General features: G+C 47.0%; 1 protein-coding gene across 1 annotated transcript; it reads right to left on the reverse strand.

Annotated features, from left to right (window-relative positions):
* Window positions 1-8,973: 8,973 nt before the first annotated feature.
* DUSP10 (dual specificity phosphatase 10) lies at window positions 8,974-47,164 on the reverse strand. The gene is made up of 4 exons (XM_047841449.1): window positions 46,874-47,164; window positions 43,825-44,663; window positions 13,124-13,495; window positions 8,974-9,552 (listed from the first exon to the last, which is right to left on the reverse strand). Exons 2-4 carry the CDS (start codon window positions 44,618-44,620, stop codon window positions 9,287-9,289), a joined length of 1,434 nt encoding a protein of 477 aa, XP_047697405.1. The 5' UTR covers window positions 44,621-44,663; window positions 46,874-47,164; the 3' UTR covers window positions 8,974-9,286.
* Between the last annotated feature and the right edge of the window lie 24,925 nt (window positions 47,165-72,089).

Here is a 72,089-nt window from a genome sequence, read left to right on the forward strand (position 1 = left end):
GTCAGAACCAGATGCACAAGCATCCACCAAATAGATCTCTGTCCTCCGGTGCCCTTTATCCCCATACCTCTGGGGTTTGGGTTTGGAGGATGGAAAAAGATAATCTTTGGGTCAAGAGTGGATTTCACATGTTAGCCTTGAACTCCAACACTATTTGAGGTACTTTAAGAAGGAAGTTAACAGCATTCCTCTCTTTACCGTCATTCCCACATTACTGCCTCCTGCAGACTACTTTTCCATATACTGGCTTTATTGTGCAAGGGACAGTGATGAATTACAGATGGCTACAAATTCTTTGCCATTCTTCTCATTGAGAGGTGGAGTATAATGCCTCTCTCCTTTAATCTGAACTCCTATTAGTGATTCACTGGATAAATGGAATATGATAGAAGTGATATGGGACTTCTGAGTCTAGGTGACTTAGATGTTTTGCAGGTTTCCTCCAGGCCTTTCGAAGAAGGGCTGCCATGTTTTGAGGAAGCCCAAGTATCCCCATGGAGAGGTCCATGTGAGGAGAAGCCAAGATATCCAGTGGACAACCACAGCTGAGGTCCAAGCTAGCTATAAGAAATACTGGAGCACTACATCTTGGGAGTAGATTCTCCAACCCCAGATGACATTTCTTATCCTGATGAGTTCATCAGAGATGAGTTGTTTCTGTCGAACCTAACCGAATTTCACATTAAGGAATAAAAAAATATATATATTTCCATTGTTTTAAGTCACTAAATTTTAGAGCACTTTGTCATACAGCCATCAGCTACATGCCAAAATAGTAAACAAAAAACAATATTAGACTCCCAAGGGGATTGTGGAGATTAGGGCCACCAACAAGGACTAAAAACAATGCAATGATGGTGATTCCTGCCGTGTCCCCATTTATTCGTCATACTTGCCGTTATGTAGAAAGCAGATGACTTTTGAAGAATGACAGTGGGTTTTAAGATCTCAGTCAGGTATTGGCTCCAATTAGAGCTGCCATTACCTGTGTGGTCTTTACTGATGGAAAAAACCAACACAGCTCCTGGCACCAGGCTAGGAATATTGATCTGACAGATGCGTATTACTCTCTCTACCCATGAGTGAAGACCCGGAGTTGGCAAATTACAGCCCGTGGGCAAAATCTGGACTATGGTGTTTTTTTTGTTTTTGTTTTATAAATAAAGTTTTGTTAGAACACAGCTATACTCATTCATATATATATTGTCTCTGGCTCCTTTTGTGCTATAGCAACAGAGTTGAATAGTTACGACAGAAATGATACGCCCTGCAAAGTCTAAAATGTTTATTTTACGTGGAAGAAAAATCGCTGCTAAGCCCTGGTAAAGACCATCAGAAGAAATTTGCTTTCAGCGGGCATAGTCCGTAATACACTCTCACTGTCCCACCTCAGAGCTAGTGTTATTCTATAGTAATCATAACTGTAATTTGTCATTATCTAGTCCACAGGAGCCATAAATGACTACCCATTCCACAAGGCATCATGCAGGTACATTATGTTAATGATATCACGCTGACTATACCTGGTAATGAGGATGAAATAACTATTCTAGATATGTTAAGATGCACACCTACCAGGGGATAAGAAATCAATCCCACAAAATGCAGAGGCATACAGCAAGTGAAATGTCTAGAGGTCTAGTGGTTTGGAGCATGCCAAGATATCACCTCATGGTGAAGGAGAAGTTGTGGCCCCTGACCCCTCCTATCACTAGGAAAAAGGCGCAATGTCTAATGGGCTTTGGGGGATCTTGGAGGAAACACTTACATCCTTGGGCATGCTAGCCCAATCCGTTTACAAGAACCCTGAAAGATCATTAATTTTGAGTGGGGTACAGAACAAGAAAAGTCTCTGCAATAGCTCAAGACTCTCATGCAAGCTGCTTTTCTATCTAGATCCAGTATATCCCACAGTGTCAGAAGTGTGTGTGTTAGACAGGGATCCTGTGTGGAGCCTTTCACCTGTTAGGTAAATCCTAGAGCATACCGTTAGGATCTTGGAGCTCAACTGTGATGCTTTCTTCAGAAAAACTATTCTCCTTTTGAATAGCTGTTTGAAACCGGAAGCTTGATCATGGATCATCAAGTTATAATGGACTCACCATGAAAAACTAAGTGTTGTCAACCCACCAAACCTCTAAGCTGGGCATGAACAACATGTCATTTTTAAGTAGACACGGAATCTATGAGATCAGGTAGAAGTAGGTTGAACGAGCCAGTGATCCGGATACCCATGGTCTCTATTGTTGGAACTCACTCGTGGCTTCATGAGATGTTCTCTGTGACCAGCAGACTCACAGAAAAAGATTTGACCTTGTTTATAGAAAGTTTTATGTGATATCCTAGTTTTCATCCAAAACAAATGGCTATATCACTTCAGCCACACTCTGGCATGGCCCAGAAGAATAGTAATGGAGAATTTCCCCAGTGGGCAGAATGTCCAGCAGTGTCCCTGGTCATTCGTTGTGTCTGGAAGGAGAGATAGCCAGAGGTATGAATCTATGTTGCCTCCTGGGCAGTGGCTAATGGTTTAGATGATGACCAGGAACTTCAACATGCCTGGAACACTGGTGATGAGAAAGTCTGGGGGAGAAGTAAGTGATGGAACTCTCTCGGTGAGCACAGAATGTCACATGCAAATACTCAGCAAAGCTCAAACTCAGCACAGAAGAATCTTGATAATGGTCGAGATGACACATTCTGTGGACCTGTCCAGTCCCTTTCTTTAGTCATTGTCTTTGACCAATGGGATCATGAACAAAGTAGCCATGGGGGCAGAGATGGAGAGTATGTTTGGGCTCAGCAACGTGAAATTCTACTCACCATGGCTGATCTGGCTCTAGCCACTGCTGAGTGTCCAACCCATCCAAAGCAGAGCCCCACACTGAGCCCCTAAAATAGCACCATTTCTAGGGAATCACAGGCCTCTGATGGTGAGTTAATTACATCACATCACTTCTATCATGGAAGGGGAAGTCTCCTGTTCACACGTTATGTGGATTTGCCTTTCCTGAAGGCAAATGCCTGAAATGCTTTTGCCAAAGTCAGTATCTGCAAACGTATAGAATTATTATGTCTTATTCACCATCATGGTATTTCATGATGCTTTGCTTCTGGCCAAGGAACTTATTTTACAGCAAATAAAGTGTGGCAACCAGCTCATGCGTGTGGAATTCACTAGTCTTACCATGTTATCTATCACTCTGAAGCAGTGGAACGGCCCTTTTGATAATTCAGTTACTGTGCTATGTGAATAAAAACACTCTTCAGGATAGGGGTAATGTTCTGTAAGATGCAGCAAATTCTCTAAATTGTCAACCAATAGATGTTGCTCCTTCTCCCTTATCCAGGATTATGCGTCCCCAAATCAAGGGACAGAAATGGGAAAAGCTCCTCTGGATGCTACACCTCATGATCCCTTTGTAAAATTCGTCCTACTTGTCCTGCAACTTTGGGCTCTGACGGTCTAGGAGGCTTAGTTCTGAAGGGGCAGATGCTTCTGCTGGGAGATCCAGCAATAGTTCCATTACACTGAAAGCTGACACTGCGTGCTGGCCACGCTGGGCTCCTCATACTAAAGAACCAGCCAACGAAGATGGGGTTCCCGAACTGGCTGGGATGATTTGGGCCACCAGAGGGAAATCGGATTACCACTAGACTATAGGAGTAGAAGTGTATCAGGATGAAAGGCAGCCTTTGTACTCTTACATCCTGCAACCAAAGTGGAAAACAACCCAATGCACACAGGACAGCCTGAAGCTCAGATCTTTCAAAGGTGAAGATGTCGTTCACCCCAAGAGGCAAAGAAGCATGACCAGGTGATATACTTGCTGAGAGCAAAGGGTACCTGGAATGGGTAGCGAAGGAAGGAGGCTAGAAACATCAGCCAAGACCACATGATCAGTGGTAGAAATTCGGGTGATAAGAGTTACAAATATTTCTTACTTTCCTATAAATATATTTGATTCTATGTTAACCAATTGTTGTTTTCGCCTCTAGCTCCCATCTAACACAGAACGTGGGGAAGGTAGTTATCCTTTGTTTTAGCTTTGTTGGGCTGCCATAACAATGTCCCACACACTGGGTGGATTGAAACAGCAGAAATATATTCTCTTAGAGTCTGGCTGCTAGGAGTCCAAAGTCAAGGTATCAACAGGGTTAGCCCCTTTTGGAAGCTCTGAGGGACAATCTGTCCCAAGCTTCTCTGGTGGAATCCAGAAACTTTTGATTATTTGGCTTGAGACATAGCTCTCCAATCGCTACCTCCCTCATCATGTGACATTTGTTCCTTTGTGTGTCCAAATTTCCCTCTTTGTATGAGGATGCCAGTAATTGGATTCGCCTAATCCAGTATGACCTCCTTAAAACCTGATTACATCTGCAATGACCCTATTTCCAAATAAGATCACATTTATGAGGTCTGGGATTTAAAACTTCATAAGCATATCTTTTTGGCAAATATAAATCCATCTATAACATCCTTACATCTCAGCATTTAAACTAGAGGATATCAGGGGAGCCTGGGTGGTTCAGTTGGTTAACATGACTTTGGCTCGGGTCATGATCTCAGGGTTCGTGAGTTTGAGCCCCGCGCTGGGCTCTGTGTTGACAGCTCAGAGCCTGCAGCCTGCTTTGGATTCTCTGTCTCCCTCTCTCTCTGCCCCTCCCTTGCTTGTGCTCTCTCTCTCTCTCAAAAATAAATAAACATTATAAGTGAATGAATGAATAAATGAATGAATGAATGAATGAATTCGAGAATAGCAAAGAGAGAGTGGATCTCAACCACAGGAGGAACGAACATCACCCAAAAATGGATACAGTAACAACGCAGGGGGCTACGTAGCCTCTTTTGGAGACAGGGTTAATGTGTTTTCAACTGTAGAAGTGTCAGTTGCATCTAATTAGACAGAAACATCATCTTCTAACGTCTTCGCTGGGAAGTTACGGAGGGTTAAAAGGAGTTGGCGAGGATGGACTGTGGCGGTTTCCTACAGTAGCAACTTAGCTGAATCAGAAACTGCATTCTCCCTTCCTGTTTCACACGGGGCTAGGGTTGCCCGGAAGAGAAATGTACATGAGACTTGCGAGGCAGAAGTGAAGCAGCCGCCCGCTCGCTCTGCGGAGGGCACTGTTCTCAGGGATCTGGTGGCGCACCCCGGCTTCGGGCAGCAGCTGTGATTGCTGCCGATCCCCCCCTTCGGTTCTGCAACTCCTGCACCAGTCCGTGGTCAGCTCCCTGGCAAAGGGCCCCAGATCCTTCTCCAAGATCACCCACATCATCAAGGTTGATAAAAGGCAAATGTGGGTTCCAGTTCTTCCTCCAGTTTCCACTTCTTTGTCCCTCTCGACTTCATGGCCGGCTTTTCTCCCGGGCTGTTGACTCCACTAACCCACAGGGACTTCAGCCCGTTATCAGACCTGGAGGCAACACACTCCCCTTGACTTCTTCACTAGACCCACGGCTGTCTAATTCCCCGGGACGAACCCCTCCTTTTCTCTCTCTCCGCACTTTGGCTTCTGATCGGACCTTGATACATGTGTCTTCCACTAAACATCGGCAAGGTTGTCACAGGAAAGGAAATCAGGAACCCTGGAAAACACCGGCATTCACAACCACCTCTGCACGGGCAGGCAGTCCTCTATGGACAGGTTTAACTTGGGACTTTTTATCTAAAGACCTTATTCTTGCCCATTCTTCTGGGGGTCGATGCTTAATACTCACTTTCTGCCCACATCCATACATAATGACTGTCTCCAGTTAGAGCTTGAAAGCACACATCAACCCCCATTTCCTGAGACCGGATGTTGTATGTTTGGGGGCTAAACCATAAATACAACGTGTTGTGGCTTATCTACAAAAGCCTGTTCACAAGCAAGGTGTTGGCCATATTGCTTATATCCATTCAGTTTGGCTTGCCACACGTTTTACCTTCCAGGAGACCTAGTTAGAGCAATTTATCAGTGCTCTGTCTCAGTCAACTTCTGAAGTGTGATTCAGGTCCTAGTTCTTTATTTTAATATAGCTTTTCATTTTTGTTTTACTGTAACCTCCAATTTTCTCTTTCCCGTGCTTTATTACCTTTCCAGAAGGTCGCCTTTGCTCATTTACTGTCAACATGTGATTGCTGGGTTGTGTATGTTTCTTCTTTTGTATTTCCTCCATCTGACAGCTTTCATGCCCCACCTCCCTCCTGCTTGTCCTGATCCCAAAGCAGTTAGCACAAGCTGTTCATTGCAATGTGAGCTCCAGGGGCGCCTGGGTGGCTCAGTCCATTAAGCATAAGACTTTGGCTCAGGTCATGATCTCACAGTTCGTGGGTTTGAGCCCCACATCGGGCTCTGTGCTGACAGCTCGGAGCCTGGAGCCTGCTTCAGATTCTGTGTCTCCCTCTCTCTCTGCCCCTCCCCCCCCCCCCCCGATGCTCTGTCTCTTAAGAATTAATAAACATTTACAAAATTAAAAAAAGAAATGCCACCTCCATCTCTTGGTTAATATGCATTGATTGGAAAAGTATTAACTGTTGTAACGAATGTACATCGAGGGGCTAGACCCGTTGGGCTGTTCAACTAAAGGTTAACGATGGCAGCTGTATCTGCTGAATCTGTACATAACAGACTTCTGCTATTAAATCATTACACCCATTCAGCACAAAGCAACCCTTGCTGGATGCTGAGAATGACGCATGCACTGGTCGGTCAGAAGCTCTGCTTTCTCAGGAAGACAACACTCAATTATTTCCCAGTCAGCTGAGGCACCTAGCAAGGCCCAGAAACCTGGGAAGTCTGGTTTTTAGAGCCATAGTTGGGTTAATCCACTTTATTTTCATGAAGTGGTTAACATTCCTCATGAAGAAATAGAGGCTAAGTGACTCAAAACAGATTAGCAAAAAAGTCCTGGGTCTCTCAGAATTCTTGGTATGTGGGTTGGCAGGATTCCTGTGGGCCCCAGGACAGTGTTTTTCTCAAAATCATCAAGTTCAAAGACCATCAATCATTTCCATGTAGCTAAAGAAGAGAAATTGTATTGATTCTTTTCCTTGTTTTGTTACCAAAAAAAGGGGGGGGGGGGGAGAAAAGATAAAGAAATAAAGGGAAAAAAGCCTTACACTCTATCAGAAATTTAACTTTTGGATTTAGAGTAAGCAAAAAGAAACGCCTAGGAAGTCACCATGTATTTTAAATCACTAATTATGTAACAACTTGACTCCTTAAATATGTTCTGACACCAAGAAGAGTACTAGTCTGAGGAAGAGAAAACACCAAAAGAGAAATTTACTTTTCACCTGATTAACACTTCGTAGTAAAAATAATTCAAACAGCTCTCAGCTAATTTCCATTAAATCCAGTCTTCACTTTCTTTTTCACTTCTAGTAGAAAAGCTATTTAAAAAAATAACTGGCAAAAATAGTTTGTTACAACAGTTCTAAGCAATGTTCACAAAAATACGTCAAGCGTAGTCATCTAGAACAGGACATGGCAGGATTCTTCAATTCGGCGACTCACGCCAGGCATGTTTCCAATTTGCTGTGACTCTTCCCTATGGCCAGCTCCCTCTAGACATGTATTTTAATAAAACGCAGAAAACCTTGAGAGCGTGTTCTTCCCCTCCCCCGACACCCTCTTTTCTGTGGCTTGGGAACCCCTGGGATACCAGCTATGGATTAACCAGGTGTGATGGGAAAGCCACTGTACCCATGGAGCTGAGTTCAGTTTGCTGTCAAAAGAGCAGGAAATTGCACTTTGCTGCTCTGTACTCTCTGTGGTTAATGTTACCAAAGATGCCAAGTGAGAAAGTGGCAATGGGGCAGGGGAGGGACCGTCAAGACCCCTAAATGGCAGATGCTCACACATATTTATCAGATAGCCACTGCAAAAGATCACAGAATTCTAACTAATCAATCTAGCAGTGACCTGATCATCAAAACTCAAAGGCTGGAGTGGAACCCCCCCCCCCCCAAACCTCAAAGGTGACTTCACCTGACATTTCCCCTAATTTGGAGAGAATTTCGTTGGTAGAAGAGGGGGTGACGACTGGGCACGCCGATGACCGGGGCTCTTTGGGTTCCTTGCTAATTCTCTCCGCTTCACCCTGAGAACACAGAATGTTTTCCCTTCCTCATCTTTCTTTCCCCATATAAAAACATGTGTTTCTTTCCAAATCACGTTACATACACAAGGTACCAGAGGTAAGAGATGCTTGAACCTGAGTTGAGGAAAAAAGACACACCCCCAAATGAGTTTCATTTATATAATGAAAATAAATTTTTACACAATCAACAGAAACACATCAAGTTTGTTTTGTTTTGTTTTTTGCGAAAAATATTTTTAAATAAATTTTTGTCTTTTTTTTTTTTTTTTTTTACATTCTGATATACATATGTAACAAGGTTTATGGCACTGTAACCAGAATCAAATCCAAAAAATTATGATAATAATAATAATAATAATAAAGGAAAAAAGGTGGGGAGGAAAGTAACTGATTTTTATTGAATTCCTTTCTATCTCCAAGCTGGCAAATTTACACTATTTGCCTATTATTTGGCTGTCAGCTCTCACTGGTTTGCACACTCAAAACCCCATATTATTGCACGAGAAGCCAGTAAAGGCTTATGGTAACATGGTCAGTCCCTTGCTATTTCAAAAAATCTCTTAAACCCAAGAGGGGGGGAAAAATAATCCAGAGTATGAAACACACAAAATCAACAGTATCTTTTGTCTCTTTAAAGAATGTGAAGGGTTCTTAGACCACTTAAGTTGCCCTGATTTTTCTCTTTGCACCAGTGAGCACGCCTGGGCTTGGTTTGATTGGGTGTTTGTTTTCTGCGTGGGTGACCCAGACAGATGTCGGGCCTTTGTGATTCGATGTCTTTTTCTGCCGCTTGCTTTTGGTTCTTTTTAATTTGTTGCAATTGTAGTAGTATCTTCGGTCTATGAACCTGCACAGACTATTTAATCATAAACTCTACAAATAGCTTAAAAGGAAAAGGGGGAAGAAACAGCTTTTATTATATTTTTATTGTTGGCTTAAAAAAATTACTCCTTTAGCCTCCCTGCTTCGTCAGTTCACGGGAAGTAAATCTCAATGGGCATCAAAAGTTAAATTCTTCTCACACTTGTTAAAAATAAAGAGTTTTTAAACAAGTTTTGTTTCCATTCACAAACGTTACCCCCATCTAAAAAAAAAAAAATGAGAAAGAAAGAAAGAAAAAGAGAAAAAGACAGAATCCAACCTCCTTTCTCTTCGTCTCCTAGTGGAGAACAGTAATCTTTTCCATCCAGGCCTCTGTCACACCACCGTTTCCACACCCATCAGCTTTGGCGTAAGGATCCGTGGTGTTACACCATTGTTCAGGTCTTCCTCAAACTCCAGTAACTGCCCCATGAAGTTAAGGTTTGGGGAAATAATTGGCCGTTTGCCTTTGACAAACTTATAAGCGTCAGTCATGGTCATCCGAGTGTGCTTCATCAAGTACGCGATGACGATGGTGGCAGACCGGGACACCCCCGCCTGGCAATGGATGAGAAGCCCCTTCCCACACTGGTGAGCTTCCTCTGGGAAAAGGGAGGGAGGCGACAGGTGCAGGAAAGAAGGGAGAGATGGGAAAAGAGAGATTAGCTTTTATCCAGACGTGACAAGGCTATATTTTGTCGAGAAAAGAATAAATTCCAGCGGTTTTAGAGCTCAGTTATAATTTGCTAGTTAACTGTGTGTGTTTATGGCACAACCTCCAGAACTGACTGACAGCAATATGAACGTGAATAAGATGCCACACGTCTACACTTAAAGAGAGAACGAGTGGCTCAGCGGGTTAAGGGTCCGACTCCGGCTCGGGTTATGACTTCACAGTTCGTGGGTTCCAGCCCCACGCTGGATTCTGCACTGACGGTATGAAGCCTGCTTGGGATTCTCTCTCTTGCTCTCCCTCTGCCCCTCCCTCACTTGTGCGTGCTCTCTCTCTCTCTCTCGGAATAAATACGTAAACTTAAAAAACAATAAATAAATAAAGAGAGGACGAGGTAAAAGAATCATTTAAAGGAACCGTCCACATCACAGGTAGTGACAACCTACTTACAGCCAGAGTCACAACACAGCTAACTTGCCCGTGAAGCAAGCCACTGATGAAGGAGACCCTTTGGATCAAGGATGCTAATTCCGATCTCAAGGTTGTGTCGCTTTTCGACACTAGTGTTGTTAACAATGGCCGTCCCAGCTGTGACAGAGAGGAAAAAAAAAAAAAAAAGCCCTGCATTTCTTTCTTTCTATTATAGGATTGATCTGTAGGAACTGGTGTTAAATCGGTGAGGGTTTCCATCCTGCTAAACTCCGAGGCCAAAGAAACAAAACGCAACGAGAAAGTTGCTAGGTGAGGCTTCTTACCAGAAAAGTCTATTGTTGCAAATGCAGCTAAAGAGTCGCAGTGCTCGGGCACAGGGGGCATCACCTACGTGTGACTGTCCAATCCCTCCCCGCATCCATGTATGCTGTTCCAACATGGCGATGGGGAGCAAGATGGAGGAATTCTAGTGATGGTCCAGGACCCAGAACGATTGAAAGAAGCAATACTTTGTAAGTTTTCAGGTATATTAGAAGCTCGGGAGAATAGCTTTGTGGGCACTGCCTACATGGATTCTTAATGACAATTCTAGACCAAAAGGCATCCCAAAGAAAGTTTCTCTGAAGGGATATCAATTAGATGAGGAGTAGGGGAGGGGTGCAAACAGGAGTGATCTAACTTATACCGCTTTTTTTTTAAAAAAAAAAGTTTATTTATTTATGCAAGTAATCTCTACACCTGACATAGGGCTCGAACTCATAACCCCTAGACCAAGAGTGGCATGGTCTTCTGATTGAGCCAGCCAAGGCTCCCCTAATTTAAACCACTTCTATGGGTTACCCTCCGGCGAAAAGAAACCTCACACAAAATTCCATCTTAAACATCTATGAATGAAGCTCACTTCTCCTAGATGACGGTATCTGAAGAAAGCAGCTCCCTTTTGTAGTTCCTGCTCCTCAGCACACGCTATTTATTCACCTCCACACCAAGACTGGGAAGCATGGTTGTAGGAAAATGAGATGCAAAGTGCTAGGTTTGACCACCGGTTTCACGGCACACTAGATGAACACCTTGTGTGAATCACCTAACTCCCGAGAGCCTCAATCCTCCTGTCTGCGTAATGGGAATAATACTAACTAACAAGGCTCAGGGAATCTGGGAATAATATCCCCCAATTCAGGAACAAATACATTGGCACCGTGAAACCCTAAACTCTGCTTAGTTTATATGAGACTCTCAGTGAATGTTATTATGTTTATAAAGCCTATTGTTTTCCCCAAAGCAAGACTATACAATTTCAGTTTATCTAATGATACAAGGACAAAAATGAAATTGTGTCTCTGCAGGCTGTGATGATGAGTTGTTCTTCAGGTTACATGCTAGTTGTTATTTGTTTTGTTTTCCTTCTAAAAAATCAGATAAGCCTGAATAACCTATAAGGAATGCAGGTGTTTGGATTGAAATCCTGTCGGAACAAGCATGCCTTATGCTACTCCTTAAATGGGAAACAATCTCTTAACTTCCCCCAACTGGAATTAAATCAGATAAAATTGCAGTCATAACACCATATATCAACCGGAAAGTTCCTCGTCAACTTGGTGACATACATTTCTTCCTCGGGTCTCAAGGTTTGACTCGAATATCATGAATAAAATATCTAAGACACCTTTGCATCCACAAGTGTTGCCGTTCGGGAACCAGTTGAGCAGTGGAAACACCGCCCCAGCATATTGTAGAAAGGCTCCTGCCTCAGAGTCAAGAGCCTTGCGTTCTGGTCCTTTCTTGGCCACTAAAATTCTTATAATCTTAGAGAAGTCACTTTACTTTTCTGAGTTCAGGGACCACTCAGAATTTCCTTGCAGACTGCATATTCCATGGTCCTGCATTGAAGGCACAATCGGCCAGGAAAACAGCTGGGTGATGTGGCCAGAACCGCCAAATCCACAGCAAACCTCTCAGACCCAAGCCTTTTCTTTCTGCAAAAGGATCGCCAAACATGAGTGCGTTCTTCCTGGGACAGAGGCCAGTAACAACCTGCTACAGTATTTAGGGAAAGAACTCGATCACCTTGTTGTGGTTAATGAAGGCTGGAGTCACTTGAAAAAAAATTGTTGGTTATGGGCTAGGTATTCCCCCAAATGATCATTAGAGCCTTAAAACAGTGCGAGGCTCTGGGAGCAGCAGAAGGTTCCGTTGGGATCAGGGTGAGGCTGGCGGTTACCTCCTTCTGGAGGCTAAAGTCTGCTGTGGTTAGAATTCCCCTCCTTGGGAACTGCTCAGGCTACACAACCTGATCTTTCCTACTTTAGCGGGTTTGGGGTAAGCTGTCTCACGAAACCTAGTACCATTTTGCTAACACGTTCATACGCTTCTGCTACCCCATGTCTACGAACTGAGACAAAGCAAGTCGAAGGGGAAAAAAACCAACTCATCCCTCCGCTCTCCTCCCTCTCCTCCGCACCGATGTGACACCTGAGGATGCTCGCTACAGCACCGCTTTCCTGAAGAACATTCTTCAGAAGCGGCCTTTCAGCAAATGCTACCCGTGCCTCAACCTCATGTAGAGAAGCTATACCAACTGCAAATTCATTTAACCTGGGGTGAGGGAGGTGGGGGCGAGTTTGGAGGCGGTGTCATTTTCCTCGCACTTCATTTCCCGCAAGGCGCCCACAGCCACGGTAGACCAGATGGCCATGGCAGCAGCTCTGTCCTCCTATGCCTCCCTCCCCGTTACTTCTTTTGAAATGACGTGCCGGAACCTACCGACGCGAAGCCCTACCGTCTTTTTCCTGGAGAACCACAAGGATGCGGCTTTCTGATTGACCAGATCCCGACCAAAGGGAATCACCGATTCGTTACAACCCATCCCAGGGGCTCCCATGCATTCCGTGGGCCATGACTTGGGAGAATCCTTTGGCTGGTCCAGGTGGGGGAGTCCGGGAAACACCTCTGAGCTGCCTTTTTTTTTTTTTTGCAGCCCAAGCATCAACCTTGGACTCGCTATCGAAGCGAAAGCTGGAGGGGGAAAGGAAGGCTGAAGGTGAGCCGCCCCCGCGGGAGATAGTTACCAATGAACTCGAAGGCCTCTTCGAAGTACTGCCGCAGGTTCTGCTTATTGCTGTCGGTGGCCGGCAGCCGCTTGTAGTTGAACAGGCCTTTCTCGTAGTGGTAGAGGGGCAGGTGAGTGGTGACGTTGATGACGTAGCCTATGTTCAGCCGCTGCATCGTGTCCAGGTCCTGAGCGTCCTGCTCGTTGCCGAGGAACAGGAAAGGCAGGATGGGCGTCAGCTCCGAGTTCTCGATGTCAGGGGTGGTGGGGAGAGACTGAGGTAGCACGCTGGACGCTGCAGACGCGCCGCCCCCCACCTCCCGGCACTCCTGGAGCTGGAGGGAGTTGTCACAGAGGTTTTCATGGTTCTGCTTAAAACTGCTAAGTCCACCTGGAGCAGACACACAGAAGGTGAGAGTGACCACTTCTAGAACTTCGGAGCCGGCGGAAAGACGGTGCCACCGTCCCCCCCACCCCGGGAAATAAACTATGCTTTGCTGCCTAGGCACCTCTTAGAAAATAAAATCGGACCCCAAGTGCCAGCCCAGGGGCATCCCCAGTGGCTCAGCCGGTTGGGTGTCAGACTCTTGATTTGGGCTTGGGTCACGATCTCACGGTTCGTGGGTTCAAGCCCCCCACTGGGCTCTGCACTGACAGTGGGGAGCCTGCTTGGGATTCTCTCTCTCCTCCCTCTCTCTGTCCCTTCCCCGCCCATGTTCTCTCCCTCTCTCTCTCAAAATAAATAAACTTGAGAGAGAGAGAGAGAGAGACAACAATGCGAGTCCTTTTGGAGATCCAGGACAAGCTTCAGATGATCCCACAGAAGGCAGTACTTTGGAAATGTGCTCTTTCTACAAACTGTGGCATGTTCCCCTGGAAAGAGTTCCGTGCAGCATCAGGCAATTTTATCAGCAGCAGATTTGATCTGCTTCAAAGAGCCATATGCTCAGTGGCCTACATAGAACCTTGTACTTCGAGAGCCAGGGAAAGCATGGCCGACCTCCCCGGGCACTGGAGGCACGTGCCTTGCACTCTTCCATAAGCTTACCTCACCCAGAATGAGAAGTTTGCTCCCAACGCGGCAAAGTGGCTATGAACAGGGACCTTGGAAGGCCCGGATTCCCTTGGCTATCGTCCCAGTAACACAACTTCTTGGCTCTGTGACTTAGGCAAGTTAATTTCTCTCTCTGTGCCTCGGTTCCCTATCTGCAAGCTGAGGGTAACGGCATCTACCCCTGAGCGTGACTGGGGATCTGGAATGAATGCACACGGGCAAAGTGTGCAAACATCCCCATCAACAACTGCAGCGTCACTTATGGGAATGTATCTTAAGAAAATCACCTAACCAAACATATCCAGCTAGATGTGGCAAGACGTTGACCACAGCATTATTGTTTTATAGGAAAGGCCAAGAACCAAAACAAACTACAAAAAAAAAAGGAAAAGTTAATATATTCATCCCAGGGAATGTGACGTAGCCATTGAAAGTTGTGAAAGGGATCTGAAAACAAAGAAAATGTTTCTGTTTAACGTTAAGCGAAACAGATCCAATCCAAAACATTCACCATACACGTGATAAAAAGCTAAAGGACCATGCAAAAAAGAATTTGAGTTAGGAAATTTATGGATCGCAGAGTAGCGTTTAAGTTTTTCCTGTAATATTTGTTAGATACATCGCACACATGGTTAAGCCCCAAGGATTGTTACGACAGTCGAATCACATGATATACGTGTAAGGGCTATGAAACCTGAGTTGATATGATTACCGCCGTGTGGGCTCCCATTCTAATCAAACAACCAGATACCCTGGCCTTCCTTTTAAAAGGAGGGGGAAGTTAGAGACCTCCTAGAAGCTGAAAGCCTCCGGAACATGACATTTATGCCTCCTGATACAGGCCTTACATCTGTCTTGATAGTTTCAGGAGATAAGGCAGGAAACACAAAGCGTGAACAGGATACCGTTGTGTTGAAATAAACACAGGAAGTCTATCTGTCCTCTAGTTTCTGAACCTAACATATGCCCTCCTCCATTTCAAGTCTCATCTTTGGCAACTAGGGCAGGGCTCTCCAGGCCACAACCTAGACAGTCTCAGGTTGTTCCTGCCCCAAACACACACAGCCAGGCGTGACAACAGGCCAAGTCATATTTTCATCAAGGCCCAGCGATGACGCAAAGATCATTCAAAGAGGGTAATATTATGGTCATTTCATTCATCTGTAAGTGTCAAAACCTATCTTTGCTTTTCAAAAAGAAAAACAGGAGCTCTATGTTCATTTTGGTGGATTTCTAGAATTAAACTCTGCCCTTACATATTATTGGCGTACTCTGCTACGAAATCATGATTAAAAAGTTTGGGCTCTAAGAGATTATTTGTCAACTAGACAGAGGAGATGGAAAGCCAGAAAGACTTCACTGGTGACAACTTAAAAAAAAAAAAAAAAAAAGCAAATTGAAATCACCCACTGTTACCATCACAAATGCCACGAAAGAGACTTTAAAGAGTTATTTTAAACTCCGCTTAGCTTTGCCTCCATAAAATCCAAGTAAATGATTTACACTGATTCTGTGATGGGAACCTAATTCACTTTGTTTTTCCCCTTGAGAAAAAGGCAGTCGTTACACTTTTTCATCTAAGATGAGAGGAAAGAGCCAAATAAACTCAAAAGAAGTCTCGAAGGGGTGGGGAGGGGACTTTTCTCTGTTCTTATTTAGGGTTCTCAAGCTGTAATTTGTCTTAAAAGCGGCTAGTTTAAAAAAAAAAAAAAACGCATGCCAAAAAAGAAAAAAAAAAAAAAACCCACACACAGAAAAAAAAAGCACCGTACAGCTTTTTAAAATTCTGTCTCTATACCTCCTTTCCCAATGACATCAGCTGGAGGCTCCCCACCTGCCCAGTTGCCATAGCAGTTACACAAAGACATACAATGACATCAGTTGGCATGATATCAGCTCTTTGAGTACAAACAATACAAGAAGAACTACTTTGTTTAAGGCCTTTGGTGCAACTGTGTTCTGGAGAGCCAATGATGTAATGCTAACAGGTGGCATGGGCCTTGCATTTGCCTAATGGGGGAAAAAAACCCATGGGGGAGGGGAGGAGGGAATGTGAGACAGACAGACACAGAAGGCTCCGACTCACAGGGGGTGCTCACGTGCAAAACTACGTGTGTGTTGCATGTTGCAGCCATGTGGGGACTCCGTTCATAGAATATTGGAAAACGACGAGGCTAGAAAAGGAAATCCCACGGGCTCAAATACATTAGTTGGACAAGGGAATTCTCATGGAGGGGCACGAAGAAATCGCCTCCTGTTCACTCGTCAGTCTGCTGAGCAGCTTCAGCATCAGTCCCCCTACGGGTCATGCACATCCGCAGTTACACAACTCTCCTGGGAGGGAGCTTCAGGCAAAATGAATGGGTCGAATCTCACCGTGGTGGTTCTTCAGACAGATGTCTGCGGGGAGGATGGTTTTTCTGCTCTTAGGGAATTGGAATTGGGAGCCGGGGAAGGAGGAGAGGGAAGACTAAGGCTGATATGGTTTTCTCTTCCAACCACCTTCCCCGGACGCTACGCTACCATGTATCACTAGAGGCTGAACTGCCTGATCACCTAGGGAGGAGCTTTGATTCCATCCTGTTGGTCCTTCACTACGTAAGAACATTACAGCAGGATAACTGACAAGCAAAGTAGAGACAAAGTGGCTGGTGGTTAAGAGCAGTTGGTAGAGGCAGACAGACCCAGGGTGTGATGTTGATTCTGCCCCATCAGAGCAGTGAGTCTTGATGCAAATCACTGCCCCTCATTAAGTTTCGGCTTACTGATCTGTAAAGTGAACGTAATGTCACCTGCCCGCAGGGCTGTGGTCTGAGCAGCCTCGGTAAGCATGTTGATATATAGCCAGGCATCTGATACGTAATGTCTTCTTACCCCACAATTATTACCCTCCTTGTCCTTATCTCCCTTTGATCATCTACACTGCACTTCGCGAGAACTCTAAGTGCCATGCGTGGTCGGTCCTCAGGCCGGCCGCCTTGGGTCTGAGCGCCAGCACCGCCAACACTAGCTTCCGGACCCCGAGCAAATTTCTTTCCCCCAGATAGACAACAGGGGCAATAAGAGTACCTCACACTACTGTTTTGAGGATTAAACTGCTTAGTAAAAATAAAGGGCTTGAAAACAACTATCCATGGTGAGCACTTTTCTACTTCTATTACTTTGGGAAACTACCATTTTAAAGGTCTTTAAAAAAAAATTTTTTTTTACATTTTTTAAAAGTTTATTCATTTTTGAGAGACAGAGCACTAGTGGGGGGTGGGGGAGCAGAGAGAGAGAGGGGACACTGAATCCGAAGCAGGCTCCAGGCTCTGAGGTGTCAGCACAGAGCCCGACGCGGGGCTCGAACCCACGAACTGCGAGATCATGACCTGAGCCGAGGTTGGACTCTTACCCGACCCAGGCACCCAGGTGCCACCTCCCCCAAATTTCTTAATATAAAGATCCTACTGGGATGAGCACTGGGTGTTATAGGTAGCCAATTTGACAATAAATTATAATAAATTAAAAAAAAAAAAAAGAAGACCCTAAACAACGATCAGGAAGCTAATATTGCAGAACGTTTCCTTTTAAATTTTTACTTCAAAAGAACCAGGGACAAACATATCTGAGCAGTTTTAACACTGAAATAATATACTTTTATCATAAGGAAAACAAATAGCTCCCTATCCTGCCTAAACAAATATATCTGATTTCATTTGTTGGCCCTAGCTTTCCCAATAACGACTGCATAGTTTTTGACTTCCTGTTTTGTTTTATTTTATTTTTTTCCAGAGGCGGATGGTGTTTTCAATAAAAGTGCTCTACACCCATCCCTGCCCCCACCCCCCACGCCTCCCCAGTCCCCACCGGGCTGAGCGATCTTGACCTTCTTACGCACACAATTGCTTGCAGTTACCGTGCAAATATTTTCCAGGCAGGAGCACCATTGCTGGGGGCAAACATTTCAAACCTTATCGGCAAAACTAGGTTCTCTGCCAAAATGAGCATGGTCAGCACTTTGATTCCGAATGGCAACAACCAAGCATACCCAACCCCTAGAGAAAAATATGTAGGAATACAGGTCGCCTTGGTTTCCCCCAACAGCAAGGCGACCGTCCCGCTGAAGCAACGGATCCCAGCGTGAATGGGGAACCTCCCGGCAGATTTGTTTCAGTTCCCGTTGCCGTGTTGACCATTGCCGTCCTAGAAACAGAGGAGCCTTCTGTAATGTGATTCAGAAGGAGGGCTCTGGGCGGCAAATTAAAGAACCACATCCAAATGCAGAATCTACAAGCAAGAGATTTCCGTATTCTGGGGACGGACAGCACTTTCGCGCACACGCTTTTTTTCGTTTCATGCTAGGCCGGAAAGTGAGCACTTTCCAGAAATTGAAGGAAAACCCTCACTGAAGGTCAGCAGATGGAATTAGCCCCCAAAGGACGGCGGAGGGGGATGAAAATGGAGCTCTTCTCGAAGAGTGACAGCATGCTGATCACTCCTTTTTGTTGTCTACTTTTCCTTACTGGGTGATGAGTCTTTTAAAGCAAACTGGTGCTCTGATGACCGTGGTTAAGAACACAGACTCTGGAGCCAGGCTGCTTGGGTTTAAACCTCTGGCTGCCATCACTAGCTAGCTATGTTACCTTGGGCAAGTTACGTAACGTCCCTGCCCCTCGGTGTCCACATCCACGTAGTTAGCTCTAGTATCTATCTCATAGGTCTCTTCATATGGATACGATGCTATATGAGTTAGATATTACGACAAATGAGAAAGATATCGGTGTACAATGGGCCCTAACGGATCCTATTTTGGGGGTCCTCCAAGGAAACTGCAGTATATCGAAGCAGACTCTCCAGATTCTATACACACAAGGATCCTTGTGGAAGAAACAAAGCTTGGAGAAACCAGAGTGGATGTCAGGCTTCTAGCACTGAAACTCTCATAGAGCGGGAGTCACAGTCAATTCATACTTTTCGAGGCACAGAATTACCCACCCTCACAGCGGAAATATTGGGGATGCCAGCTAGAACCACTGAGGTTACTGTCCCTGGCTTGTTTCACATGAAACAGTCTTCATAGTCCACAGACACAACTGAGGATTTCATAGTAGGAATGATTTCAAGTTCAATGCCAGGTGGTGTCACCTACGCTGTCATATGATCCTGTCCCCAGGCAACGTGGCGAGGCTCTCTTAGAGAGGATGAGTCAAGTGAGAGCACTGTGTCACTAGGTGGACGAGGACACAAAGGGATTAAGAAACACTTTCGTTACCCAGGGAAGAGAGAGACTTAGGAGGTTGGGTCCAGCAGCCATGGTGGCCGGGACCACGAGTCAGAGATGAGTCTCCCTAGGATCTCTACAATCCTATCACATCATCGCCTACGTGTGAAATGTCCCAGTGTGAAAAAAAAAAACCACAACACATATACAAGAGGTACGTTAAGCTTAAAATTCTTAACAAATCAGTATCTTGACGCCAACTGAGTACATATTGATTATTTGGGTAAATACCGTTAAGTGTTCCAGAAAGATAGATACATGTTGCCTCACGGGTTTTTGTTTTTATCTGTTTGTTTATTGTCTGATCTCTTTGGTAGGAGATACACGTTATCTACAGATAGATCTTAAAACCCAGCTCTAGAAGGCCATCTGTGATATATAAGGCAGAGGGGCAAAGCTTTGCCTTGATTCAGAAAAATGACTCTGTCGTGTGCCAGCTGTGGGGCTTTGTGAACGTTACTGGGTGCTCCTGGATGAGTTTTCCATAAGTATAAATCTGGAATACTTCTGTTCAGGTGGGTGGTAGGGATTCAGTGAAATTGTATGTAAAACATCCATCCTGGTATCTTTAAGAAGGTATTCAAACCCTGTGGCTATTTGGAGAAGAACTGTCAGCGGGGGACAAAGATGAGGAGCACTTCCGGTGGGGGGGGGAGACATTGGGGGGCTTTCCTTGCTCTAGAGCTGTCGTAGGTTTAGCTGGAGGGGGGACCTTGAAGAAAGGTACGCGGAGGCAATCGGAGACCATCTTCCAGCGCCAGTCCCAAGGGAAAGGGTGCTGGAAGATGCCACCGGGCTGCCGGCCTGCAGCTCTGCTCTTGTAAAGGTCAGGTTCAGTGCTGTTGGGTCCCAGCTTAGACAAACGTAGGAGGAAGTGGCGTGCAGAACGGGGGCGGGTCTTGTGGTTGGTGGTCTCCATTGGAAACTTCATTATATTTAGTTATTCATGTTCTAAGATTTCAATAGAATGGGAGGGGGAGATATATAGGGTTGTGAAACAGGCATAAAATACATGCATTTCTGGCAAATTTTCTGGAGATATATACACACACACACACACACACACACGTATATGTACATATATACACATGTATAATCTACCGGCAAGACATTGCTTGTACAGTCATTATAACTCGGGTAATTTACTCATTTGTGTACCCCTCAGATGACATGCCATTGCTCCCAGCAAAACAGCCTGGTAGATTATAAAGTCTAGCATTCTGCAAATAAGCTAATACTTGACTATAATATATACCAAGAACGAAATTCCACTTTTGCTCCTTCCTAATCTTTGTATAATTGGCAACGAGCTCTTAGCTTCATTTTTATCTCTAGATACTTCTGTATATAATTCGCTTGGGGGCTCTTCTTTCTTATGTTTTAAGACACGCTGCTCTCTTGTTTGATTGATAAAATCTTTGTAATGTCCTCAACAGAAAGAACTTTTAATAAATCCCTGCCTAAATATTTACCTCAAAAAAAGTGAACGGAGTCGGAAAGATCCGATGACTGAGGAACTGCGACTTCCAACAACTGAAGAGGAAGGGGCGCCTGGGTGGCTCAGTCCGTTAAGCGTCTGACTTCAGCTCAGGTCAGGATCTCACGGTTCGTGAGTTCGAGCCCCACGTCGGGCTCTGTGCTGGCAGCCCGGAGCCTGGGGCCCGCTTCGGATTCCGTGTCCCCCCTCTCTCTGTGCCCCTCCCTTGCTCACACTTTGTCTCTCTCAAATATAAACATTAAATTTTTTTTTTTTAAACGTTGAAGATGAAGCTTTGGTTGCACACCTTCCAAGAAACGCTGATCCCGGCATGTTTCCGTCCAAGTTGAAAAGATTCTCCCTGTGTCCCCAGCACCCCACACCGTCCAGCTCGGAAGTGGCCTCTGGTGTAGACACGTGCCCTCGCTCCAGAACCGGTCGGAAAAGGGCTGGGGATTCCACTTCAGCCCGCTGAAGTCACTCAAATGCACCAAAGGGGCACCTTCTCATGTCCCCTTCCTACCACCCCCAACTTTAAGGCTTTCACGGGTACCCAGAGATCAGGATACCACCAGTCTCATTTGTGTGTGCTTGAATACCGCGAGCAGCTGGTTTGGGAGGCCGCTTCCCAAGTTTGTAAATACAGCCTGTTTCTTTAAATCTGTTACCTCATTTATTTACATTAGAACAGAAAGCACTGCCAGAAGCAACAGCTGATGACAGTCATGTAATTTTCCACAAAGACAACAATTAAACAGCTTTGTGTTATTTTAGCGAGCAGATGACTTTTCTGAGTGAGTGGGAATCAAACTAGGATTTCAGACTTCCCACAGCCGGGACCTCCCTCAGGTATCTGCCAGGGTCCCTGGGACTGGAAGGAAGACCAAGCTTTGGGTCCCTCTCCCTCACAGCCAGCTCTCTCTCTCCCTCTCTCTCCCCTCTCCCTGTCTCTGCCTCCCTCCCTACCTCCTCCCTCTCTCAGAAACCCGACAGGAGAACAGGGGAAGGAAACAGGAGAGGGAGAGGTTCTACCCAGAACTGGTTTCTGCTTGGACTGCCAATGAATCCACAGAATAGTTTTGAAACCGATTTTTATCTTTATTATGTTTTAAAACTTTATTTATTTCTTTTGAGAAAGAGGGCAAGCCCGTGGGAGAGGGGCAGAGAGAGAGAGAGAGAGAGAGGGAGAGAGAGAGAATCCCAGGCAGGGTCTGCACTGGCAGCACAGAGCCCGATGCAGGGCTCGAACTCATGAATCGTGAGATCATGACCTGAGCTGAAGTCAAGAGTCAGACGCTCAACCGACTGAGCCACCCAGGCGCCCCTGAAACCTATTTTTAAAGAATCCAGGGTAAGGGTGGGAAAAGTGGTCAGGCCCCCTTACCCCTACCCCCACATAGCGAGGCCCTGTTAATGGAGAACCCCACCTTCACACTCACTCTCCCCATTCTGTCGGAAGAACCATCTGGAAGGCAGGGGTGGGCATCATTGACTCCTAGGGGTCGATCCCTTTGCCTGAGGGGCTGGGAGAAGCCTTCTGTTCACCCTTCAGCCTGGTCTGGACTGGTCTGAGCAGCCATGCCGGATGGGTCCAGGTGCCCGCCCTGGCACCATGGGAAGACCAGCCTGTGGAATCTCATGTTCATGGGGAGTTCGCCTGCCTCTACATCGAGCTTCACTCCCACTAACAAAAATGCCAATGAAAGAGAGTGAAAGTGATTGTCTTCTTTTCATGACAGGGCTTTGGAAGCCAATCAAGTGAATAGCTTTCCACGAAGAAGTGTGGCTATCGGGGCACCTGTCTGTTGAGCCCGGTCTGTTGAGCGTCCGTCCGAGATGGGCTTAGTTCATGACCTCGTGGTTTGTGAGTTCGAGCCCCGCGTTGGGCTCCTGGCTGACAGTGGGGAGCCTGCTTGGGATATTCTCTCTCCCTCTCTCTCTGCCCCTCCCCCCCCTTGATCGCCGCGCCTGTGTGCTCCCTCTCTCAAAATAATAAATAACTAAACCTAAAAGAAAAAAGAACTGTGCCTATCAAAATACAGGCTGGGTATATGGAGGGAAATGCACAGGAAGGAGGACAGCCAAGTTCGAGCCCCATGTCCCCGGAAACTTGCAAGTTCAGATTCCCTTCTCGTTTCTCTGACCGTCCAGCCCTGAACTGTGTCAAAGCCTCAGCACAGACCAACCGGTTCCCAGGGAGAAAGGCGCATCACAAACACTCAGCTCAAGTCTCTGGATTGTTCTAAACAGACACACCAGAGATATTACGTACGTTTCACTTTTATAATCTCTTTTATCTAAGAGCAAGCCCTCCCAAACATTTGGGGATTGGAGAGACGTGCCACAGATGCCCCTTCCCTCTCTCCATCTCTCTCCCTGCCCACAGGTCAGGGTCCAGTGAGAAGAGATGGAGGATAAACATTAAAACACACAAGGAAAAAGGTAATGATTAATTATGACGAGGGCATGGGGCGCCCTCCAGTTGCCGGGTGCTAGGAGAGGGAACTATTAGACGGGGTCCAGGGAGGGCCTCTCTGGGGATGAGAAGGCATTAGCTGGTTTGGGAAAGGGGAAGAGGGGAGGGGGCCCAGAAGGGCAGACGAGGCAGGGAGAACCACACCATCAGCAAGGGCAGGACATTTGCTAGGTCTGCGGTGACTCAAGGGAGCCCAATGTTTAAAGCCTAATGACCAGGTGGAGGGAGGGGGGGAGGGAGTGACCAGTGGAGGTCAAAGAAGTCTGCAGAGGGCCTCTTAGGGACATTCAGCAGCGAGGATTTTATTCTAAGTTCAGTGGGAAGCTCTTGAATGTTCAGAAGTCCGTAATAGGGGATTAATATGTGTTTGAAAAGAAAAGGGGATCAAAAGAGAAAGGGAAAAAAATTAATTTACCAGATGGTGCAATTTACCTATACTCTAAAACCTGGGCCCAAATCATGACTTCCCGTTCCCAAACTACATCTTTTGCACCTACCGTGGATTGAATTGTGTCCCCTACCCCACCCCACAAATTCACATGCTGAAGCCCGACCCCCCAGCATGGTGGTATTTGGAGATGGGGCCTTTGAGGGATAATTCGGTTTAGAGGAGGTTATGGAGGTGCCGTCCTCATGATGAGATTAATGCTCTTGTAAGAAGGGGCACCGGAGAGCTTGGTGACTCTCTTGTGACCACTGAGGACACAGCGAGCATCTGCAAGCCAGGAAAAGAGGACCCTCACCAGAAGCTGACCATCCTGGCCCCCAGATCTCAGACCTCCAGCCTCTAGCACCGTAAGAAAATACACTTCTGTTGTTTAAGTGACTCTGTCTGTGGTATTTTGCAGACTAATACAGTCTTTTAAATTCCCAGTAAGGCTTTCTTTTTAAAAATATAAATTATAACTACTTTTGAAGAACCACACCCAAACCTATCAATTACCTGACCCCCTGGCCCCTGGGAGCCAAACCAAGTTGGTACCATATTTTAAGATCTTAAAATCGAGCCAGAAATGTTTCAAGGTCAGGAGGAAGACGGTGTCTAAAGAACCAGCATAGCCATCAGAAGCAAGTCCACGGAGCCTCCCAGAACCTTAGTTCCATGAACCAGCTGCAAGCAGAGAAGCCCATTCCTTTCCCAAAGACACCGACCTCCCTGCGGATCAGCATTGACCCAATGCCCTCCGTGCTACATCCTCCTGGGCCAAAGAACATTTTTGCTGGAGAATTTCCGTGTATTTGGGAGGCTACTCTATACCATGCGAGGGCTCCACCTTCTCCGTTCCCTAAAAAGCTCAATACCCGTTAATCCATCAAGACGGATTAAGGGAGGGGAAAAAAAAAATCCATGAGATCATACTGGAAGGCTGCAGAGGGAAGAATGTTAATAGGAGAGTGCTATAAAACACAAAGCCATATTTTTCCCAAGAGCTCAACCAGATACTCTCCATTATTGTTTAATTCTCTGAAGAGAGGGAAAACATTCTTTGCTTTTCAGTGCAGAAGTTTAAATAATGAAGCATTGCTAAACAAACAAACAGAGGAAAGCCCAGTGAAGCTATTCATTAAACAACCCCACTGGACATAAGGAACACGGCTGCTTAACGGTCCACCTCCCCTGAGGACCGACATTTGTCTAAGACCCCAAATTAAACACATCACAACTTCACAGCAAAAGTATGTTCCCCAATGGGATTTCGGTAGAGTCCAATTAAATAAATCTCTAGAAATATCAAGAACAAGCCTCAAGGGAGAGCATATTTCTACTGTGAAACATTCTCATTGGAAATTACATTCACAAAAGGTCATCTGGAAACATCCATGACAAGAGGAGGGGAGGAAAGGCAGGAAGCAAGGCAAAGTTACACAAATAAAGCCCCAGGGGGGTGGGGCCGGGGGTGGGGGTTCACTATCATCGTGTTTGGAAGAAGTGCCCGGCCAAAAATCCTGTGTGCCTCTTAGCTTGCTTTGAATGAAAGCCTGTGTCCGGACAGCTTGTATGACGATGCTTTAATATGATCTGGAGGTCAAAGGCTCTAGCTTAGGGAATTCAGGAAGTGGTAGGGGAAAAGATTAAATGTCAACATCAAAATCTGAATTGTTTTACAGAACCAATGTTTTCAGTTCGCGAAAGGCATAGCAACAAGTTCCTCAAGTCACGGAGCCGAATTCTATATTTGGCAAGAATACTCAGCAAGCCTGAGCATTAGCGATCAACTGCCAGAAAGAGCAGGCGTGAGCCCCACTTGCAATGGATTCACCCAGCCGCCCATGCCCAACAGTTAGATCACAGAGTGAGGGCTGAACTTGGGAAGGTCAGCCGGAAGCCAGGGAAGACCTCATTGGAGCACTGAGAGAGATAGGGGGTCACACCAGGTCAAAAGCTAGCACGTCTCCACCTAGTGGACCACCTTCTGAAATTAAGGGGGAAACAACCAAGAGGCCAGTACATCTCTGAGGAGGTGGGCTGGGAGGGTACAGGGACGCGGTGGAGGACCAGCCGAGTAGTGGTCAGTTCAACCTGGGCCATGTGCAATGGAGAGCCAGCCTGGGATGCCCCCCACATGGGACACCATCGGACTTCCTGGCGACGCGCCCTTGAATGCGATGCCAATGCCCACCACTGCTCAGGGCGACAGAAGTCCCAATGGCCAGCGCTCGAAACACAGCCCTTCTTCCTGTGCTGAAGTGATCCTGGGTTCTAGCTTGGGGGCCCCTGTTGCCACTTCTATGAAGTCGGGAGTGTGGATAATCTGTGCCCCAAGGTCTGGCGCTCTATAACTTCAACACAGCTTCCATAAACCAGATATGGATGGACGATGGCAAGGACGAGGGCAGCGGTCTCGGAGTGTGCCAGGCCTGGGGGGGGTCTGCCTCCCTTAGCTCAGGCTGTTCCCTCCTCCCAGAACCCTCTTCCCCTCATTTCTCACGTAGGTGGCTCAGAACGCAGGTCAGATGTGATCTCCTCACGGGGGTCGTCCCGGCCTCCAATTTACCGCCGACCTCTGATGGCACTCTTTCGTGACATCATCCAGTTTCAAAGTTTTGTTGTCTTCAAAACACTTATCACAATCTGAAGTTGCTTCTTAGTTCTTTGCCGGTGGGTTGTTGTTAGTAAAATGTAGTTTCTCCCACCCTCACCCCCACCCGAGAATGTCCATATGCTGTTTGTTTTTGAGGAAACAGAGCCTAACAGTTCACTGTGCCGGGGCTCAGGCTGCCTCCACCACTTTCTAGTATGATCCTAGCAAAGCTGCCTCACCCTTTTTGTACCCTAGTTCCCTCATTTGTCAAATGGGGCTAATAATAGTGCCACCGGGAAACAAGGGAGTTACTGCGACTCTTAATGAGCTAATACTGGGAGTTATGAAAAGAAATTATAAAGGGGTTGACTGTTTAGCACCTGGAGCAATACCTGATTTGTATAGATGCTCATTAAATGTTTCTAGATTACATGACCTTTGGCTTGAGATGAGAAAAGGCCGTTTAGTTGGCAAGCACCTATTATGTGTGGTTCAGCATAATGTTAGGGATTCGAGGGATTAAAAAACAGACATATGTCTCTGAAGATAAATCTAATGAGACAAAGAAGGAAGGAAAAAGGAACATTAGAGAAAACAAAGGAATGGGCAGAAATCTTTTAAGAACCTACTAAAGAGTAACCTGAAATGAAACCATCAAGCTGTGACTCATGGAAGGCAGTATAGGACCAAACAGGTGAATTCAGCATGAGGACACAGAAATCTTGTCACTCTCTGGCTAGGAAGGAGGGCCAACAAGTCTCCTGGAGATGAATAGCCTACGGGGGACCGGCTATGACGTGGGAGGGCTGGGACCCAAGACAGTTTATATCTGGTGGCTTCTAACACTTTCTCCTCTCTCCATGCCTCTCCCTTGGACATTCTATCTGAGTGATGAGAAGTAGAGAGGACGGGGGCACCTGGGTGGCTCAGTCGGTCACGATCAGTCATGATCTCACGGTCCGTGAGTTCGAGCCCCGCGTCGGGCTCTGTGCTGACAGCTCGGAGCCTGGAGCCTGCTTCCGATTCTGTGTCTGCCTCGCTCTCTGCCCCTCCCCTGCTCTCACTCTGTCTCTCTCTCAAAAAGAAACAAACATTAAAAAAAAGAAAAAAGAAAAAAAAGAAAGACGAAGTGGAGATTGATGGAAAGGAGGAAAAAAGGCTCAGGAGGGCACAGCAGCCTGTGGGACATCGTGGGACAGTGGAAGGGGCCCCCAGTTCAGTTCTACACATGTTCACTAAGCACTGAATATGAGCTGGAGGCTGGTACTGAGCATACAGACTGGCCCTCCCACTGGGGCACAGTGAGCAGGAACAGATAGATGGTGCAGACAGAGAGTTCTCACCACCCCTGGGGGCTATTTCTTCTGCTTCCTGTTGAAGGGAGGCAATGCTGGATCTAAAATCAGGAATTCTGGGTTCCTCTTACCCCTGTCATTAACCATGCACTTTTGGGTAAGTTACTTAATCTTAAGGCCATTGTAAAGCATGATTACATCACAAGAGCTTTTTCTTCAAACATAGGAGCTTCCTCTTCCCTAAAAAAAGGGGGGGGGGAATCTCTCCCAGGAATAACATTGTGGGTGCTCTCGAAAGGCAGACAAGGGGCCTCTGGTTTTCTGGAAGGTGAGAGGCTCAGGGGCAGGGAGTGAGAATGGAACGCCTAACTTTCTGTACCTCTTTACTTGTTTCTGTTGAACCCACTTCCCTTTTAGAAACCAGGACTGGCTGACACCCCCACAGTCGCTAAGAGCGGCAGGGAGAGGTGCCTGAGAGTAACCTGTTCCCCGAACCTCAAACCTGAATGTATATACAGGAAATATATATAGGCAATATATATATACATATACATTGCAATATAACAATACAGAGTTTAAGTTTGTCTCTTCTTAGAAATGTGCCTTTGAGGGCAGCCCCAAGATGCCCTTGCAGGATTCCACTTTCCAGGAGCTGGTGACCTCAGAGGGCCTTGCAGGACTGGGGCCAGGCCTGAGTATGACCAGAAGGGTAATGGTTAGTAGGACCACAGGCAAGAGACAGGGTCTATTTTAGGCAGGGAGGAGAAACCAAACAAAAATCAATAGATAAAACACACGGGATCGTGGCTTAAAAATCCAAACAAAAGTTTCCAAAGAAAAGACAACAGCTGATTTGAGCACAGCATTTATGAGATGTAGCATAACACAGACTACAAAAGTATGGTTCTAGATGATGCAAACTGTTAAAAAAAAAAAAAAAACATGCCATGGAAAACACTCCTTACTCACAGCATCAACCTACATCAGTTTCCTATAAGGATCTCCATCCCAACATCAATATTTAAAAGTCTCCAGAATCAAGGAGATGCCAGTACATATGTCCCCAGCACTCGAGTGGTGCTGTCTGGGAAATGAAGACACAGAGGGGACCCTACGAGTTGCAGGCTGGAGGGGACTGGTTGTGCTGGTCTCAGAGACTTCCCCGTCTCCCGTCTCTGGGCTGAACCTAGCGGTCAAAAGCATTGGCTAGTGGTTAATGACTCAAAGGCTGAGTCATTCTGCGTGTCTAGAATGGAACTAGCCACCATCACCCATGAAATGGGGTTAGGGAGATCAGCAAGTGAAGGTACGGAACCTTGCTTTCCCAGGCACTGTGCCCCTAAAATATATATCCAGATGAAAGGTGTCTATTCTTGTAAGTCTACAGCACAACTCTGACACAACAGAATCAGCACAGATTCCACAAGTTAAGGGCATAGTCCCCCCCCCAAAACTGCCCTCACTTCAGATGCCAGCCGTAAGTTTGGGAGTCCCAGGCCACTCACACTTCTGACCAGTAGGCAAAAGTTGTGGGACTCCCACACTCAAACCCCCCAGGTTGGATAATTCACTAGAATGACTCATAGGACTCAGGAAAAATGCCATACTTACTCTTACCGTTTTATTCTAAGGATGCAAATAAGAACCAGCCAAATGAAGAGACACAGAGAGCAAGGTCTGGGAGGGTCCTAAACACAGGAGTTTCTATGCCCTGAGGACCCCATCACCCTCCAAACACATCAGCGCATTCATTAATCGGGAAGCTGAACTGAGCTCTTGTGTTCAGAGTTTTTGCTGGGGTTTCATCACATAGGCCTGACTGATTGAACCATTTGGTCACATGACTGAACTCAATTGCCAGCTCCCCTTTCTTACCAGGAGGAGGTCTAACTAATACAAAGCCCCATCCTCTAATGGCATTCTTTGTCTTTCCAATGGCCTACCCCTATTGGGAATCATCTCACTAGCAAAAACTATCCCATTAGCATAAGCTGTCTCATTAGCATAAGCCATCTCATTAGCATAAGCTTGGTTGCCATTAGAGGTTATGACCCAGGAACCAAGGACAAAAGCCAGACAAGTTCTCTATAGTATAGTTCACTAGTGGGGAAGAGCACGGGCCCTGGAGTCAGAAGGCTCTTGAGTTTGACTTCCTGCTGTGTGACTTTGGGCTATCGACCTAACCTGGCTCTCGGTTTCCTCATCTAAGAAGTAGATCCAGATAATACTGTTACTGGTATACAGTGATCAACACCACTCAAAAGAAATGTAATGCTGGCTACTATGTAACAAAATTCTTTTCTAGTAGCTGCATGTAAAAAAGTAAAGAGGAACTGATGAAATTAACCGTAACAATACATTTTGCTTACTTCAACATGCCTCAAATCGTATCATTTCAACATGCAATCAATGTTAAAACAGTTCATGAAATATTTTACTTTTTTTCTTAACATGACGTCTTTGAAACCCGGTGTTATTTTACACGTGCAGCACATCTCAGTTTGGGCTAGCCCCATTTCAAAGGCTCAGTAGCCACATGGGACTCATGGCTCCCGTAGTGGATAGCACAGACAGCGAAAACAGCCGTTGTTATTTCCATTAAATGAGTTAGTGCTTGGTGCCATCCCATCCCCTTTTATAAATGTTAACTCAAATATGTATGTGCACATGCTCACACGTAGGTAGACGCAGTGGCAAATGACTAAAATCTGAAATGCCAAAAGCCACACTGTCGGTCAGCTTCACAGAACAGGAAAGAGCCCCTCTTTTCTCAGAAAAAGAACCACTGTAACTTGGAGTAGAGAGGTTTTCGGATAGATCATCCCTAGTGGGCTCTTCTACTCCCATGCTCCCGTGTCTCCCCAACACGTGTTCATTGTTTTTTAAATGTTTATTCATTTTGAGAGAGAGAGAGAGGGAGAGAGAGAATCCCAAGCAGGCTCCACACTCTGCCAGGAGCGTGACGCGGGACTCAAATCCACAACTGTGAGATCATGACCTAGCCGAAATCAAGAGCTGGACGCTCAATTGACCAAGCCACCCAGGTGTTCCCCCAACGTACATTTCATACGGCAAAATCAAGGGACTGTGGGCAACGGCTTTCAATGGGGAAAGATGCCCCAAATCACGGCGCGGCCAGATGAAGAAGTGCCACTTGCGAGGGGCAAGTGTGAATGGCTGGGGACTAAAGGGGGGCAGGGGGAGAAAAACCATAGGGAGGAGTTTTGGCTTCTTGAGTCACTGAGCAGCCCCTCCTCACCCCAGGCGGCCTCCCAGAGTCACTGCCCAGCCACCAGCTAAGTCTACCAAACCAGTTACCCCACCCCCACCCCCTTCACTTCCTAGAAAAAGCTGTGTCCTGTAAATGCAGAAGAATATCACTAGCAGGAGACCGATTTCAAGCAATTATTCAGGCAGCTTTGTAGCATGAGATTCTCAGGCCCCAAAACATTCTCCACGGTTTGTTTTTTGGTTTTGGGTTTTTTTTTTTGGGGGGGGGGTGGAAACGATGCCGATATTAATATGAAAGCTCTGTGTCTTAATCGTGGTGCCCCACATTCACTTTCTCCCAGCTTTTATAAGGGAGAGCGGCCCGTCACTTTGGCATTCCTCCAACTCATTCAGTTCTCACTGGAGTTGCGGTGGGGGGTTCCAGCCACCCTCAAGGTAGGAATAAAGGGCCCCTAAGAAGGGCAGGCGAATGCACTTTTTACATAATATGCAAGATTAATTATAATAAATGCAATCCAATTCACATACCTTATCAAGGAAGACAAGCTAATTATCTGTTGGAGAATTAGCTCCTATTTAAAGGGCATTTTACCTCAATTTGGCAAAAAGAACTAATGGGAATAGTCTTTCCATTCTGATGCATTCTTTTGGCTGCACCAGCTTCAGGGCTCAGAAGACTTGAACACTGCCCTGAAACCCCAGGGCTTAAGAAAGGGGGAGGGAGGGGGGCGCCTGGGTGGCTCAGTCGGTTGAGCGTCCAACTTCGGCTCAGGTCATGATCTCACGGTCTGTGAGTTCGAGCCCCGCGTCGGGCTCTGTGCTGACAGCTCAGAGCCTGGAGCCGGTTTCAGATTCTGTGTCACCCTCTCTCTCTGTCCCTCCCCTGTTCATGCTCTCTCTCTGTCTCAAAAATAAATAAACGTTAAAAAAAAAAATAGAAAAAAAAGAAAGGGGGAGGGAGGAACACAGAAACACGTATCACTCAGCATCTCCCAAAGTCTCTTTGTGCTGTTATTGTAATGATGTCCCTTCCAAAGTGTCTTATCAGCAGCATGAAACTGGGAGTGACTCATATTTATGACACAACGTAGGGTTGGCCCTGCCGGACCGTTCACGTCCACAAACGCTTCTGTTATTTTAATAGTGCTGAGTGGTGCCTCGATACTTCCTCGCTCTGCCCACCAAAGCAGAAGTCCAAGATTTACAACATATCCCTCTAGGGTGCGGGTGCCATACAGGCAGCTGGAATGTGCAGGGAGACCTACGATCGAGGACAAAGACCTCTCTAAAAATCAGTAACTTTGATAGGTAGTTGGCTCTTGTATCCTCAAGAGAAAAACAGGAATAGACAAGTGGAAGGGAATCACGGTAGAGGGGGAACCATAAAGCCAAGGTAGCTGGCCCCAGCCACCATTCCTCAATGTGGGGGCAGGGGTGAAGAAGATTCCAGGCAAGGGAGTCTCCTAAGAGGTTTCTCTTATAATACTGAAAATTTGGAGATAACCTTAACCTCATTAATAGGCAAATTAGTTAAGTACAACGTGAGGCATCCATAAAATAAGACATGTTACAACATGAAAAGAAAATCTGATGGTAATACAGGAATCAAAAGGACACACGATATAGAGGGAAAATGAATTTCAGTTTCTATACGAGAAATGCTGCAAAATATGCACATATATGGGTAAAGAATGAAGAGAAGATATAAAAATGAAACTAGGCCGGTCAGGGGGATGAGTAGATGATCTGTTTTCTCCTTTCTAAAACGTCCTTGATATTCCAACAATGGGTATACAACTGAGTCTCTGCTAAGACTTAATTTTGTAAGATTTCCTTACATAGAAACAGTATATAATTTTCCAGGATGGCACTGATTCAGAAAAAAATACGATGTAGGTATCTATCCACCCCACCAGAAACACTGGGTTGTCTCAAACCTTTAAACGAAGCAACGGAGAGTTGTTTCTATTTATATTGTACCAGTGGCAATGTCATTTTTCTGAATTATAGCACTCCTGTATCCCCTGGACACAAGTAGCTAATGATGAATTATTTGTGTGGGTATTTGATATTATAATCATAAAACCTTTTTAATAAATGCTAGTCATTATATGTCTGGCACTGTTCAAAACACCTGTACATGCATTATCTAATTTAATCCTCCATTAATTCCACGAGGAAAGTGCCCTTGCCCTCCCCATTCCATGGATGAGAAAACTGAGGCACACCGCATTTAATGTGCTCAAGTGCATGCTTCTAATAGGTGGCCGAGTCAGATTTCCAACTCAGCCAGCCTGGCCGTGGGACCTGTGCTGTTAACTTCCATTCTACACTCTGCCTGCTGGAAGAGATATAAATTCTGGAAAAAGAACAGTGCCTACAAATACAGATCAGCGGACCAACTCACTGAGAAGTCAGCTACCGAGCTCACTGCAAAGGGAAAGGGAACGAAAACATGGAGTGATCTGGCCAAACACTTGGACCCCTGAGATTTTCATATTTAATAACAACTCAGATACAAACCCAAGGGTTCCAGTCCCACGGGGGTTAAAAAAAAAATCACGGGGCACCTGGGGGGGTGGCTCAGTAGGTTAAGTGTCTGTTGATTTCAGCTCAGGTCACGGTCTCAGTTTGTGGGACGGAGCCCTGCGTTGGGTCCATGCTGACAGTGCAGAGCCTGCTTGGGATTCTGTCTCTCCTTCTCTCTCTGCCCCTCTACCCTCTCTCTCTAAAAATAAATAAATAAACTTGAAATAATAATAAATACTTTGTTACTGAACTAGAGTTAGGAAACACGGATCCTATACCAGTTCTGCGACCAGCTACTTAGACGCTCTTGGGTAAATAATCAGCGTCCCCATCGGTAAAATGGGAGAGTTGGAACAAATGCTCCGTAGTACCGCCTGAATGAATGATGCTTCCGGCCCAGGTTCCCAGGGGGGCGTTCTGCTAGCCTTCAAGGGTGTCAGCTATGCTTTTTCCAGGGTCCGTCCCTGCCACACTCCCTGATTATCTGAGCTGTATTTGTACACTTAGGCTGCAGAAGGGAAGAAGAAAGGAGAAAGAAAGCAGAGGGGAAAAAGAATAAAAAGTAAATAGTTTGGTAAGAACTCTGTTCCCTTATCCCAGAGAATTAGCTTCCCCAAAGGATAAGGAGAACCTACTAGAAGTTCCTTCTTCACACAATTCAGGGCGGGGGGTTGGGGGGGGGGAGGGAAATCTATAGTTACTGTTTATTATTCACACTAACAGAATGGATAATGGATACATTAGGGTCTTTGGGCTGTCATCACACATTATCTCATTTTATACACACCTCGTATCAGATAGTGTATCATCTATTCCTTCTCCCTTCCCAGATCTAACTTTGTCCCCGTCTTTCTTCCTGCTCTAATTCCACTCTAGAAAGTGAATAGATTAATACTTGCAGAAAGAATATCACCCTCACATCTGCAGGTATCCTAAGATTCTCCCCACTGACAGAAACCCAACAGTGTTGTGCCCAGGCTCTCGCAGTCCAATGACCTTGGACAGGTGCCTGGGCCTCTCTGGGTCTCGGGCACTCGTATAGAAACGGGAGTGTTATCATGAGCTATAATGCTTCGAGCACAGAGTCTGGTAGGCAGTAAACATCGCATAATGTTGGAGATAATTGTTGCGGTTTTCAAAGTTTCTTTAATCAATCTGTTACTCCTTAAAAAGCTTCAAGCTTAAAAAGTTTGAAGTTGCCAAAAGCTGAGATAGAACCCAGGGTGAGGTCACGGAGAAGACGGCTCTTCTCTGAGGACACAGAGGGGGCCAATATTCTCACCAGTAGCATTTTCAATTGAGGATATACAAGAAAATAGAGGGGATGAGGAGGTAAAAATATAACTCAGGACGCATCAGAGAATAAAACACAGTTAAGGCGACCATTGGGAATGAGATACATGCTCCCTGATAATTAAGCATGTGGCCAGCTTGGAAGGAACTTGGGCCCCAACCTTGTAAGAACTGGGTTTCTGTTCTTGTTCGCCAGAGAAAATATTGAATCCGTTCCTCAGATTCTGCATCTGTAAAACTGGGGATCTGAAACCGCTCTGATGAAGCTGCTCTGAGAAAGAAATAAGACACAGAAAGGACGGCCCGATGCCCAGCACACAGAAAGCATTCAAGAGCTCTTAATTTTTGTCCTAGACTATCGGGAAAATCTTTTTTTTTTTTTTTTTTTTTTTTTTTTTAAATTTCAGGGATGATAGGTTGGCCAGACCCAGGGTGGTTATATGTGATTAAATGGTGTTCTGCGGTCAGATTAAAATATCACTTCATGGGAACCATAAAAACATCCTCATAAAGTCTTATCATAAAAATGTGCTATTTTAATAAGACTAGAAATACAAGCCCCAAGAAAATGTCCCCTATCCCTCCAAAGAAGCCCCCCGCCTTAGAAGTCTGCGTCTAGACTTCCTCTCATAAGAGGGAAGCAGATGCTCTAATAACTAATGACAACAATTCACTGTCTTAAACACTAGAACCCAGGACTCAAGTCCAGGTCCTGGACGATCCTGTCACCATAACCCTGAAGGTATCCTCTGTCCTCATACTGTCGTGTCCCCTTTTCTCCACTGCCTCTCCTTATGCACCTCCCAATCTGTGTTTTCTTTTCACCTGCCAGTAGCAACAGCAGCAGATATTTAGCCCAGTGGTTGTGGACCTTGGGGCCGTGATTCAAACTGTGTGGGATGATTCCTTCCATAGAATAAATATGAAGTATTAAAGAAGTAGCTACTGATGTTCTGACACAAAGAGGTGATTGCCTCATCACCTGGGGACACCACAGAAGGTGAGCTGAGCTCCCATTATGAGCTGAGGAGTGGATGTGCCTCAAAGGGGACACCAGCTGGGCGTTACCCCTGGACCAGACAGCTTTATCTATTTACCTGGTGGAGACATTTGGCAACAGATGCCCCACGGGGGTCCTGTTGGGGTGGTGAGACAAAGAAGATGAAACCCTTTGGTGGAGCCCTGAGGATGTTCGGCCTTGTTTTGTTTTCCATGAAATTCGAGTCTTAGAAGGTGAATTTAAAAAAAAAATATATATATATATATATATGTGTGTGTGTGTGTGTGTGTGTGTGTGTGTGTGTGTATGTGTGTGTGTATAAATATATATATATGTGTGTGTGGATACACTTATAAGTAATAGATGAGATGAGGCACAAGCTAGAAAAAAAAGATATTATTATCTTCCTCTTGGCTTATGGATGAAAACATCTCAAGAGTTAAAGACGTCATAATTAGAAAACACACATCAACTTCAATATAAAATGTACATTTCGAAAATGTACAGTAAAATTCAGGCTGTGATTCATACTCATCATTTTCTCTTCCCTCCAATTTTTCTGAATTAGTAAGGTCATACAATATGAATGAAGAGTAAATAGTATATGGAAACGCAGCCAATGAACATTTGCCCAAGAGGGACCCATATGGTTTAGGGGAAATAACGCAGGCTTTGAAATGACAGAGACTTGTGTTTTTACCCCAGCCCTGTCTCTTAGAGTGGTTTTTAATTGTACTTGCAAACTTCTTCTCCTTCTTCTTCTTCATCTTCTTCTTCTTTTTTTTTTTCCCCTGAGCAGGCTAAAACCTTGTCTTTGAAATATCATTTACAATGCTTGTTTGCTTAGCATGCCCTCTTTTCGTCGAGAGCATGCAGGAAAAAATAAACACCAGTCCATTCCTATCAGCAACATGTCCAAAATTAGGTCCAAATTACAAAGTTCCACTCTAATGCTTGGAGAAGGCCTGTCAGCCCTGAGCTCCTAAGGCAGGGAGAGAGAGTGCATATTCCCTTTTCCATTAAAAACCAACACATTTTTTTAAAAAGTCATTGCTTTTTGGATCAAGTCTTAGAAAGAAATCCTGTTGGCCATGAAGATGTGCTTAGAAAAGGCCAGACTTTCTCTTGCAAAGGAGAAATAAAGGAGAAAAATGCCAAATGCCTCACAAACATGTGCTTCCCAGGAGAATGGCATTTCTAAAGATGAACTGCTCCCTAAACAAGATTGTGTAGCACAGGAGGATGAAGAAAACAAACAGGTACATGATCTTCAAGGTAGAAAGGATCTGGAATATACTGGCCTGGTCTGCATATGCTCCCATGCTCGCATTTAGATTTTGAGGGTTACAGCTACAGATTCCCCAGCTCAAAAATTAGTGCCCAGCACATAGAAGGCATTCAGTAATATTTGTTGAACAAATGAATGCATCTCCTCTACCCACGGGCTGTATATCCATGGAGACCAACACATCAAAAAGTCCCTAGAAACCTGAGATACTTTGGGACAAGGGTGCATTTTGATACATGTTTTCCAGCTCTTTCATAAACCATTAAGTTTCCTAGAAGATGGGTTTAAGTCAATGTCAATATTTGACCTACTAATCTAGGACCCAGGCAAATAGCGGGCCCATGAGCTGTTGGTTTTCAAAAGAGCTTAGACTTAGGTCCCTATAGTTCTAGACTGAAATCTCAAAATTCAACAAAAATAGTATCAATATGAAAAATGATTGATTAAATGTTACTTCATATTTGTAAGCTATACAGTAGATACCGTTATCATTAGAACCACACATACACACACACACACACACACACACACGCACACTCTACCAACCTGGCAAGACCTATTTTAGCACTGAGGACCAAGGCTCTAAAATTAATCATGCATGTGACCTTGGGCAAGTTAAATCTCTCTAGGCCCCATTTCAGTAACTGCATAATGAGACTGGACTAGATCAATGGTTCTCACACTTTCCTGCACATCAGAATCACCAGGGAAGCGTTATGCACACGCTGTACCCCAGACCAATTTAACCAGGATCTCCAGAGGTGGGAACAGAGCATCGTAAGTTTTAAATCACCCCAGTGGATTCCACTGGGTAGCCTGCAGGGACGACTATGGGACTAGGGGTCCTCTAAAGTCCCTTCCTGTTCTAAAAACTGGGATCTTGAGCTCAAAGAACATGAGAAGACCTCTCCTGGGTTCAGAATTTCTCTCCCTAATGTGGAGTGTATCCTTGCTTACCTACTTGAGTTAAATCACCAAAGCACTGCAAATCGACACATTTTTATGCCCAAACTGCTCCCCCAGGCTGGGGCAGGAGGGCCTGGCTGGTGGCAATGCTGAGCCTAAGGAGTGAGGAGTGGGTCTGCTCCTGGTCAAAGGCTCACACCTAGGCTGTGCAGAGTTTTTCTGCGCCTGTGATTCTGTCAAAACTCCCTCCCCTTACCCTCCTTTTTCTAATCTAAAATCATGATCTACTACTGCCAGGAAAGGAGTTTCTTGAACTTGTCCTTGACAAGCCAGATGGTTAACTTAACTGATCTGAATTGGTAAGGACAAGTGGTTGATATTTAACATGCTCCCATAGTACCGTGCTTAGAGCAACTTGCCATCCTCCCCAGTGACCAGTGTCTAACCTCAGAGGATCTGCAAGGGCACAGGGGTAGGGGAACAGGGCCCAGGGGCTGCTTGATTGAGAGCCATGCACCAGGCACTTGATTTCCGCTGTCTCAGTTCATCCTGTGATGTTGGAATTACTCCTGTTTCACAGCAGAGAAACAACCGGGGCTCTGGGAGGTGACCTGAGCTCCCTAAGGACACCTACAGTTGGTCAGTAGAAAAGCCTAGAACTGAGCTCAGGGGTAAGTGGGCTAAACCACACTTTGCTGAGCACACAGTGAATGGGGCACAGATAAAGCAAGGACAGGGATGGGGGGTGGGGAGCTCACTTACATCCTTTCACTTACATCTTAATTAGGAAGAAGGACAGGATACCCAAGAGCTCAAAATACAGGCAACCGTGAACCAGTTGAGAGCAAAGGCCCAGGTCTCGCTTCAAGAACAGGCCTTCCCACGATTCCCCGCCTTTCCTTCACATGCCATCTCCTCACAACTCAAAGCTTTGAGAACCTTTGAAAATGAAGCACATTCCCCCCCTCCTTCCACCTACCCTTTTATAGTCAGACTACAATCCTTCTTCCAAAAATAAATCGGCCCCAGAGGCCAGAAAAAGCGACGCTTAATGGTTTTATACTTTCATCATTTAGTTATGGGACGCTAGTTGGACAGATTTATCATCACATTTTTACAGATTCCCCTACAAATAAATAACTCTAGGATATGCCCAAATAACCCTGGCCTCTTGACCTAACATGTTTTTATAATTATTTGGCACTCCAATCGTATGCTACTTAAATTAGGTAACAGTCACCAAGTTATTTTTAGGCCATAACACCACACACACACACACACACACACACACACACACACTCTCACTCTCTCTCTCTCTCTCTCTCTCTCTCTCTCTCTCTCCCCCTCTCTCTCTCCCTCTCTCTCCCTCTCTGTTATATCTAGCTTGCTATTTGTACTCCTTTGCCAAAGGAGCACAGATTGCTTTTTTACTGGCACCACCATTTCTCTCCAACCAATAGTAATAACAATATGAAGCCACATTTACTGAATGCTTACCACATATGAAAACCGGTCTAGACAGTTTGCACACATGAATTCATTCGATTCCTAATCTAACACTATGAGCTAGCTACTGTTATATCCTCTTTTATAAGTGCAGAAACTAAGGAAGTAAGGGATTAAGCAATTTGCCCAAGGGCGCATGGCTGGTAACAGGGGACCAAGACTAGCTTCAGACAGACCGGATCCCAAATCCCGCCTCAATGTCTCCACCATTTGCTACAAGGCAAACGTTCGGCACGTTTGGATGGTAAGCGGAGGTTCAGAATAACAACGGTAAGTTCGTGCATGTAGGTATGTCTTGATTTCACATATCTTAAAAAAAAATCCTCCTAACACCTTGAGAGACAAGAGGAAGACTGTTTGTTCCCCCCCAAAACAAAGCAGGAATAGAATATTGTCACGGGGTCCCTGATTTCCAAGCACGGGCATTTATTTTGTTGGCAAACTCAGTATTGCCCAGAAGTGTTAACTTCAGAATCCTTTGTGATTATGGAAAAATGTGCAATCTATGTTGTTCATTCCTCAGGAATCATGATGGAAGGTTTTATGGTATAACAATCTAACTCTCTATGTTATCAAATCTTCCTTATGGATCAGCCTTCCTGATGTGATTTCCTCTCTTCCCCTGCTCCCCACTCAACACCTCTAGCCACGGCAGCAGGCCTGTGGGGGACCGAGGCAGTCGGTCAGTCTTTGTATCCTGACAGCACAGAGCAAGTATGGGCATGGGCCCTACAGACCCCCAAGGAAGTGCCTAGAGCCCGCTCCCCCACTCGCTTCTCCACAGACCTGAGAGCTACCTAGCCAGAGTGGAATTCTAAGTTTGAAAAACTCTCAAAAATGGTCACACAACCCCGAAGGTTTTAGGAGTGCAAATGTTGTCCATGCTAGACTATAAAATATTCCCAGCCTTCTCAAGGCTAAGACACAGAGTTCCAACGTGAAACATATTTGAATACATTATGGTCTATGCTAGGAAATATTTCAGCAACCGAAAAAGGAAGAGAAAGCCAATTGGGAAAATAGTGACAACTGTTTACTCTAGGTGACAGGCATGTGGGTGCTCTTTAACCTCTTTTCTACTTTTCTATCTATTTGAAAATCGTTATTAAAGTTTTAAAGGCACACACCGTCTTTCGAGAGGAGCAAAGCCATAGACTCCTTTCCAACATAGGCCTATCGGTGATAAAATCGTTCCCTGAATCCAGCTTTCCTGAAAAGTAAGGGTACCCTATAAACACCATGACAGAGGTGGTAGCTCCCATTAAGGAAGGGATCGGAACGGTCTAGTCTTCTTACTCCGTTTGGTTAGAAATTATACCAAAAAGCAACTTGGGGTGAAACAGATTGTGGCCCTTTCAGAGACTTTGCAAATCCCTACGTATTTATTCATTTGGATCATTTTCACCAGGATGAGCAGAAGCACTGGTCTGATGCCATTTATTCTTCGGAAGCTGAGAATAAAACATAGATTCAGACATAGGTCACCACAGGGAGGGGACTGTAAATTAGAACAGTAACTTAATCCCAGGGGCTTCTGCGCCTCTGATCGGTTTCTTCCCAACCTGACACAGCATTACTAAAATGGTAACTGAGCAGCCACTCTATTTGATAGCACCAAAAATGGAGAACATGGCATTGAAATAGGGGGACATGAAACTTGGACAGGGAGGGTAGCAACCAGTGTTTACAAACACAACCCGGAGAATCAGTTGGGCCAGCCATAAATTACCCAAGATTGTACCAAAATCTCTGAAGAGAAATTAATGAGGCCCCAGAAGTTTCCGCCTTAGACTTGCAACCACCTTCACCCCCATAGCTTCCCTGCGAAAATCGCTCATTCCAAAATGGTACCGCTCCCACCTCGCTAACATAAAATCTTACATCACCAGGGGAGGGGTTAGTAGAATGAACCCCAGCAGAGAACCCAGACCAGAGTGGTCGGCTTGACCCCCTCGAGAACTTGGGAGAAGTTGCTGGCCATGCGCTTCTGCGAGAGGCCCGCCCCGTTCTTCACCTCAGTGGTGCTACGGGATTAACCTTTGGTTTATTTACCCAGATGAAAGCGTAGGTAAGGGGTGGGGGGGGGGGGTTCTCATCGCGATCGCTTTCCTTTCTTTCCCATCTTGGTCCCAATGTTAAGCCGTTCCCCCCAAAGAGACCAAAACGGTAATGACGACAATAATAAATTAACTAGATTACAGGCCCTTTTGCTCCTAAACTATGTATTTTCAACCAACTTCCCAGATACTTGAAGAAAAAGCCCCCAAAACTACAAATAATCCAACCTCTACCACCAGCGCGTCTTCCAGGTCGACCGCCGCTGTGTCTCACCAACCCGAAAATGACAAGCCCTCGGGGCGGCCGCCCAGGGTGCCCAGTGGTGAGGTCAGCAGCATGTCCGGCCCCGCCCCACTGAGGCAGTCTTACCCAGTGACACTGAGGAACAAGCCCAGGCTGTTGGACTCTCAAGCTGCATCCACCAGAGAGGAGCCCCACTTCCATCAGTAGCACCCAGGAGACTCATTTCCCAGCGATCGACAAGCCACCCCCAAACACAACAGTGTCCGCTGCAAACGAGAGGGTAGGATCTCCAACTCCTCCTAATCACCCTCGTGTTCAAGGTCAGGGTCATCTTCATTTCTATTGTTTGATGCCTGCCCTCAGATCATACAGACGTAAAAGGTCTACTGTCTCTTAACAACATCTCCTCTACGTGAGCAAAGAGATGCCCCGCACGACCACCGGCTAGCCCCTCTCTTTGCTCCCCACTATTACAAACGGGAAATTTGTAGGTCGTATTTTTTCCCACCCGAAAAAAGACAAGACAAGCCAAAACCGTGGTGAGAGAACACTAGCTAGGTAAGCCTACTGGGAATTACTCAAAGTCAACCAAACCAGAATAGGAAACGATAAAATACACGGATTTTCCTCCACAGAGGAAATCTGAATATATCCGTAACCCTGAGAAAACCCATCAACCACAACAAAAAAGTCTGGGCCCTGCTGAAACTCTCTGGATGTGACCTCCATTATGTTCTCCTTCCCACCAGACCCCACCGACCCTAAGAAAAGTTGTGCCTTTGTGGGAGCACAATGACAGCAAGCTTGAGGAGCTCAGGAGAGGATGGGATCGGGGGACAATATCAGAGCAATTCAGAACCGTGTTTCCAACAACACTACTTAAGAAAAGGCAGAATGCGTCACTGGGAAGACAAGGAGAATGGCGGAACTGTCACACAAAGACAGAACAACCGACTTGCTCATCCCAGTGGCCTGCTGCAAGTGAAATATGGAAGGTATTTAAAGGAACCCAGCAATGCCTTTGGTCAACACTCTTCAGGAGACTCGGTGGTGACGTGGCCCAGAAACCATATATCTTAGCTCTAAATACAAGAGAAGAAAAGAGAGGATGACTGTCTCTCATGATCACCAAAGGACAGAAGACACCGAAGACGCACAGCAGTGCGTAGTGCCCCAAAGGACAATATTGGATGCCAAGGAGGAGCAACCGGGAAAGATCCCAGATGAGGGCTCCCCTGCTGGGTTCGGCAACCCTGGGTGAAAAGGAGCTCAGGAAAGAGTGGGTAACTAACTCTTCCTGCCAGGGCTCAGCAACGCTGACCTCACAGTTATTCCGCATCCAGGGTATGTGGGCAAGTGACCCACCACTCCATCCTGGAAGGAGCCATGATGCCAACGGTTGCCAGGTGAGGCCAGAAAGAACAACGGGTTGGGGAGGTATTTCATAAAAATGTCTCTGTCCCCCTGGAGCTTTGGCAGAAGAATGCACGTTTTGGCTACACTTAACGCTTTCTGTGGGGCCTTATAAGAAGGGTCTCTGCCCTTCTTGAAGGTCACTTTATAAACCACCTAAAAGCCCAGCTGGCCAGAGAGGTGAGGAAGAAGCTTCCCCACCAAAAGAACTGGTACCTGTAGGTTTACTTGTAGTTCACCATAGTTGCTGCTTCCTCCGTTCCATCAACTTGGGTTAAATCTGAGAGACAATACCTTTCCAGCTGGTTATTGACTGGAATGGTGCTACCAGCCCAGTTAGGACTTGAGAAACCATCTGGTGGCACAAAGCCCCTCTTTAGAAAGATGAGAAAACAGTCTCAGAGAGGTGAGATGCTTGCACCACGCAACCGAGCGGCTGAATCGAGACTAGAACCCAGGGCTTCTGGCTTCCAGTTCTGTGTTACTGGGCTTTTCTCACTCTTACCAGAACAACGAAGGGCCAAGAAGGGAAGACGAGAAGAAGAAAGCCTGGCTTGGCCTCGGGTTGCCAGGGTAAGGAGGCTGCCGGAACTTCTAAGACCGAACCCGCACTGGACCCAGGCTGACCGGGACTGCGCTGGGGAAGGGGGCAGGGAGAGCATTACCTTTCAACACCAGAGGCTCTTTGCCTTCTCTCTTCAGGGACTCGAGGACTATGTGAAGAGGCTGGGAGGGCATCACTCGGCTCGGCTCATTGGTATTCTCATCATAAACTATAATTTCTTTGGAAAAGATCCTCTTGAAAGAGTCCTTGCCTTCCCTACAGGAAATCAAGTCTAAGACAGTGATCTTGCCCTGTTGCAGTCGCCGCCGGCTGATCTTGTCGGCACAGTTAATGTGGACAGCTCCTTGGATGTGACTCTTGTTGTACTCCATGAAGGGCCTGCAGTCAATGATGACGGGGCCCTGGCTCGGCAGGTGGCTCTTGCTGCCTTTGGCCATCTTCTTCGCCAGGTCATTGGGGTAGATTATTTTGATGCTGGCTAGCTGCTTGGGGGTCCCTGACACAGGGCTTCCCACCCCACCTGATGAACTTAAAGGGCCTGCGTTCTCATTGCTGTTGACCATCTGGCTGGCAGGGCAGGCGGTAGAGGTTCCGATGGCAGCGGCGACGGCCTGGGTCGGGGCCTGACTGTCCTTGTCGTAGGTTGCCACAGTGCAGCAGCTGGCACTGCTGCATCCACAATTCAGGGAGCGGGCAGAGCCGCTGGATGAGGGCATATACGTCAGATTCGCAGCCTTGAGGGACACGACGGTGGTGGCAATGACCGGAGGGCGGCTGCTACTGCCGGGGGCGGCAGGGCCAAGGTAGCCTGAGTCTAAACAAAGGTTGAGGTCCTGAGGTCGGACGGGCCTAGACAATGCCACCACTAACCTGTCGTCTAAAGGAGACGGAGGCATGAGGAGGCTGAAAACTGGCAATTCAAGAAGAACTCAAGACAGTCTGTAAAGAAGGGGAGGGGGGAAAGAGAGAATAAAGTCACGTGACACAAAAGGCAGTCGGCTCCAAAACCTGGGCAAGGTCTCCGCTTCCCTCTGAGGGAAGGGGTCCCAAGGGCCCTCTACCACGCCACTCTCCAAGCCTGGAGCCCGTCCTTAGAGCTGCCAAGAGGATGTCAACCTGAGGGCCCCCGCCTGCGTGGTCACCAAGTCCACAGCTGCATGGACCATCTACACCAACGCTGACGAACGACCTTCCGCGGACCCACAGCAAAGGTCGGCCTCGGAGACAGCAAAGGCACGAAGACTCAGACACGCTGAAGACAGAAAGGAAGGCTCTTCAGAGACATCTGTTCTGGGCCTCATCTCCTGGGCAGAAGCATCGGGCAGCCATCTGAGAAAGAGCCACTTGTCCACCCTTACATACTTTCCATTTCATCCCCTCACCCGCTGCAAAGGCAAAGCAATGACCAAGGGCGCTGGCATGGCTCACCAAAATATACAGCAGCTAAATATACATCGGGGGCGGATGGCAACTTTCTGCACATCAGAATGAAAGTGTCCCCCTTCGTGAATCTCTTTAACCAGCAGCTAGTCTCGCTTCCCACTCCTTTGAGAGGCACAGCACGGTCACATTAACCCCCCCCCCCCATGTTTCCTGTCAGTCTCCTATAAATTAATCTGCATTTCCCCTTTTGTTATGAACGAAATGTCCCGAAACAAAGCCTCGGGCCAAGGAGCCAAGTCTTGTAACCCCCCAGCTCTGGCGGACCCATCACCCTTTGCTCCTCTGCTGCCGACCTCATCGCACCCCCCACCCCCACTCCTGCCTTTAAGAAAAGGACCACTTCGACTCTCCTCCCTCCTTCATTTCTCTATTGGCACACACTGTGCATCCCAGAGCTTCTCTCAGTGGCAGGCAGCCACCATAGAGGACATTTCAATCCCCCACAGATAGACCCTTGCCCCTTGAAGAGGATAAACTCCGTAGAAAGGACTTCCCAATTAGCCGGTCCCTGTTAAAGGGCGCAGGGAAGGGTTGCCCGCTAGGTCCACCTCCTGTTTCACGAGAGGACGCCTGCAAAGGAACAGTTCCTTCCTTCCCGTGGGCACAGAGGCACTCTCTGACCAGACCCTCCTGGGTCCTCTGCTATTAGACATGCACAGAGAAAAGAAACCAAACCACATGCAAGAATCGCTCACCTAAAGGAACTTTAAGAGATGGCTGGAAAAATGTCATCTATCATCCGTCTACACACGACCGTCACCATTCTCTGACACAGAGCCAAAGTGTCACAGGCAGAATCCACACGCGCGCACGCATACACACAGAGGCACCCACCCAACACGTCCACAGATCCCCACCGACTCAGGTTTCTCTCTCCCACCTTTGGATGGGAGAGAAGGTTCCATCCCCTTCCCTCCCCCCTCCCTCTCTTCTTCCTCCCTCCCTCCCTTGCGTAGTATTTTTTTTTTTTTTTTTTTGAAGAGCAAGTACTATTCCAGAAGCTATAACTGTTTCCCAGCTGGACCAAGCTGGGAAAGTCTTTGCTATTGTGTTACCAGGTAGGGCTCGTCCCGGGATCAACAGCCCGTTTCCTTTGCGAGGGACGCAGAAGCGTGTTTCACGGAGACACAGGCTGGGACCCCCACCTCCACACGGAGTGCGCGGCTCACACGCGCGCGCACACACACACACACACATACACACACACATACACACACGCGCGCGCACGGAGTGTATAAAGAGATCTGCATCCCTGCAGCAGAGGGTCGGGCGTATATATTGCCCGTGAAACCATCCAGACTGGCCCAGGAAACCTCCCAGCGAAACACGGAGCTACCCCCTCTCCCTTGCTAGTCGTCCTTCCACCTCAAGGCAGGGGCTGGAAAGAAAATTAAGTCGTTCGAGAATGCTACTTCCCCACTCCTGGGCGCTTATCCCCCTTCGCAACAGAGCGCACGAACAAGCCCCTGGCATTTAAAACTGCCGCAAAGCATCCCAACAAACCTCATTTTTTCTTCTCTCCAAACCCAACTAGACTGCAGACAGAGTAAACGCACAGGGCAGCGTGAGCCAACAGCCGGAACCCTCTAACCTCACCTGCTGTGGCTCCCCCGTGAGCATCGCATCGCACACACTCACTCACACTCACACTCACACCGCCTTACACTCCCAGGCTCTCGGGAGCAGCCGCGGTGACTTCCACTTACTTCATAAATAAGCGTAGCCCTCCACCATCTGGCGCTCCGCTTCAGCTATGGATTCGCCCATTCAGCCCCCATTCACTTGGCTTCATTGATCTCCAGCAGCAACATAGTTACTTTCTCTTTTGCTACACTGTAAATGTAAGGTTCTGGGGGGGCGGGCCGGCTGCCGACCGACGGCACGTTGGGCCAATAGGGATCCGGAGAAAGCTGACCGCGGCCTCACAGAGGCCCGTGGCCAATGGGCAGCCTGGGGGGAGGAGTCGGGGGCGTGGCCTCGTCTCTTTAAGGAGGGTTTATCCGACGCCGCTCCGGGTCCTCAGAGTTAGAACACGGGCGGTGATGTCATTGGCAACCAATCAAAAACTTAAAAGGGCCAGCCGGGGCCCGCGCGGAGCAGCTGCTCTCTATTTACATGTAAACCGAACCGGCTGGATGCGGTTAACCCTTTCCGGGGCTGAAGTGTCAGTGGGCTGGACTCGCCGCTCTGGCTAAAACTGGCTGGGTCCGTTTGCCAGGATCCCCCCCCCCTCCCCCCCCTGCACCCCCGCTCCCGGTGGGCAGACCAAGCTTTCCTTTTCCTTCTCACTCGGGACGGAAGATCAAAAGTGTCGGAGTAACTTTCTCCAGGCAAGAAACAAGAACAATCACCGCCCCCAGTGGGCGAACCGGGTTCTCCGAGTCGCTCGAGGTGCTTTGACAAACGCGAACCCGAGAGCCACGGACGTCGCCGAGCCGCCAGCCGTGGGACCGACGTGAGCGCGCTGCCAGGGGCGTCGCTTCGGCGGCGGCCCGCGAGCACCCGCCGCGCGCTGGGGGCCGGGGCGCGGGCGCGGCTGGCGAGCGGGCCGGCGAGCGGGCGGGCCGGCCCCGGGGAGCGAGGCCCACCCAGCCGAGCTGCGCCCCGCGTCTTCGGGCCGCGAGACTCGGCTCTGCGTCTCCGGGAAGCGTCGGCCGCCCGCCCGCCCGCAGATGTCGCTGCCCCTCCGGCTGCCCTGCTGCTAGCTACCCCGCGCGGCGGTGGCGCGGCGCCCTCTGGCTCGCCTGCATCTGCGCCCCGGTCACGCCCCCGCCGTCCCCCCGCCCGCGTCCCGGGGCCCGGCCGAGGCGGCGCTGCGGAGGGCTGCTCAGAGGTGGCGGCGGCCTGCGTCCAGGCCAGAAGCTACAGGGTGCGCGCCCACGAGGCCCGGCGTCGCGACGGGGCTCGCAGTGCGCTCGCCACACCCCCGGGGACCCGTCTGCCGCCCGGCGCGCGGCATCCCCGCGCCGTGCCTGCCTCCCTCCTCCCCGCGTCCTGGGCAGCCGCCCCGCCACCCCGCAAGGCCCCAGGCGAGCCTCGGACAGTCAGCCCGGCGCTTCTGGAACCCCGCCGCTGGCGGACAGGAGCTGGAGCTGAGAGTAAACAACCAGATTGCGTGTAGCTCGCGGAGCGTCGAGGAGGCGGCGCCGACCCTCTGGGTTTTCCAGACTTTTGCCGCCCGCGGAAGTCGCGGGCCCAGGCACGCGTCCGGAGAAAAAGAGTGGGGGGCGAGAAGCCGGCTCGCGCCTGGTCGGGAAAATATCAGGGCCACTGCGGGAAGGTTTTCTTGGGGTGCGAAAAGGGGTGGAGATGACGAAATGGACTGCGGAGAGCCTTGCGTCACAGAGCCCTAAAGAGAAAAGAGCTTTTGCCGTTCCCCTCACTGGTCTCAGACGGGAGCGAAGGAGTGAAATAATTACAGCGGAGGACATTGCATTAGGAGCCCTGCAGACATTTGGCGATGATTTTTCTCTTAGGAGCTTGAAGGTGTTTGGAGACATTCTTCAGGCTCCAGGCCTATTAAGTAAGCTAAGTGGCGGTGACATATTCTTATAATTGCTTTAAGTGCAGATCGGAAATCAGAAGATGCCATACGATGGCCGGCTGTGCTCCAAGAGCTACTAAGAGCAACCCCTTCGGGTTCCTCTGGAGGGAAAATACCTGTATAGTTTTTCACATAGGTGCGTCCACATACACAGTCCAGCTTTCACTCCAGGGTTTCAACGTGCAGTAAGTGAATACAGTCATCTTAAAAAATCACATGATCATCTTTTGTGTAACCCTTCTGCATTCACACACCAAGGCACCTACACCCTTCATGATAACTGAGTACTTAGGGCAAGCCCGTTCGTCCTTACACCTTGGGGATCAGCAGGTCCTGGCTGAGGAAGTTGGTTTTGGGTAATTTCCATAGACCTCAGAGAAGAAGTTCCCAGAGGGTCTACCCTGGATCTATTTGGAGCTTTAATAGCTTGCTTTTCCCTAACCATAGACGACTATTGAATAAGCGTTCACGAATTCAGGGTCAGAGAGTTCTGGATAGAAGTCCTGATTCTGACGCACATCTGTTGTGTCTGTGCATCCAGAGTCACCGTGTTCATTTGTTTATCTGTAAAACGGTAATACCCCAGCCCAGAAGGAAGAAGGAAAAGTCCTGGTGGGGAGGGGCCGGGGAACCGAACACTTGTGCTGATAACTGGGTGCCTCTGTTTCAAAGCACTTGTGATCTCTAGATTATGAATTCATTGCTAATGCCTCACGATCTAAGCCCAAACAAAGTAGGCTTTATACAATTACAGAGGAGTTTATAACAGCTTCTCCCACAGGCCCAGAAGGGGAATGTCACTTCAAAAACAAATGTAACCCATTTAATGAGATGATTATTTTATTATAGTTTCAAACTAGTGGATTATTATAATTTAGTTGACTAAGAATCGAAGCCATCCAAGTTGCAAAATTAGGAAAAATGGCAACATTCCTCCTCATTATCAAACTTGAAACATGGAAGAATTACCAGATCATTCACACACAAACATGTCATTTTTTTTTTTAACTAAGCATCTCTAAAGGTACAGCTTATGTTCAAATTATAGAATGGTAGGAAACAGTTTACAGGTGGATGTTGTTCCAGTCATTATACTTCTGAGCTTCTTTTGTACAAACAGAGGTGATTGTGTTCCTTTAATTTTTTGTTTTGAGTCATAAATGTGAGAACGCTGTCCGTAATACTAGCCAGTCGATGCCTATGAACCTGATCCGTATACAAATAACCAGCAAAGCCTTAATGTTCAGTTTTGGTCCCAAAGAAACAGCAAAACATCTTCGCCGTATTTGAGTGTTCTAACGTGATTATGCTGAGCCATATCTTTGTTCTGACAAACATCATAAGGAAAACACTGTTTCACCGCAAAGCACTATGTGTTAAAGCCAAAAGAGGGAGACGACTTAGACTGACACAGAAGATATAATATGGATAACGTTGGGAAAAAAAAACACGTACTAATTAAACGGCTTCCTTAATGCGCACTCAAATGGTGATGAGTGTGAGATGCTGACGGCAGAAGGTAGGGATGGGTGTGACAGCCGGGTTTTCAAAATACTCCTCCGGGTCAAGGTGGATTCCTGGAGGAATTCTAGAATTCTAGAATGAAGGCAGAGAAAGGCTTAAGGAAAACTTAGAAGGAATAAATCCCAGGGTAAAGGTGATCGCGGATCCACAAGAGGTGGAGCACGAGCTGAGTGACGGAAAGGTGAGGTGTCGAGCAGCTGAGGTCACCAGGCCAGCCTGATGAAACGTCGCGCAGCACTTTCCAGGCCCAGAAGAAGAGTGGCTCCCGCAGCATCTGGTGGGGCTGTGGAAACACAAGCGGGACCATCTGCGTGTCTCTCTCCATGAGTTTGGAAACGGGGAGCCCGTGGATGTTTCCCGGTAAAGTCATGGATGGGATGGACCTATGCCCGAGCCATTTAAGATTCTGTGCTTCTGTGCTTTCTGGTAGGGTAGCCATTTGCCACATGAGACCACTGAACACTGGCGATGTGGCAAATGGGAATTAAAATGTGCTGTGCGTTTAAAGTAAATGCCGAGGGTGCCTGGGTGACACGGTTGGCTAAGCTTTCAACTCTTGATTCCGGCTCAGGTCAGTATCTCATGGTTCATGGGATCAAGCCCCAAGTCAGGCTCCGTGCTGAGTATGGAGCCTGCTTGGGATTCTCTCTCTCTCTCTCTCTCTCTCTCTCCCTCTCCCTCTCTTTCTTCCCTTCCCTGTCCTTCTCTCATGCTCTCTCTCTCTCTCTCTTCTTTCCCAAACTTTACAAATAAAATAACAAAATACATGCCAGATTTTGAAAATTTCACGTAAACATGTGAAATATCTCAATTATTTTTGTACCAACTACATGTGGAACTGTGCAGATATGTTGGGGTCAATAAAATATGTTGATGAAATTAATTTTCCCTATTTTTGTATTTGTTTATTTTCCTTCTTAGAATAGAGCTATTAGAAAATTAGGGGCGCCTGGGTGGCGCAGTCGGTTAAGCGTCCGACTTCAGCCAGGTCACGATCTCGCGGTCCGTGAGTTCGAGCCCCGCGTCGGGCTCTGGGCTGATGGCTCAGAGCCTGGAGCCTGTTTCCGATTCTGTGTCTCCCTCTCTCTCTGCCCCTCCCCCGTTCATGCTCTGTCTCTCTCTGTCCCAAAAATAAATAAAAGTTGAAAAAAAAAAATTTTTTTTAAAGAAAATTCAAAAAGACTTATGCACTTGACATAGGTTTGTGGGCAGTGCCGTTCTAGAACCTGCAATTTCTCCTTTGATGTGAGGTCACTTTGGGGCCAAAGGGACCAGAACCACTCAGTGTTAGATCTGAACCGGCCTTAGAGCTTATCTAGGCTGGTGTTTTTCAAACCGTGTGAGGATGAGCCACAGGGCATAGAGACACCCAGGCCAGGGGAAGATTAAAGAAAGAGCCCTGGGGAGCGCCTGGGGGGGGGGAGGCTCAGTCGGTTAAGCCTCCGGCTTCAGCTCAGGTCACTGGCTCGCGGTTTGTGAGTTCGAGCCCCGCGTCGGGCTCTGTGCTGACAGCTCTGAGCCTGGAGCCTGCTTTGGATGCTGTGTCTCCCCCTCTCTCTGCCCCTCCCGTTCTCATGCTCTATCTCCCTCTGTCTCTCAATAATAAATAAGCGTTAAAAAATGTGTACATATTAAAAAGAAAAAACAAAGAAGAGAAAAAGTCCTGAGGGGTGAACTGAAGGACCTCTGGGACCACTCCTCCTTCCTCACACTCGGGAGACGTATTCTTTTATTCCTGAGACTCCAAAGTAAGATTGCTTTTGAAGAAAGGATTCTGCTGGTGTTTTGTTTTGTTTTCTTTTGTTGTGTTTTACTCAGGGCCCACCACTTTGCCCGTAAGGCAATCTGAGGTCCGGCGAATGGCGATAACCGAGTCAAAGCCATGCTTGACCTCAGGACTTGACCTCAACTTCACTTGAAGGTCCAGCGTGGCCCCTACAGTGCAGGCAGCGAGTGCCCCGTTGGGGGAATTAATAAACTCCCTGTGTCAACTGAGGCAAGCCGGTCCCCTTCCCGAGCAGTTAGCTGTTCGTCCCCCTCGGCTCGTCCCTCCGTTGGTGACCTCAGAGATGCCTACTGCTCTTTGTCAAGAGAGAACTCTGGCTAGGCCCGAGTGTGTGGATCACTGACACAATTTTCCTTCTGAAAATACCAAACCAAAAACTCACTGGCGGTAGGTTTCCAGCAATGCCTTGCTCTGCAGTGGATGGCCTATTATTATTATGAGCTGCTACATCAAAGACTTCCCGTTTTCCCCTTTGCCAGGCTGAGCAATCATTCTCTCATTAGAAAATGCTCTTGGACCCACAGTGGCTCCAGCCCAGGAGGCTGTGACTGCCGGCTGCAAAGACGAAAGGCAAACACTCCCGCTCAGCGTTCCTAGAGCCCCTCCCGGCTTGCCTCAGGTCTAAGGAGTGAAGGCGTTAATCTAACACCCTCGGTGGCTGAGGACGGTACCGCCCCTGGATAGAATAAACTCCTTTCCGTTTTGCCCAGCGTGTCACGATGCGCCTCGCTTTTCTTTACAATTCAGCATTGACCGCACTGACTTTCAGGATCTGGCCGTTGGAAACATAATCATAACGGGTTAACACGCACGGAGCGTTTTGCTCTGGGCCCACTGCTGTTGTCGGCGATCTAGGCGCATCCACTCGTTGAAATCTTCCCATCCACGCTGAAGCTATAAGGAAGCACGGCTTTGATTAGCCTTAATTGGAAGAGGAGGCAACAGAAATACAGACCGGGCAGGAATCTGCCCCAGGTCACACAGCTACAAAGCAGCAGAGGCAACATTTGAACCCAGACAACCGGGCGCCACAACATCTGCTTTTAACCATTCTGTGTGATTTAATTCACTCTCTCTGTGATTTTATAAACTTCTATCACATCCCCTTCAGCCTCCAGACTGCCAGCGTACTTTTAATTGCCTGCTTGTGAGACTTCGCTGTTTTTTCCCCTGCTTTCTCCTGCACTTCTTGGAGTCCGTTATGTCCTCACATGGTCTCTCTCACTGCTGGATCCTCCACGTTTGGGACGGGATCAAAACCTCCGCCGTGTTTCCAGAATCCTCCCAAAGAGTGCTCGAAACTCGGTCAGTGTTTTGGTCCCCGCTTCAGGCTATGCTGCCAGAGGCCAGGAAGAGGCTAGGACAACTCCATTACCCCGACGGCGTCTCGCTCAGGCTCCCATCCCAGCGCCTGGCCCCAGAGCTAGCGCGCAGCGGGAGCGCAGAACGTTCCACGCGAGGGGACGGCCCCACTGCGCGTTTTTCTTAACTCAGCCCCTTGAACTCTTTTTCCCTAGATGCGCAGCTTGGCTGGGCTGACGCCTTTGAAGCTACCGATCTGGGCCTTCTGCGATAGGGCGAAGTCAAGGCCCCTGGGAAGTCCCTAAATTCAGTCCTCTTTTGAAATACTTAACGCAGATGATTAACCACGGGAGCCCCGTTGCTTGTGGATCGCCGCGTTGGCTCCTCAGTCTTCCATTCATAGTTTAACTTCAGTTTCTTTTTCTCCCGGCCTCCACGCAAACATCAGCATCTTTCTCGTTAGCGCACATCTCACTCTGGTCCATCCTCGAACTTTCATATGTGGCCGCCCCCTGTGTGTTGTGCTATCTTCCACGCTCGGGAAAAATTCGCCCTTCCTGCTCGCTTGAGTTTGAGCAGAAGGAAGGCACGTTCTTTTTCACTTTCAACATCTTCCCTTTTTTAGCATCCAAAGGCATCCGTTTCTGTGTGCTCCTCTCCCGGACCTGCCGCCCGGCCAGTGTTTACTTTCCAGCATGTGACTGATGCTGATGAATCGCTTTTTTCAGAAAGAGGCGTTGCATCCAGACCGGTGCCTGGAGGCTCACTTTGCCTTCTCCTGGGAGTCGGTGATGTGCTCAGAAAAAAAATAAAAATAAGAAAGAAAGAAAGAAAGAAAGAGAAAGAAAGAAAGGAAAAAAAAGAAAAGAAAAGAAAAGAAAAGAAAAGAAAAGAAAAGAAAAGAAAAAGAAAGGAAAGAAAGAAAAGAAAGATATTCTGGCATTATTCCAACCTGAAAAGTCCTGGCTCTAGTGTTCTGTGATAATGTGGCCCATGTCCCCCTAGACACCTGCCCAGAGGGGGCGGGTGGTGGGTGTTCAGTTTTGCCCCTGATTTATGTGGTGGATAAAGCAACCACTTTAGAATTACGCTCTTGGCTTCCGAGTGCCACGAATATAGAAATGTGGTGGAGAAGTCCCCTTCTGGGTGAATTGAAGCATCCACTGTGGGCTGACGACCGAGCCCACTGTAACACCCTGAATAATAATAATAATAGGTGCCCAAATGAATGCAGGTCAGGTCAGGTCACGTCTCTTCAAGTTATTCGATGGGTCAGAGTAAGATCCCTATTGAAGTTGACTACATTTTTAGTTCAAGTAGGAATCTCAGAGAAGAAGAAAATGTTATCGATGCCATACACTTCCAGTGCTCACAAAAATTCAGAATTCAAGGAAGTAAGTGGATTGGATCCGAAGGCAGCCACACAGAGTCGGAGCTGCATCTCACTCACCTGCCAGAGCCCAGAGCGTGGGACGTAGCAGGTGCGCACGGCTGAGCGACTGTGTCCCCTTTCGAAGGAATGCATTAACGTGTAATCCTGCAGTGCTTCCTTTTGCCATTCCTATTCCTAGGAACTAGGAAAATGGATACTACTTGAAATTGCTGTTGTGAACTTTAAACTAGGTGAATAACAACAAGCCATCCATTGAAGTGTTTCCTCTGTATTCTTCACAGAACAGAAACACGGGCAGGCTCTGATTCCCTTTTCCATGCATGGTCCCAATCCTCACGTATTACATTCGTTCTCCAGAATATGCAGAGAGACTTAGACATTTTACCCACCAAGATCATCCAACACATTGCACCGAGGGTTGCTCCCAGCCCATCTAGCATCCGTGACTATTTTCCGAAAGGTCAAACTTTTGCCTTCCCTCTTCCTGCCCTCCAATCATCAAACTTAGTTGTGGAAGAAAGAAGGAAGGACCAAAAGAAGGAAAGAAAGAAGGCAAAAGGAAGACAGAGATTATATATATATATATATATATATGTGTGTGTGTGTATGTATATATATACATATATATATATATTTTTTTTTTCTGCTTGTATTTTTGACTACAGGGTCGGGAAGGGTACACCTGGAGAGAGAGACAAAGCAAAGAGTGGACAAATAGAGGAAATGTTGCTGGTTCCAGACATTTTTGTTTTCACAAGCAAGACAGACGCAAACAGAATCTGGCTGCTGCAAGGGGTTGTGGGATGCTGTGCAGCCAGATCACGAGCAGCACCAAAGCTGAGCCTGGTTGTCCCCAGCAGACACTGGGGTGGCAAGGAGGCGGTCGGGCTTTGGTCTCGATGCATCTCTCCGAGATGCTGACTCAGGCAGCAGCTGACGGCTGCTGTGCCGGGCCATGGGGCCTCAAAGATGAAAGAAGCCAGTCCCTGCCCTCTGGGAAAGCTGAGCGAAGGGAAGCTAGGTGAAGTTGAAGTGAATGGAGAGTCACTCTATTGAAGCCCAGGGCAACCCCAAAGGCAAGTTTCTCTGATCCCACAGTAGGAGGAGCAGATGGTGCCTCTCTCCTAAGAGGACACAGAGGTTTTCCCTCTGTGTGTTTAAGCTACTGTGATCTTCGTCTCTATTGGTTAATTTCATGTGTCAACTTGACTGGGCCATGGTGCCAAGCTGGTTGGTCAAACATTATTCTGGATGTTTCCAGGAGGGTTGTTTTTTGGATAACACTGACCCTGAAACTGATAGACTTTGAGTAAAGCAGGTTGCTCTCCATAACGTGGGTGGGCCTCACCTAATCAGTTGATGGCATCAATAGAACAAAGATTGATCTCACCCAGGCAAGAAAGAATGCCACCAGCAGATGGCCTTTGCATTTGAAGTGCAACATCGGCTTTTTCTAGGTCTCCAGCCTGCCTGCCCATCCTGAAGAATTTGGACTTGCCAGCCTTCATAATTACATGAGCCAATTCCTTAAAATAAATCGCTCTGTGTCTCTGGGTATACACACACACACACACACACACACACACACACACACCCTTTGGTTCTGTTTCTCTGGAGAACCCTGACCAATATATCTTTCTTTCCCTTTGTGGACAAAGCAGAGGAAGCTTGGGAGATGAAACATTGTATCACATGTTAACACATCTCCATTCCTGTCCTGAATTACTCAAATCATTGAATTGAGAGCATTTTTGTCTCAGTGCCTCTAGGTACAAGAGTTTAAAACTGGTGAAAGGGTGATGAGGATACACTAGATAAATCTAAAAACCGAAATTCTTTTTAAATCTAATCTAAGATAGGATTACTGATACAGAAGGAAAACAAATATCCCACTTCACCCCCCCCCCCAATTTATTAGGAAAAACTAGTAAATCCCAGTGAGGCTTCTGGCTTTGGGATTCTAAAGCAATCCAGAGGTTGGAAAGATAAAAATAAACCCGAGTCATGTTTCTGAGCCCCTATTTGTGTCCATTTAGCCTGAAGGAAGAAAGATATGAATATGTTTGCTTTCCCCCAAATGCGTATTTAATCTTTTAGCTAAACATCCTGAATTTGGAGCCTGTCAGGAGTTTCCATAGTAAATACAGATTGCAGTCCCAATTTTCCATCATGTGTTAAGAAAGAACCACTTTAAATCGCAGACTTCATGTTGCAGTTACTTATTTCTTGTTACTTTTGCTTTTCCAAGGTAATCGACATGCAATTAGGTTATTATAAGATCTCAGTGCAAGGGCCTAAAGAGTGGACTTCTCAACACGAAGAGGTCACAGTTTACAAAACCACCTTGGAGACAAAAATGTACTCTGTTTTCGCAGCTGCCTCGTGTTTTCGGTTTCCCTGGCTCTTTATCAGGAATGTGTGAAGAACTGGGCTGTGAATCTATAACTCCGCCTCACCCTCCCGGGTTTCGAGTCGACTGGAAGCCCGTTCTCTAGACCAGAGCTTCTCCATCTCTGAGTACCCACAGATCCCCAGGGTATCTTGTTAAAATGCTGGTTCTGATTCAGCAGGTCGAGGCTAGGACTGAAGAGTCTACATTGCCTAACACTCTTCCCAGTGATTTTGATGGAGCTGGTCCACAGATCACACATCTGGACCCAGACCACCCGATTCAGAAGCCCCCAGCCACGTGTGGCCATTTGGGCATTTGAATTGGGGCTAGTCTGCATTAACATTTACTCTAAGTATAAAACACATACCAGGTTTTGAAGGTTCAGTAGCAAAAAAGAGACAAAATATCAAATTAATAGTTTCATCTGGATTACATGTTGACATGACATTTTAAATTTTTTTTTTTTCAACGTTTATTTATTTTTGGGACAGAGAGAGACAGAGCATGAACGGGGGAGGGGCAGAGAGAGAGGGAGACACAGAATCGGAAACAGGCTCCAGGCTCTGAGCCATCAGCCCAGAGCCCGACGCGGGGCTCGAACTCTCGGACCGCGAGATCGTGACCTGGCTGAAGTCGGACGCTTAACCGACTGCGCCACCCAGGCGCCCCGACATGACATTTTAGAAATAAGGGGTTAAATAACATATTACAACTACTTTTACTGTCTTTAATACCAATTACTTTTAAGAAAAGTTTTTTTAAACACTTATTCATTCAAACATTTTTGAAAGACAGAGACAGAGCGCAAACGGGGGAGGGCCAGAGAGAGAGAGGGAGACACAGAATCGGAAGCAGGCTCCAGGCTCCCAGCTGTCAGCACAGAGCCTGACGCGGGGCTCGAACTCACGGACCATGAGATCATGACCTGAGTCAAAGTCGGCCGCTTAACCGACTCAGCCACCCAGGCGCCCCAATACCAATTACTTTTTAAAAATGGAGTTACTCGAAAATTTTCAATTACATGCATTGCTTGCATTTGTGGCTTGCATTGAGTGTCTTTAGGAGGGAACAGCTCCAGATCGACAGAGCCGGCCCTGCAGACATGTGTGAGGGAGTGAATCCCCTACTCTTTTGGTTCCTTTTCACCAGGCACTGAATTCATCTCTTGATCCGTCTCTGTGGCGCCTCAGGACTGTCGCTCTAGTGTTTCCCCTGGCACCCCGCTCCCCACCCCTTTCAAAGTTGGGTCATCTGCCAGCTTGGCCATCTTGGGTCCCATCAGTCAGGGTGAGTGCTCTCTAGCAAGGCCTCGCCCAAAATGACATGGAAACACTCTTAAAAATTCATTAATGGGGCTCTCTTGTGTTCCCCCAAAAGTCTGTGGCCTACAAACTGTCTTTATAAGGGACCGAGCCTCTTAGCAAAAAAAGCCTGGGCTTTAGAACCAAGAGACTCTGGAGTTTTATTTGATCAATTTATTAATTAGTTAATCCAATAAGCTATACTACGCTTGTCTGCTAGGGATTCAATGCAAAAGTATCACCTTCTCTGCCCCCAAAGAGCTTAACGTTCAAAAGAGAAAACAGACATTAAGCTAGAAAGCGTATGATAAAGAGACGACAAAATACAATCCCAGCATCTCTCATTTTCATGTGAAACATTCTTTATCCTTTCTGAGCCTCGGTTTGATTTTTGGATCGGGAATAAGGCACCCCCTTCCAGGGTTTTGTGAGGACTAGATATAGCGATTACATTTGCGTAGCTAGCATTCGTCTGACCCAGAGTAGGTGCTCAGCAAACAGTTGCTGGCTGGCTAAATAAAATTGAGCAGCCCAGATGATATTTATTTGTTTGCTTATTTTATGCTAGCCTGTGATGGGCAAGTTCACGTGTCAACTCAACTGAGACACGGGATGCCCAGATAGCTGATAAACATTATGTCTGGGTGTGGTCTGTGAGCTGTTTCCAGAAGAGATTAGCATTTGAATCAGTAGATAGGAAAGAAGATAGCCCTCAGCATCGTGGCTACGCCTCATCCAATCCAGTGAGGGTCCAAACAGAACCCAACAGGTGAAAAAGCTCTCAGACATCACAGCTTCTGATTCTCTGGCCTCGGAACTCCAGGACCTACACCAGTGATGATTCCCTAACCTCCCCATCCCCGCTGCCAGGTGGGTTCTCGGGCTTTTGAACTTGGACTCCATTGTCCTATATCACCGGCTTTCCTGGGTTCTCCAGCTTGCACTTCGTGGACTTTTCGGCCTCCCTTCCATAGGCATGTGAGCCAATTACAAACGTAAATCTCCTTTTCTGGATATCTGTATATATCCTGTCAATTCTGTCTCTCTGGAGAACCGTGAGTAGGACGATGCCTCATTCTACGAAGCGTTCTGTAGGAACTGGGTAGGCTGTTGTCGCATTGCAGACGGTAGGTGAATCTTGACTCCCGATGGAACTCAAACTTCTTGGCGACATTTCCTAACTCAACTCTTTGCACATAAGAGGCATTCAGTCAACATTTCTTGAGTCAAACTATACCTGGAACAGACCTTCCAAGAGTCCTGGTACAAACCTCCTCATCTGCAGAAGGTGATAGAAGCCAGAGTTGATGCAGCTTATCCAGGAGCACAGTTCCAACAATCCCTCTTGGGAGAGAACACACCGGTCACACCTGCCAGGCTCTTGTGGAAGGAGAGGAGGAGAGTTTGTGGAAAAGCAGTCGGAGAAGAGAGCAGGTGCCTGGGGCCAGAGGAGAGCTGGGAGCAGCTTGTAGAGAGGCTGGGAGGTGGGGACCCAGGGGCAGTGGAGGTGAGGAACTGGAGACAATGTCAAGGACTCCTCTTTTAGGATGTTTTGTGGCTAAGAAAAGGAGGGAGCCAAGAGCCTCACGGAGGAAGCAGTAGCACCAGGGAGCTTTTTGTTTGCTTGTTTCTGAAAGTTTATTAATTTCCTTTGAGAGAGACTGAGACAGCACAAGTAGGGGAAGGGCAGAGAGAGGGGGAAAGAGAGAGAGAGAGAGAGAGAGAGAGAGAGAGAGAGAGAATCCCAAGCAGGCTCTGCGGTGCCCACACAGAGCTCCATGTGGGGCTCGAATCTACGAAGCTGGGAGATTGTGACCTGAGCTGAAACCAAGAGTCTGCCGCTTAACTGACTGAGCCACCCAGATGCCCGTTTGTTTTTGTTTTAGAATCGAAGACACGAGCGCAGTGGAGGCTGAGCTGAGCTGAGCCGCTGGCTAAAAGGAGGCAGAGGTGGTACAAGAGAGGACGAGAGCAGCTGTGAGCCCCAAGTCCTGGCAGAAGGGAGAGGGACGAGTGGGTCAGCAGAACAGGGGCGATCGGTAGCCTTAGAAAGTGAGGGGGCACCTTTGCTTCTGAGATGAAAAGGGAGTGTGATAAATATTCAGTTCTATGTTGGGGGGAGAGAAGGACCGTTATGAAGTGAAGAAGGAGGCAGGACCCTCTAGGGAGAGTGAGGAGGGCATCAGAGGTTGGTGTTCCAGCCCAGAGGACTTCCAGCCCAGGCTCTCCTGAACTTACAACCCAGACCTAGGCTTCTAGAAGTCTGGTCTGAGGACCAGTGCCGGACCACACACTGTTGGCTGCTGGTCTGAATTCAGAGAAGGAGCTTGTGTTCGGATGCAAATAAACAGCATCGCTGAGCACGCTGTTTAGTTCAGCTGAATTGTTTTCCTCTGTCTGGATGAAGCGGAGCATTATTATACCTTCTGGCTGGGCTCTTTTGCTCATCACGGTGCACGGAGAAGGTGCTCCTGGGTAGCACTGATCTGCACAGTCTCCTACTGGCAGTTCAGTCTCCGTGCCCCACAGGCGCCTCTCACCACACTGAATTCATCACCTTTAGCTCCAAACTTGCTCCTGTTCCCTCATTGTCCTCCGTGAGTCGGTATCTCCCTCAACCGGGTCTCCAAGCCAGAAACGTCAGGGAGGGTATTTTATCTCACATCTCCCTCTCCAACCTTGACCAGTCATGGTCATTCATCAGCCGGGTAGAACCTGCTCCCCCCACCCCCCTGCGCCTACATATACACATAGGTCTCAAATCCACTCTTCTCTCCATCCTTGTTGGAAGGATCCAGTCGAGACCATGGACGTCTTGCCTGGATATCTCCGCAGGTATTAGGCAAGCCATCCTCCACACCGCTACCAACAGCTAAACCCTTCACTCCCTTGGCTAACCCCTCCAGTGGCTCCTTCTAGCCCACATGAACACCCTGGGGTGGCTCACGGCCCCTCCCCTTCAGCCAGGCATTCTGAACCCCTGGCATTGGCCATTTGGTTGACCTCCAAGTTTTCATGCACACTGCTCCCTTCACATGTGATCATCGGCGTGGGTGTCTGTGACCTCAGTCCCTTAGAATCTTTGCAATACCAACACCTAGCCCAGTCCCCAGAAAATAGTAAACAGCCCGTACATGTTTGTTGAATGAACGAATGGATCAAGCAGAAAAGGACAACTTCGTTGACCTTGTACTGAGCAGAGGTGCTGGAAGCGGGGTCATGAAATGCTTCCTGACTATGGTCCAGGTGGTCTCAGAGCCGGGGCTGGACTAAGCCGGTAGGTGGAGTCCTAGAACTCCAGCAGTAGAGGTGGGGGCTCTCCCCGCAGTGCTGCCACGGGCTGTGGCTTCGCTCACTGACTCTGGTACATTCATGAAAAGTCTCCTGGACCTCTGGAAAGCACCATCTTTGTCAATGAGATTGTTAGCACCTGTGCATATCATCGGCTACTTTTCATGTCTAGGCTTCCTGGTTTCTCTTGCAACCCAAGTGGCACCCTCCTCCCAAGCCCCACCAACACCACTACCCTTTGGGCTTTTGCCCTTGACTTAGGTCCTGTTACTTAACATCCCGTGGCCTCCTTTGCATTCCTGTAATAGATGGCTTGCAGAATCTGGCCCCAGATTCCAACATAGCACTAGCTGGTAAGAAAGGCTGAGGTCGAACATTCTCCCCTGGTCTTCAGGACTCTGTTTGCTATGCTGTCACATTGTCACTTTATGCCAAAAGAATGATAGTAGGACAGAGAAGGGGTGGAGGGAAACTAGCACAGCCTTTCGGAGCCAAATAATAGATAATAGCTGGAAACTCCGTCTTGATTTGGCTCAAGGGCCACAGCTATATTTGGCTGGCCCCTGATTGACATAATTATTATTGCCAGAAAGTAATTTTAGAAAGACCTTAAAAGGAGGACATGGGTGATTAAAGTTCTAATAATAACATTTCTAAAAAGTCTGGGTTAATGAATCTGTAACTCAGGTAAAAGAAAAGAGGCTTCAGGTGTTCAGGGATTAGTACCTGGAACTGAACTTGGAAAAAAAAAAAACAATTCTGTTGGGGAGTCAAGTAGGGCAGGGGGAGATCACCCGCCCCTAAGAAATCAGGGGGAAATGGAGAGGACGTGGCTCATTTTTATTTTGAAGTTCCTCTAAAAATTTTGCTAGTGAAATAAAGTTTCGCAAAGTTTCACATATTTTAAATTCCTTCACTGAGCATCCCTTATGTTAAGGCACGGTACCAGTTCCTTCGTGGGATTCCCATGCGTGCGAGTAAGGCTGGTCTGAGCATCGGCTTAGACTTTCTGGCTGTTTATAGCCAGCGTCTAATTGGCTGATGCCCCACCAGTTGTTAAATATTTTGAATGTCACCCTTGGATATAAGGCAAACTTTCTGTCCTAAAATAGCTTACAGTTTACAGGATGAGGTATGCCCAGGAACAAGGATAGTGTAATGCTGTCTCATAAGAATGGTTACAACTGTATTTCCTGTTGTCCTTTGCAAAGTGATTTCAGACACTTTTACCACATATGAACTTTGCAACAGCTCTTGCGGTGCACGTTCGTATTCTCATTTTGCAGATAAAAAAGCGTGACAGGCAAGGCAGGAGGCAGTCTTTCACATTTCACAGAGCAAGAGCTTGTCCTGGCTTGACAACATCTGATTTTTCCCTCCAGGTCTTATCCCCAGTGCCCACATCCTCCGCATTTAAAACTGATTCATTAAAGCAAATGATTGTTTATTTCCTGAATTAAGTCTTTATTGCTAAATACATTTTTTTTATACCCTGTAACCACATGAAGATCAGCCTTGTAGATCACCCTGATAGAGAGTTTAAAAAGCCTCATTCTGAGAAACAGGTAACGTACATTCGGGAAGCAAGAGTGCCTTCGGGGACCTCATCCAAGCAATAAAGATAACATGTAAAAGAAACGCAAAATGAAACAAACAAAAAAAAAAATCAAGGGCGATAAGAGAGGGGGTTGCAGAGGGAAGAACAAAAAGAAATCTGCAAGCAAGCAAACAGACACATAAAAGCTTTCAAGATAAAAAGTGCCCAGTGATCTGGGGGGCAGACCTAACCCCGGTGCAAAAGCCACAGCGTGTTGCAAAAGCTCAACACAGGACAGTAGTAGGTGTTCCTCATGCTGGCCCTGAGGAAGTAGGTTAGATGCTAGAAAAGAGTGTGGATGCCTGCAGAAGTAAGCTTGGGTGTTCTGGGACTTCACTCATGCAGAGTGCCTCCTTCTCCGAGGGCCCCGTCCGGGTGCAGCTGCTTTTGAGTCACCTCCAGCATTTATACAAATGGTCACGAACAGCATGCCCGTGAACTATGGGGAGAAGAACAAAATATCTCCCGAGTGAGTGATGCCCGTAGTCTATATAACCACTTATCCAGGGCTCCCGATACAGGAGGATGCCCAGGTCCACGCTGTCAGCACTGACCCCCTCTCTGGTTGATGGGGTGCTTTTCTCGTGCATCTGGCATGCAACGTGCCAGCATCCGCTCGGTTCCATTCCGGTCCTTAATCCCCTGTGATGATTTCTTTCATGAAAACTTACAAAGATACTATGTGAGGTGGGAAGGCAACATACAAATTATGTAATGCACGCCCCTCCTTTCTTTCAGGAGAGGAACATGGAATTTATAAAAATTAAATGACTTGGGGCACCTGGGTGGCTCCGTCGGTTAAGCTTCCGACTTTGGCTCAGGTCATGATCTTACTGTTTATGAGTTCGAGCCCTGCCTCAGGCTCTGTGCTGACAGTTCAGAGCCTGGAACCTGCTACGGATTCTGTGTCTCCCTCTCTCTCTGCCCCTCCCCTGCTCACACACACGCGCGCACACACACACATACACACACACACACACACTCTCTCTCTCTCTCTCAAAAATAAATAAACATTAAAACTTTTTTTAAATTAAATGACTTATTCAAGGTCACAAAAAACGTTAGTTACAAAGTGAATATTAGAGACTATAATTTCTGGTTGTCATCACTAGATGCTCGTTAATTGCAATGTTTGGAATAACCTTACTATCAAACGACTTGCAGAACTAGTAACTCCGCCAGGTATTAATAGAGTCGGTCGTGGAAATTAGGCCACCTGATTAGTACCTGCTCACTGGAACATCCTGTTCTGAAACGTTGGGCATAAATACACTTCTGATTATTTAGATTCTATTTTGCAGGTTCTCAGGGATATCTCTCTGGTGCACCTTTGAAAGGACTTCCGAATAAACTTCTGCTGTGTAGCCAAGAAGCTTCTTACAGTGAATATTTGCTGTCGGATCCATTCCTTTGACAGCTGGAACAGTGCTCACCTTCAGAGCCGGCATCCCACGTCACCAGCACGATCTGGTGCCTGTTGGTGGCTGATTCATTCACGTGCCGCAAGAGGCTCTCAAATTAAACCTCTACGGGCAGGGGCATTTGTCTCTCTTGTTCCGTCCTGGACGCCCAGTACTTAGCCTCAGCCTGGGACACAGGAGGAGCGCTATGCATATTTGATGACTGAAGTAAATAAATAAATTTTCAGAAAGGGAATGTCTAGCCTTGGCTCACTTCTGTCACCATATCTACCTTCACAGACGCTCCCTTGCCTGTGAGGAGTGTGGCTACGAAACTGCAGATGACCCCTTCCCTCCCGCCCGGGCACCTAAGACAACGTGGCTTTGCCTTCTCCTTCTCTGGACCTGAGCAAACAGTCCACCAGCCCAGGGGGTCAGACGCCTGCTTCCGATGCTCCGTGGCTCCTCGAACCATCTTCTAGGTCTTCTCCAAGTGCGTTCTTCCTGCTGTAAGCCACCATGCTAAGGCCATCCCTCACCTTGGGAAGAACATCCCCGTCCATCACCAAGGAGTGTAAGTACCACATTCCCGGGGGCAGGCACCCTGACCCTGTCGAGCCCACCAGGGGACAGAGCTGCCCTGTGTGGGCGGGTGCAGCTCAGTCTCTTTGTGACCCCTGTTAAGTCATAAATGCCCTTTCCCCACGTGAAGGTCATCCAGAGTTACAGGGTGTATCACAGTCACTTGGAGACAGGATGGTGTAACAGTCAAGAACGTGGCCTTGGGAATCAACCGACTCCAGATCAAGTCTGGTAGCTTCTACGTCCTGTGTAACCTTGGGCAAGTGACTTCATTTCCCTACAACTCAGCTTTCTTATTTGTAAAATCAGGAAAATACCGGAACGTATCTCATAAGGTAGAAGTGAAAAAGTAAATGTGAAAAGTTGCTCGGTGCATGGTACATCTGAGAAATGCTCAATAAATGGTTTCTCTGTCTGAGAGGGGGAAAAAATATATTATTTCCAGAGGATGGAGGTGTGAGTTGGAGAAGTCGAGGGAGGGTCAGACACTCCATATGAGAAGCAAGCGGGCTGTGGGGCCGGGTTTGAGACTGGATGAGGCGGAGGCAAAGGGAGGAGGGAGTTTGGCCAGGTTGGGAGGGAGGAATTGGAGAGAGAAGAGGGGGGGTCTCGGAGGTATAAGAGAAGAAGGGGGTGCACCAAGCTTCCCAGGAAAGAGAACTTTCTGCATTCCGTCAGCAACTTTCCCTGCCAGCCCTCGTCATCCCCCGGACAAGGGTATGTTCCTGTCCCTTGGACTAAGAGAACGTACAGCCTTCCTCTTGTCTTGTCGCTTTACAATTTGTCACCAGGGCTGGAAACTCTGTGACAGCAGCTACTCTCCAGTCTTGCTGACGGGTGGATCCCGGGGTCTGGCCCCTTCCAGACGGGACGTCTCACTGCAGAGGAAGCAGCCCGGGGTCCCTTGCCATCTTCTGCCAAAGTTGGAGCCTCAAATCCCTGACTCTGAAACGATAACCCCGGAGGCTCCAGGGCTTCCTTCCTTCCCTCGCTGCCCTTGCCGTAAACACAGCAAATGAAATAAATGAAGTAAGTCAAAGCTGAATGTGTATTTTCCTCAACTTCAGTTCATTTGGGATGTTGGCCTCCTGTCCGTGGGTCCGCTCAACGGCGCGCCTGGCTCGGCGAGACGGAACACTTAGGGCTGACGCTGTCCCCTTCGGGTCCCCAAGTTCCAGTCACTCTTTTGTGTCCCAGGTGGTGTGTGCCTCATCAGGGGACTCCCTGGGCCGACAGAGGGTGGGCCGAGAGACCCGGCTTCTTGCTGCACCCCAACTCGGCCCCCAGGCCATCGGCTGCGATGCCGTGAGCACTGTTCCTGGCATAAATCTGACCTCGAGCAGGAGTTACTGACCCCGCTGCACGCCGGCCCCCCCATGACCCACGCTGCCCAGAACACGGGTCCTTTCCCGGCGGAGGCTGCCTTCATACAACTGGGTTTGGGCTCTGGCCCCTTACACCTCAGTGCTCACCCCTTCAGCTCCCAGTTCCCCCCTAGCGCTACACCCTGCTTTTGCTCCTAACAATTACGATACCAAGGGTCGTAAGAGCTAACCGTTTCCGAGCATTTACAGTATGCCGGCCGTGGTGTTACACAAATGCTGTGCTCACGTAGCTTCATCCAGTCTTCACAAAAATACACACTGGAACCGTGTCTGTCCATTTCACCGATCAGGACACTGAGTCTAAGAGAGGTTAAATAACTTCCCCAACGTCTGGGAATGGGAACTGGTCTCCCTGCTTCCTTTATAATTTTCTCTGCCCATCTATTCCCCTTTCCGACATTTTCTTTAAAAGAGGAGTCTCAGGGGCGCCTGGGTGGCTCAGTCGGTGAAGCGTCCGACTTCAGCTCAGGTCACAATCTCGTGGTCTGTGAGTTCGAGCCCCACGTCGGGCTCTGTGCTGACAGCTCAGTGCCTGGAGCCTGCTTCAGAGTCTGCATCTCCCTCGCTCTCTTCCCCTCCTCACTTGCTCTCTCTCTCTCTCTCTCTCTCTCTCTCTGTCTTGTTTCAATGTTTTAATAAACATTTAAAAAATTTTTTAAATAAATAAAAGAATAAAATCTCAACCAGTCACTCCCTTGTTAAAACGGCTCCAGCGCTCTCTCTGCCTTTTGAATAAAACTCACTCTTTCTTGGTCTACAGGAAGGTGCTGTGGCGTCCGACCCATCTCATTGCACGGCCTCAATCGTAACCCTTTCTCTTCTGTCATTAAATTCTGGCCCCGTCAACTCCCGGAGGAGCCTGTCCTCTTCCCGGCCGTAATATATTTCAGTCTGCCATTTCCTCTCCTGAAGGCTCTTCCCGAGCTCTTTGCCTTCCTGACTCCTTTCTTTCCGTCACGTCTGAGCTTAAATGTCACCTCCCTAGAAGTTTTTCTAAACCGGGTACTCGTCTTATTCTGCCTCCGATCACCCTGTTGATTTTCTTCATGGCAAATAAGGCTTTGAAATTACTTGTTTACTCGTTGATAAGCTGTACTGTTTCTTTGTACTGGCATGGGCTTATGATGAGGGCAGGAGGGCAGGGACTCTGTCTCATTTATCACAGAACACACAGCTCTTTACATGTTAGGTGCTCGGTAAATATTTGTCGAATGCATGGTCTGTCTGACTCAGAGGGAGATTTGCCAGGAAGCCAATAAATTTAATCGTTGGGGTCCCTCATTTCCGACGGGTCATAGGATCACATCCACATGGTCACATCTTTTTGAAAAATTTATAAAAGTATGATATTGGAGCTACAATAATTTACAACCACAGAGGTGTTTTATGTGGTTCTAAAGACTCCCATGTATAGTTAAGACACTACTAGCAAGATTGGTTTCCAAGAATACTTCTGCTCGCTCTGCGGGCTCACTTGGTGCTGTGACACAAATACGCGGGGCTGTGGCATCAGAAATAGGTGGGTGTGGGGAAGACGCAGGGTTTGAAATGCATGGCACCAGCTGGCAGTCTGTGGAAAGTTCTTTCAAATCTTACAGCTCATTGATGGAACCTCGGTAGAGTTTTCCCAGTTTTGGTAAATCCTAAAAATTGTATTTGAAATTGCTACGAATGAGTAACAAATCTGAAAGAAACCTCTCTGAACCATTATTAGGAAAAACAAAGCCCGTTATCAGGGACTTATCATCCTGTTCACTTTATAGCACGGAGTGAGCTCTAACGCACACAACATTTGAAAAATCATTTAGGTGGTCAGGGGATCTAAGGATGTAACGCAGAATGCAACAAAATAATCTAACTGTATGAAGTATGAAATGACCGTCCTGAAGGGGCTGTATGAAGTATGAAATGACCTCAGTAACTTTGGAAATTGGTGGAGTCTCTAGGACTCGAGGCCAAAGAAGCTGTACGTAAGCACTATACTCCAGTCGATAAAGTTGTGTCTCACAGGGGTAAGGGTTAGCAATTCTTACATAGTGTACATGTATACCTGGAATTGGATAGGTAAGCAAAGGATAGTGGATGGTGGGCGCCCACTTTCTCCCTGGTGAGGTGGAAGGTTACAGATAAGCATGGAGAAGAAGCTGGAATGATGATCCAAGAGACTCTATAGAACAGCTACATCTTAGTAGCATCGTAGTAACTTAGCATCTTAGTAACTGGGGAAGGAAATACACATGCTGATCCTGGTGTATCCTATAGGGTTAGAAAGCAAAGAGGTATTTAACACTAATACTCATACTAACATGGACAGGAGTATTTCAAAGAGGCACAGAAGCCAACTGAAACAGCACCTAATGGTTCAGGTGGAAACGATTTGAGCAACAAAATCAAGAAAATAGTATTGGATTATCATCCAAAGTATGAAATAAATGTCCATGTATCTATAATGATATAAATAAATTATTGAGTAAATAAATCAGTGGAGGGAAAGAGAGAAATCTTTCGTGCCGAGGATCTCAAAGTAATTTATGGAGACTCTCTGCCCCCGAGGTGGACCATAACTCCCTGCTTCCTAAGTGTGGGCCATGAATGACGATTTTCTTTCAAAGAAGACAAAATGAGGAGAGGGAGGAAGGGGAAGAGCCATCTGTACCTCTGAGGAGATGTGAGGACAGTAACGCTTGACCTCTGTGGTTTTCCTCCCCCAAACCTACAACCTCAACCTAATCATGAGACAAACATTAGATAGAACTCAGTTACAGGACATTCTACAAAATGCCTGACCAGTCCCCCTCAAAAACGGCCCTCAAAAACAAGACAGGTCTGAGAAACTGTCACAGCCAAGAGGAGCCTAAAGAGACAGGACAACCGAGTGCAACGTGGGGTCTTGGGTGGGATCCTGGAACAGAAAAAGAACATTCAGCGATCTAAGGAAATCTGAGTAACGTATTGACTTTACTTAACCACACTGTATTAATATCCGTAAATTAATTGTAGCAAATGTACCATATGAAAGTAAGAGGCTAGTAAGAGGGGAAACTGGGTATGACGTGTATGGGGAACTACCTACACAGTTTTTCTGCAAATCTAAATCTGTTCTAAAAAATTTCAATCAGACATGTTAGAGGAAAGACTGAACTATCTTTTCACTCTATAGAAAAATAATATTACAAAGTGATTGTAATATGAAAAGGTGATCAAAGAATGTGTAGCCAAAACACATAAAAAGAAAGTATTTTAGAGATGTATCAGGCCATTTGTTTTAGAGATCATAGAGTTGAGAGCCAAGTATAGTTGTGAAATTGAATTATTTTTCTTTATTTTGTCAAACACCGACTTTTCCAATTACACAATGCATTGTGGTTTCTCATTCTAAATGAAGTCACTTGTGTATTTAACATCGTGCGTGTAATTTTGTACTGTTTTTCTTAAATTGAAGACCCAAACTGTATAAGCTTCAAGCCCCACAAACCTGCCCATGTGCCCATGTGACTCTAGAACTGTTGCCCTTGACCCCTATTCCGGGTCAGTGGGTCTGCAGCCTTAGCCTGCAGCCTTAGCCCAGGTATTTGGGGATTGCCCAAACCCTTCACTTCCCAGCTGCCTCCCTGCCTTCTAGAACCTCCCATCTCCACCTGCTGACATCTCTACCTTACTATCTTTTGACAGTTGTTTACCCTATTTATACAGTATTTCTCATACCACATGGGCATTCTTCTTTTATACCTGACTATATCATTCTTTAAAAAAAATCATCTGAAATATACAACTCAATGAATTTAGGGATATGTATACATTCATGAAACATCACCACCATCCCGTGTGGCTTCCATAGGCTCCTCTCCATTCACACCCACCCTGATCCCTATCCCCCCACCCCCATTATCACTGTCCCCTTGTAGGCAACATGTCATGCTTTGTCCTACCCTCAGAATGCCATCTGTCTTGCACCCATTCCTGGTCACCAGGACCCTACTGTATTGTCAACAGTCAAGGCTCTCTCCCTGGTGACTTCCCTTTCAGTTTCTCTGGAAATAACATCATAACTGTCTTTTCTCTGAACTTCTTGAAAATTGATTTCCAAAAACCTAGGGTCGGTACATGATATTTTCTCAGAATTTCCTTTACAGGTCATTACAAAGGTAAGATGACAGGATTACTTTCTACACAATTTCCGTCATTTCATCCAATGTCATCTTCTTCCTTTCTGAACAGAATTACATTCTCCAAAGTAGTTTTAAATGTCATTTTTTCATCCTCCTAAAAGATGTGAAGAAACAAAAATAAATAGACATTCCTTCTCATAGCATATGATGTCAGCCACTTTCTGACCACTTGGTTGATGTCCCCACCACAGCTTTCTGGAACTTTCTATGATGATCTGCTGGTAGCCATGTTCCTGTTCCTCACCGGGAGAAGCAGCAGATCGTAGATTTTCATGATACTATCACCTCTTATTTCTAATTTGTATCCATATCCCTTCCTCCACACTTTAACACTCACATTTGCAGATTTGCATGTGCTTTACTGTCCTTTTTTTATTATTATTATTATTCCATAGTAATAGTGACACTGTTCCGTTTCATTCAGTAGAAATGTGTATGTATGTGTGTGCGTGTGCATGTGTGTGTGTGCGCACATGCATGTGCAAACACACAGTGTTTTCAAAATCATCCCCAAAAGAAAAGTCTATTTCCTTTTCTTTTTAAAAAAAAGTTTATTTCTTTATTTTGAGAGAGAGAAAGGGAGCACGTGGGGAGAGAGAGAGAATCCCACGCAGGCTCCGCACTGTCAGTGCAGAACCCGATGTAGGGCTCGAACTCACAAACCATGAGATCATGACCTGAACTGAAGTCGGACACTTAACTGACTGAGCCACCCACCCAGGCGCCCCTCTATTTCTTTTTCCTGCACTGCTCACGAGGATAAAAATAAAGAAAATTGTACTGGGAGGAGAGTGGAAGAATGTTCTAAGGTAAGCTAGGGTGTTGGTCCAGTTTGGGCTGTTGCTGTTCAGGTGGAAGCATTTGTGGCAGGCCTTGAACTTGGAGGAATGTGAACAAGTGAAACAGATGTTTTCTCTTGGAAGCACCTTCTGTTAAAGTTTTGCCTGGTTTCGTTTTCTGTGTTTTGGCAAAATCACTGCCTCTTCCGTGATTCTTGACATGTTACTGAGCAGCAAGAACAAAAACTCTAGTGGTTAATCCATCCTGGCTGTGGGGAAATTCTTGCCTATTCCTGAAAACCGTCAAACCAGTAGTTTCGCTCAAGTGTTTATTCAGAGCGGACGGGAGGGACTCAAGCACCGTGGCCGGAATGGAGTCTATGGTCCGTGCCCTGTGGTCGCCATGCATCTCTACCTCATCACGCACAGGCCTCCCTGCCTCTGCTCACTGAAGCCACGCTGGGCTTCTCTCAGTGA

This window comes from Prionailurus viverrinus, chromosome F1 (genome assembly GCF_022837055.1).
Source record: "Prionailurus viverrinus isolate Anna chromosome F1, UM_Priviv_1.0, whole genome shotgun sequence".
Taxonomy (NCBI): Eukaryota; Metazoa; Chordata; class Mammalia; order Carnivora; family Felidae; genus Prionailurus; species Prionailurus viverrinus.

Coding starts and splice junctions, on each gene's coding strand:
- DUSP10 (XM_047841449.1), bottom strand. CDS start 44,620: ATGCCTCCGTCTCCTTTAGACGACAGGTTAGTGGTGGCATTGTCTAGG. Junction 13,496..43,824: donor AGAGCCTCTGGTGTTGAAAG/GTAATGCTCTCC, acceptor TGTCTGCTCCAG/GTGGACTTAGCAGTTTTAAG. Junction 9,553..13,123: donor AGAGGCCTTCGAGTTCATTG/GTAACTATCTCC, acceptor CCCTTTTCCCAG/AGGAAGCTCACCAGTGTGGG.